We start from the raw sequence: 69,239 nt of genomic DNA, 5'->3' as shown, positions 1-69,239 counted from the left end.
TGTTTGAAATAGTTTTCGTTTTACTTTTGGTGGTTTTGCTAGGTACCAAGTTCTAGGTTGGCAACTGTTTCCTTCTCCTCTTCTGAAGATGTCATTCTGTTGTGTTCTAGCACCACCCCGATACATAGACAAGTAAATAAATAAAAGTGGTGGTTTGGGGTGTTTTGAGACAGGGTCTCTCTACACAGCCATGGCTGTCCTGGAACTCTCTATGTATGCCAGGCTGGCCTTGACTTCACAAAGATTCACCTATCTGGCACCCAACGTGGTAGCAAGAATTTTCACCCAAAAACCTGAGAAAGCTTTTAAAAACGGTTATAAAATGAATCCAAGAGCAGCTTCCTAATTCCTGTGGCTCATGGCAGGCTTCGATACAAGAGGCTTCTCCCAGCCGCTGCCTGCTGACTTGGGAGCACAGCCAAGGGCTTGAAACACAGGCGTACTACTTAATGCTGCTTCCCAGAATTGGGGAGATAAGCTTGACTCATCAGTACCTGCGCCATGTTAAAAAACCTAACAGGACAGGGGCCAGCAGCCAACGCTGCTACTGCTTCGGTCCTAGACACACTGCAGTTTAAATCAATGGTGAAAAAATGATTACAGATTCACAATAGGACAGATTCAGATGGAATAAAACTCTAAAGGTACATAGGCTTGAGAGAGAGAAGAGAAAGGATATAGGTAGTCATGAAAATAAAGTCTTTTTTTAAAGTCTTAAAAAATAAAATAATATATAAAAATATAATGAGCCATGTAAAGAAGGAAATTACACAGAGAGTCTGGATTATGTTGTCTTTGGGATTTTTAACTGAAGAGAGACATTTGATTGTAAAGATTGCTGAGTTAAACATATATATATATATATTTTAAAGGTATCTTGACTTCAAAATTTATGTCTAAGGATATGTTGCTTTGGAAAAGAGATTCTGCTTTTCTTTCCAGAAGAGGAAAAGCTTTGGATTTCTTACAGGTTCATATGGGTCCACCAAGGACAACCCCCTGAGAGGTCTCCAGATGACCCAACATCCAGAATAACTTCAAGGCAACTGGCTCAGAGAATACAGCTTCACAGACTATTCCAGTCAGGACTTGACCATAATCCTAAAATTTTCTTTATGTTCCCAGAAGACTAACAGTGGCCCCAAACAGCAGGAAATAGCCTAAAAAACTATGCCCACATTCCCAAAAAATGTATTATGAATGTTTGTCTTTGTTTAGGGGTTGGTTACAATTGTTATTGGTCATAGTCAATCTCTTTCTAAAAGAAAAAAGGGGATATGATATAGATATAATAGGATAAAAGGGTAGATTATTGATTTTACTTTTGAAGAGCAACAACTTGTTTGACATGTTTTACATTGCTATGGATTTTGGTTTGTTGATAGAAATTTAAAGTTAATTTTGTTATATATATTTCTGTTCTTGTTTAAGATGTTATGTTTATAAAACTCATTTAAAATTGTAATATATAATTTAAAATACAGAATAATTAGTCATTTATGATAATCAAACTTATAATCATGTTAGTTAAGTTTTTTAGATATATAAAGATGTATTTCAATTGGATAGGTAATATTCAAACACTTCAAAGACTTACAAAATATGGCATTTAAAATGTTTTAAAAACTTAGACTTTTCTGGACAATGAGACATGTCTGCTCCTGGCAGCACTGATTTACTTCAAAGAGGAAGATGGGCATTGAAGACACTTCATACAGAGTTTATCTTTTTCTTGGCAAAACTGGCTATTTGGACAAAAAACTGCTCATGCCATAATAATATGTTATATAAACTGGACATGCAGGACCCATAAGAAAATGACCACTGATTTTTGCCAAAACAAGGTGAGATGGTCCTTCAGGTTCCTGCTACACAGAGAAGACTGCCCAACATTCTACAAGACACAGGGAAAAGTGGCTGAGAGTCCCTGGACCTATAGGCTGAAGATGGATGCCCCAACACTGCAGAGGAAATTTGGATGACTGTCCAGGCAGCCAGCTGTCTCTGTCATTTGTGGAATTATGGAAGTTGTTTGCAATGCACTTCCTGTTTAACTCAGATAATATTATATCCTTCTGGGGGTTTTGATAGAGTTGAAGACTAGATGGTTGTAATTATAGTTTTCCTTAGTCATGATAAAAGATAAATTAGATATAAAACTTCAGGCTCACAAAAATGGGATAGCTGATAAAATATTTCCTAATTTTGCCAAATATAAATAGACTGGATATTGTAACTATAATTTTTGCTTGATAACTGTTTTGTTATATATAATTTTACTATGTTAAAATTAAAACATTCCTTTTTGATTAGACAGAAAAGGGGAAATGCTATGGGATATCTTTCTATATGCTTTGAATATGTGTTGCTCTGATTGGGAGATAAATAAAGCCGCATTGGCCTATGGCAAGACAGGATGGACCCAGGCAAGAAAATCCAAGAGAGATAATAAAAGGAAAATAAGGGGAGATGACAAACCGCTGTCCAAGGAGCAACATGTAATGGGACACAGGTAAAGCCATGGAACATGTGGCAATTCATAGATTAATAGAAATGGGTTCATTTAAAGCTAGTTAACAAGAATCCTGTCATAGACCATACAGTTGGTAATTAATATAAGCCTCAGAATGATTATTTTATAAATGAGTATGGGACCTCAGGGCCGGGCAGAAGACAAGAAAACTTCCAGCTACAACCTATCTGTGCTTGCCCAGAGCCAGGTGTGGTGGCTCATGCCTTTAATATCTCTGTTTTTAAGTTCTTTAACACCCAGCCTTAGGGATTCTCTTGAAAACTCAGAAACAGTGGCAACATTAACAGGAGTAATAACTGGTGGATGCTAGGAAGGCACTGTGCCTTCTCTTCACCACTGGCTTCTACTCATATAGTGAACACTTACTGCAGGCTGCCACACTAACCGCCCCTTCCCTGAGCTGTGACAGATCTGGAAATAGGTTCTTAAGGATCTGCAGGGCTGGACAGGACTTTGTTGATAATGCCAAGCTGCTCTTCCAAGGGTCTAAGAAACATACTTTTCTCAGTATAGGTCACTCTCATTAGCTCCAGGGAACACCTTGGTGCACAGCTCAGCATGGTTTGCTGCTGTACTTTATAGCAGCAGGGGACAGAGAGGCTGAAGAGCTCAGGAGGTTAGGGGGCCCAGGAGATGCCTTTGGAACCTAGTTCGTTTGTGATAGTTGGAGGGGCTATGTCCTGACGGAGGGGCTCCTGTCAGCCGTGCCTAGAGCTCACAGGTCAGGCATTGTCTATGTATACGAGGTACAGCTGTGGCAATGAGCAGAGAGCCCTATAAGGATATGGTAAGTGACAAGGAGCCTGGGTGCCATTTCAGGATGGACAGAGTGGAGGAAAAGGAAAAAAGAGGAAGAAAGAAAAGGTTGATGAAGAAGCCGCAAAGAAAGGATTTACCTGTGAGGGTAATGACAGACTGGGTTCCAGGGAAACCCAATTAGTGGTCAGCACTGAGCAGGTTGGAAGTGTCAGCATCTGTGCTGAGGAAGGGAGGAACAGAAATTAGATTACAGTGGGCTAAAGATCCCCACCCTTACCTCCACAGAAGGTCACCCTTAGAGCACCCAGCAAGCAGGCTCCAACCCAGCCTAGGCTGAGATCAGCACCTCTGCCAGGGGCAGGACTGAGTTGGTATGGAGGGACAGGCAGGCCTAACTTGCCTATGACACCTCAGGATGCATATCTGAGGCTGAGACCCAGCCAGAGATAGCAAGAAGGCAAAGGACATAAACCCACAAGCCCAGCTGGTGACTGGACAGCTGTAAGTGTGTTGTCTCTACACCAGCCTATCTAGGCCTTGATTCCCTCCCCAGTGCCAGAACTGACCCCTTTGTCATCGTACAGCTGTCAGGGACACCACAGCCCGGACCAGCACCCAGGCAGTATCTGGCGTCTTCTCTTTTAGCTATTCTTTTTGTTTTCGTTTTTTAGATACTTTTTTAATTATATGTGTTTGTCTGCATGTTGGTGTGTGCTAATGACGAGGCTAGAAGTGTAGCATGCTCTTGGAGCTGGAGTTCCTGAAGGTTGTGACCTATCAGATATAGGTGCTGGGAACTGAACTCAAGTCTTCTGCAAGAGCAGGAAGCACTTTTTGTTTGTTTATTTGTTTTGTTTTGTTTGGGGAAGTTGGTTTTTGAAACAGGGTTTCTCTGTGTAATAGCCCTACCTGTCCTGGAACTCACTCCGTAGACCAGGCTGGCCTCGAACTCACAGAGATCTGCTTATCTTTGCCTCCCAAGTGCTAGGAATAAAGGCATGTGCCAGGAAGCACTCTTAACTGCTAAGCACTCTCCATCCATTTTTTTTTTTAAAGATTTATTTATCTTGTTATGAGTTCTCAATCTGCATGTACACCTTTATGTCAGAAGAGGGCACCAGATCTCATTACGGATGGTTGTGAGCCACCATGTGGTTGCTGGGAATTGAACTCAGGACCTCTGGGAGAGCAGTCGGTGCTCTTAACCTCTGAGCCATCTCTCCAGCCCTCCATCCATCTTTTAGCTTTTCTATGTATTTAGCTTTTTTGACATTTGGCTGATCAATGTTGTCCTTAAGCACACTTGAGTGGGAAGGGAGGACACTGGAGTTGACCCTGGTGTTGATACACTTCCAATAAAGGTGGAAGATCCCACTTGTATGAAACTGTCCTCTTGAGGGGCTGTGAGATTCTGGTCCTCAGGGAACGGAAAGGCTGGCCTCACTAGGTCCCGGGCCACACCCTGGCAAGCGTCTTGTCAGACAGTCTCCTCACAGTTTCCCCAGAGTGGTGGGCGCAGCAAGGCGGTCTTCGGAAAGTGAGAAGAGCATTCGCTGAAGAAACCACTGATGTTCATTTTACTCTTAGTTATTGTTCAAGCAAATTCTGGACATGAAGGGAGCCACAGTTTGGAAGATTTGGGGCACTTTGGGTCAGTCTCCCACACCCTGCATCCCTGGCTCTGTGGCAGGTGGTCTGTGGAGGGCAGACCCCACCCTGGCACTGGGGGAGACTTGTGGCCTCCCACTGCCCCCCCTCCCTGGCCCCCTCCTTTCTTTTTTCCTGCTCAGTGCTCTCCCAAGCTCCAGACCTGCCCAAGCTGCTCTTGCTTGCTCCCTAGTGGCCATGTTTGCAATATTCATCTGAGAAAAAGTCCCTAACCTTAACCTTGAACTGAGCCAATGGGGTCAGCCAGGATATCTTCCAAAGTGATGTCAAGAAAGAGACAGTGAAAGCCAGGTGTTGGTGGCGCACGCCTTTAATCCCAGTACTCAGGAGGCAGAGGCAGGTGGATGTCTGTGAGTTCGAGGCCAGCCTGGGCTACAGAATGAGTTCCAGGAAAAGGCACCAAAGCTACACAAACCCTGTCTCGAAAAAAAAACAAAAAAAAACAAAAAGAGAGAGAGAGAAAGAGAGAGAGAGAGAGAGAGAGAGAGAGAGAGAGAGAGAGAGAGAGAAAGAAAAAGAAAAAGAAAAAGAAAAAGAAAGAGAGACAGTGGGTTAATGAGATGACTCAAGGGTAAAGGCACTTGCCACCAAGCCTGATGACCTGAGTTGGATCCCTGGGAGCCACATGGTGGAAGCTGAGAACTGACTCCTGCAAATTGTCCTCTGTCCTACACACAAACACACACACACACACACACACACACACACACACACACACCCCTCCACATGAACAACTATAATAAAACATTTTTTAAAAGAAAGATTGATGTATATAATGAGTATTTCATGAGTATGAATGAGATGTGACAAGTGGCTAGGGTCAGGCTCCACGGTGTCAAGGTTTGATTATTTAAGTTTGGAAATTTCCGCCCCTTGTTTTCAGCTGTTATTATTTATTTATTTATTTATTTATTTATTTATTTATTTATTTATAGATCCCACCTCCTACCTCGACAGAGCAGCAATGGAAGTGTTTTTCTTCTGCGGCTGCTTCAGAGCATAGAAGGACCCTGGTTCGCATTGCTGACCTGCCTTACAGTTGTCAGTCATAAAAAGCTTGCATGGTATTTTGGGGAGGGGAGGGAGGGCATATCTTAAGAGGTTGAAGAGAAGACCGACATCAATCTAAGGTCAAGAGCTCCTAGATGGCAGGAAACCGGTGTTGATAGTAACAGCTGATATCCCTGAGGCAATACCAATCAGAGAGCTGGAGCTTAATGACCTGTAACCTGAAGACGCCAATCATGCAGGAAGGGCTGAAGGAAAAAATTAGACTAGTGAGCTGACCCAAGAGAGGCAGTAACCAGGAAAACCTGTCCCATGTGTCCCTTTTCAGGAATGCTCCCTCACAGGCTTTCTCTTATCTTTAGTCTTTTAACTGCAGTTTGTACTGTCTTAGTTACCTTTTTACTGGTGGGCTAAGACACCATGACCAAGGCACCTTAACAAGAAAGAATTTGTTGGGTCTTATCGTTTCAGAGGGTAAGTCTCTGACCATCACAGCGGAGAGCATGGCAGCAGGCAGGCAAGCATGGTGCTGGAGCAGTAGCTGAGAGCTTACATCTAGGGATACAATCATGAGGCAGAGAGAGCTAACTGGGCATGGTATGGGCTTTTAGAAAGCCCATCCCCAGTGACACACCTCCTTCAACAAGGACACGCCTCCAAATCCTTCCCAAACAGTTCCACCAACTGGGAACCAAGCATTACAACATATGAGCTTGTGGGGGCCATTCTCATTCAAACTACCACACATACTATGTTTTCAGTTGATTAGCATAGACCCAGCATTCTTCTCCTAGGGTCAGGAAGGTAGCATGTTGTCTCACTGTATGCATGTCAAAAGCACACACATGTTGTCCCATCATAAGTATGTCAAAAACACAGTTTTGGAGTGCTTCTGAGATAAGAAGCACAGCCTGGTCTTGAAGGGTCTTGAAGGCTATTGAGATGCGGTCTAGTCAGAGCTAGTTGAGCCAATAATTTTTGAGAAGTATAAGAAGACACTCTGAAGCCAGACATATCTATAATCCCAGAATTTAGGAGGTGGAGGCAGGTGGATCAGAAGTTCAAGGTCAACCTTAGCTCTCTAGTGAGCTTGAGAACAGCCTGAGCTACATGAAAACCTTTCTAAAACAATCAAATACCCCCAAAACAACAACCACCACCACCAAATAAAAAAGAAAAAACAAAGGGTTGGGGATTTAGCTCAGTGGTAGAGTGCTTGCCTAGCAAGCGCAAGGCCCTGGGTTTGATCCTCAGCTCAAAACAAAAACCAAAAACATAGAAATCTGAGTCCACTTACTCTGTTATCCATGCCTGCCATGATGCCTACTCCCACTAGCAGGATGCAGTGGCTAATCCTGGTTGTCAACTTGATACATCTGAGAAGAGGGAACCTCAACTGAAGAGTTACCTCCTTAGAATTTGGCCTGTAGGGCATGACTATGGGGGCATTACTTGATTGCTAATTGGTGTAAGAGTGCCAGCCCTCTGTGGGTGGTACATCCTAGACAGGTGGGCCCAGGCTGTACAAAGTGCTGGCTAGCTCCCAAGAGGGAGCACACTAGAAAAGCATCCCTCCTTGGTCTCCACCTCAAGCTTCTGCCTTGAGTTCCTGCCTTGGCTTCCCTGCCTGAGAGACTCTGACCTGTGAGCTGAAATAAACTCTTTTCAAGTTGCTGTTGGTTATGTGTTTATCATAGCACTGGAAATCAAGCTGAAATAGAACATCAACTGTCAGCTCTCCCGGGCAGAAAGATCCCTAAAAGGTACAGGGAGGGCTTGACTGCTACTTACAACTTGTATGTAGGCAGGGTGGGAAGTGATGATGTGGTGTCCGTCCAATTAGCTGGAGGACCATGATAGGCTTTAACTTCACACTAGATGGAAATTCAAGACCTAGGAGGCATCTTTGAAAATAACTAAGTCCATCTGTATGAATCCCAAAAGGGATAATGCCCATCACTGAATTGATACACATAAATTCAAGATGATATTGAAGCAAAACATGTGACAAAGGAAAACATTGAATCAAAGGGTAAAAGTATTACCAAAGTCCTGAAATAAAAATAATAAAATGATAGTTGCATTTAAAACAAAACAAAACAAAACAAAACCTCGCCAGACAGTGGTAGTGCACGCCTGTAATCCCAGCACTCGGGAGGCAGAGGCAGGTGGATCTCTGAGAGTTCGAGGCCAGCCTGGTCTACAGAGCTAGTCCAGGACAGGCTCCAACGCTACAGAGAAAACATGTCTTGAAAAACCAAAAGAAAAGGGAAAAAAAACTCATGCAAGTACTTATACATGCACATAAAAATAGATTTTTTTTTTTAAAGAGAAGATCAGTTAGAATCTGATGAAAAAAGACTCTTCCATTGGGAGGATCCAAGGAGTTTGTTCTCTGGGCTTCATAATCATCCTTCTGGGTGGTTAAGTCATAGTCATCCCTGACCTAAAAGGACTTTTGTGTTTACTGGGGGGAATATTGTGGACATGGGAGAATAGAATTGGGAACTGAAGCAGCCACAAATAAAAGCTATGCTGCTCTTCATCCTCTCAAATCTCTAGGGGTCCCCGGAGAGACATCAGAGTGGTCTTTCTGGTGAACCTTGCAGTGTACAGTGGCCACCTGAGTTGGAGAAATATATATATATATATACATATATATATTTATATTTATATTTATGTTTAGACTTTCCGGTAAGGTCCGAACTGCAGAGACCTGTTTGATTAGTGTATTGCAGACAGAAGGGACCCTTCTCTTTTCTCAGGTCCCATGGAGAGCATAAACTGAATCTGTCTTGAGTCTCATTCATGTCTCTATCTGGAGAGCCACAGTAAGGGCAATTAATTCTACTTTTCAGGATGACATGAAAACATCAGAAAAGTGACCCACAGTCTATGACCTCAGAAACTAACTATCGCATACCCCCAAAATTTATTACCTGCGCCCATAAAACTACTGCTATTGGTGACCCAGGAAGCCTCAGCATGGGAAGGCATCTAATCTAGCACCTTTGGGATTGTGAACTGGCTCCACATAGTAATGCTATGGGGGTAAGGGGGCTGAGGGATGGTGAAAGTGAAGTATCGGATATGAAGACTGGTCAAGGTTTCTAATAAGTGCTACAGCAGTGGTTCTCAATCTGTGGGTCATGACCCCTGATGATTAACCCACCCTTTCATATGGGGTTGCCTAAGTCCATCAGAAAACACAGATATTTATATTAAGATTTATAACAGCAACAAAATTACAGTCATAAAGTAGCAACAAAAATAATTTTATGGTTGGGGGGAGTCACCACAACATAAAGAACTGTATTAAAAGGTCGCAGCTTTAGGAAGGCTGAGAACAACTGGTTTAGGGTCTGTAAGAGAACCGTCTGGTACTCCTTCTGCTATCTGAGACCTAGCGAAAGGCTTCAAGTTGAGCTCTTCAAAGACCTAATGGGATGGGTATGCTGTCATACTATATCGTAGGGTTAATTTAGAGATCTCTGTGATTAAGAAAGCAGCCATGGCCTTTCCACATTTCAGGCTTTGATATCAGGGTCTTCAAGGAAAGCTGGAAGGGTCCATAAGAGCAGTTGTGGCAGGAGGTTGTAAATGAACATCCAGGATTGGAGATGCCCCAGACCTAGGAGTAACGGTGGATGATGTAGACACTATGGGGAGGGACCAAGAGGCCCCAGGCAGCTCCAGGCCATTACAGGACAGGGTGCTTGGTGTTGGGAGTGACAGAAGCACCTTCGGAATCGCAGAAAGTTTTAAATGAGCCTGAAGTTTATACATGATGTTCCTATTCAGGAGGGGAATGGGGCATCTAAGTGGGACCAGAAAGGAATGAGTATAAAGATGTTTTTGTCAACCATACAGGTTAAAAGGAGTGTAAGGCAGGCTGGTTGGGGTTTGCCACCAATTCCCGTGAGCAGGCATCAGGAAGAGACATCAATAAGGAATGTAACTTTGGTCCTTACCACGTCTAGGTTACTCCAGGATCATCCATAGAGATGGAGAATATGGGACCCTCTATAGCCTCAGGGCTCTGCCAGACTTTGGAGAAGAATCTCCTTCCTCATTGACCTCCTAATGGTCTAGCAACAAAGTCCAGGGCAATTGTCCTTTTTCAGGATTGACTGACGTGCAAGGACCCTGGATGGAGGTTGACTTTCCCTCCTGGGAAAGAGGGGGGTATTCCTGCTTCCAGTGGACTCCGCTCTGCATACTGGATGTGACTCCCAGGGAGGCTTACAGCCTGGTGGTTTGAGACCTTCTCAGCTGAGAAAGTACAGGAGATCACAACACTAAAAGGAAATAGGCCTTCAGCCAAAGGTGGTTTGCTTTCCCTCAGACTGAACTGGGAGACTGCTAGACCGAACTCTAGGATGGCCCGAGAGGGTCAAGCAACATGCGGTTACTGTAGCCATACACTGGACCTGACATTTGTCTCTGGTTTAACCTTTCTAGCTTTCAAGGTTCTTCTCAGTTATTAAAGACTTTGAAGGCCATGTCTGACAAACTAGGAAAAGGAACCCGGGGTCCATAGTCTAGTGCTGGGGGATGTCTTTATGTATGCTGTGAATATGTGTTGTTCCCATTGGTTAATAAATGGACTGCTTTGGCCTATGGCAAGGCAGCTTAGAGGCAGGTGGGAAATCCAGGACAGAGACAGGAGAAGGAGAGAGAAGAGATGCCCAGTCACCGCCAGGAGAAGCAAGATGTAAAAGTACCGGTAAGCTACAAGCCACATGGCAAAGTATAGATTTCTAGAAATGGGTTAATTTAAGATGTAAGAGCTAGCTAGTGAGAAGCCTGAGCCATTAGGCCATATAGTTTGAAAATAATATAAGCCTCTGTTGTGTTTATTTGAGACCATGGCTGCGGGACACAGGTGGAAGAGATTCATCCTTCCTCAGGGCCGGGCAGGACCAGAGAAAACTTCCGACTACAATCTAGTTCCAGAAGCCACTGTCCAATATCCAGAGAGGCTTGGCATACACAATGTGAAGCCAGGATGGCTAACTATTCCTGGTTCTTGGGGTGCAGACTAGCACACTTAGCCACAATTTCAGCTAGCCTAGGATGGCAGAGAGCAGGGTTCTTAGAAGCTCCCTTTGATGACTCCCGTGATTCATTACTGTCAAATGGGTTTGATGTAAACTTTTCCACTTCGTCTGATAGTTAACCACAGAGTCTCAAAGGGCCCATCTCCAATATTCTTCTGTTAGTGGCTTTCTATGACCAGATGGACTCCCTATCAGATACAGCAATGAATCTAGACTGGGCTACAAGAGGGACTCCCTATCACATACAACAATGACTCTAGCCTGGGCTGCAAGTGTGAACCACATCAGCTCAGGCATGCACTAAAGGCCAGATTGTGGGCTTCCCCTCCCATGTGACAAATGATTAGGAGGATATAGATTTCTCCCCAAGTTTAATCAAAGTCACAGTGAACCCCTTGGATCCCTTAATGAAGGTGAAGGGATCCACCCTAGTTTAGATTATATTGGGGACAGGTCAGACTTAGGGAGGAGACAAGTACCTAGATGGTGCCCAGGTCTCCTTTAGACACATCGCAACAGCTCCACTTGTTCTCTATGTTCCCTTTAAGAAGCACCTGAGCACGGAGGCTGAAGAGATGGCTCAGTGGTTAAGAGCACTGGTTGTTCTTCCAGAGGACCCGAGTTCGATTCCAGCACCGACATGTTGGCTCACAGCCTCCTGTAATTCCAGTTCCAGAGGACCTCATGCCCTCTTCTGGGCTCCAAGGACACTGCATACATATGGTGTGCAGACATCCACATAGGCAGACACTGATACACACACACACACAAATGTTTTTAAAAATTACCTGAGTGTATCTGGGTAAGGAGGGGAGGGTTAGAGAGAGCTCCCTGGAGAGAGAGGAGTGAGACGCTGAAGATGGGGAGATGGTGTGGTAGTTTGAATGAGAAGGGCCCCAGAGGCTCATATATTTGAATGCTTGGTCCCCAATTGGTGGAACTGTTTGGGAAGGATTGGGGGGTGTGGTTTTGTTGGAGGAGGTGTGTCATGGGGGGGTGAGCTTTGGGGCTTCAAAACACTGGTGCCACTCCCAGTCTTCTGTCCCTGCCTCCTGCTTGTAAGAGCAGTGCCTTTCCAGCACTGTGTTGCCTGCCTGCCGCCATGCTCCCTGTGGTGGTAGTCATGGACTCTAGTCTCTGAGTCATAAGTCCCAAATGAACTCTTTCTTTTATAAATCTTACCCCAGCAATAGAAAAGTAACTAAACCAGATGGGATCAGAGTTCTAGCTGAAGGGGTGGCTGCAGAGAAGCCAGTGGTTGAGCAAGGCCTTCTACAAAGAAAGTCATGGAGCTGCACAGTGGCGGCCCACACCTTTAATCCCAGCACTCAGGAGGCAGAGCCAGGCAGATATCTGTGAGTTCAAGGTCAGCCTGGTCTATAGAGTGAGATCCAGGATAGGCGCCAAAACTACACAGAGAAACCCTGCCTCAAAAAAGAATAACAACAACAAAAACCCACAAAGGAAGACATGGAGACAACCATCACCTGGGACTGAGTTTGGGAGTGGGCTAGTGTAAGAGGATCTAGCAAGCTATTGTGATGATTGGTATTGCCAATGTAACAGGTTCTAGCATCTCCTGGGAAACAAACCTCTGAGCATGTCTGTGGGAAGACCTACTCTAAATGCAGGAGGCAGCTTGGTACGAGCTGAATACAAAGGAGAAAGTGTCCCAGACGCAGCAGCCATCTCTCTCTGCTTCCTGATGGCAGACGCAGCTGCTCACATTCCTGCCACCAGGACCCCCGTGCGAGTCTATACCTTCAAACTACAAACCGAAGCAAACCCCCTCTCCCTAAGGATGGTATTTGGTCACAGCAGTGAGAGTCACTTACACAGGCACATGTGACACCTTCTCACAGTCGAGGGTCCCACTACAGGCTGTGGAGGTTTGCAGGCTTTTTTCCCTAAGTTACAGCAATGATAGCGATCTGCTTGTAGGTTGTAGTTAAAGCTTAATATGCCGCAAGGTGACCTACTCTAGAAGTGCGTACTAACCACATTTTGTTACAAAGGAACATTCAGTTTTCTTCTTTCTTTTTAAGGGTGTGAGGACCCGATTTAGAGACTACAACCAAGGATGTGTCAGAGGGAATAGAGGGCACAAGACCCATTGAATGGGTCCAACCAGAGGTGCAACATCTACCCAGAGGGCATCTCTTGAGGGCAGTGGGTCTTCTCTGTTGTCAGGGACAAGGCCTAGTATCATCACTTTGACTTGGGAAAGGGGGTGAGGGGGATGATGGGAAAGGGGAGCCCTTACAACATGCTGCTTCACCCCGGACCTGCTGCCTCATGCTGAGCGGGGTTCCCAGTAGGAAGAACATCCTCTAATGGTTGGCCATTCTCTACTCCCCAGTTGCTTTCAGGTCTCGATACACTGTAGCCAAGGCCAGAGTCCTTCAGTTATACACACCGGAAGGAAGGTACTTTGCAAGGGGCGGGAGGAACTTTTCAGCTTGTAACTTGATGTGCGATGGCAGTCTTCAGTTCTGGATTTCGGGTCCACTGGAGAGCCACTCCAACCGGGGACCTCCAGTTGCCCATAGGTCTCTCCGATAGCCACAACGAGCTCCAAAGTGAAGAAGGACCCAGAGAGACAAGGATAGTTCCCTAGAGGGCCGCCAGGGCTGTGTGGTGCCTTTGATCCCAGCATTCAGGAGGCAGAGGCAGGTGGATCTCAGTGAGTTCAAGGCCAGCCTGGGGTACAGAGTGAGTTCCAGGACAGCCAAGGCTACACAGAGAAACCCTGCCTTGGGGAAAAACAAAACAAAACAAACAAAGACAGGGGTGACAAAGGGCACCAAGTAAATGTATTTAGCAGACCAGAAGAGACACCAAATGGTTAATAAAGAAAAAGCACCTCACGGGTTCGAAAGTGGCACCGTGGCTAAGAGCACTGGCTGTTCTTTCAGAAGACCCGGGGTTCAAGTCTCAGCATCCACATGGCAGCTCACAACCATCTGTAACTCTAGTCTAAAGGGATCCAACGCCTTCTTCTGGCTTCTGTGGCCACAGCAGGCATGTGATGCACCGACATAAATGCAGACAAAACACCCATCCGCACACAAGAAATAAAAATACAATATTCTACAAGAGCCGGGCGGTAGTGGCGCACGCCTTTGATCCCAGTACCTGGGAGGCAGAGCCAGGTGGATCTCTGTGAGTTTGAGGCCAGCCTGGTCTACAGAGCAAGATCCAGGACAGGCACCAAAACTACACAGAGAAACCCTGTCTCAACAAAACCAAAAAAAATATATATATATATATATATATATATATATATATATATATATATATATATATATCTGCAAGACAGACACAGAAGGCAGGCTAATGGGAGTTATTTTTTATCACAGTCAATGCAAGTTCTTTGGTCTTATCTGTGGAATCATATTTGGGTGGATAAGGGAGCATCTCACTACCTTATTAAGTAGTAAAATTTACACCAGTTGTCTTTCTTGGGTGGTTCTTCTGGGTAAGTGGGGCAATGGGTCCTCAGGATTTAGGCTCTGAAGGTGTTATATAAGGTATCACAAGTTGATAGGGTCATGTAAGTTAGGGTCTGATTGTCAAAATAAAATTTGTTTCATTTTTACCCTTTTCATCTTTTGGGACATGATAAATTGTGGAGCACCTTGGCAAAATCCAGTTAGAATGGAGTCATTCCAGTGCATGGGTGACTTCGTTAAATATTCCTAGAATCAAGTTCCTTCTGGGTTGAGCATCATGAAGAAGCAAGGACAGTCTGATGATTGATGATTTTAATTATTCTTATCTAGGGAGCAGGAGGATCAAAGCTGGGTTGGAGCTGCCATGGTCATAGCACATTAGTCATTTGTGCTGGCCGAGAGGGAGGATACTTGGGGAGTTCTAGTTACATGGTGTCCTTGACATGTTGTGGACACAGAGTTACCCCGTCTAAGGCTGATACTCTGTCATAGTCAATAAGAGAACATAGCAGTGTAGATACTGGTAGCCAGGCCAGTACAATGACCACCCACCTAGGTTTGCCTGGGACTGAGGACTGACCCAGCATGTAGGACTTTCGATACTAAAACTAGGGTACCTGGGGCAGCTGGCAACCTATCAGCCACTGGAAGCTGTCAGAATCTCTCTCTTTCTCCCTTGGTACAATGAGTCTCCACAGAGTACTTGTCAAGCCCTTCTTAGCCACTAGAATATCAATGCAAGTATTACCTAACATACACATGTATCTACACAGTATAAACACCAGTGTTCATAAATGAATTCATTACACAGTGAGTTCAAGGCCATCCTGGGCTACATGAGATCCTATCTTTAAAAAGAAAAAGATCCTCCTATGCATACATATTAAAAAAATCCTTCCTATTCACATTACACACACACACACGGGGGGGGGGGCACCATGAGCCATGCACCCATTCCCTGTATGTGCGTAATGATGTTCTGGTCAATGCTGGACCTTGTATACCATGGTAGTCCTATAAGGTTTTCTTTTTGTTTGAGAATTCTCACTCTGTAGCTCAGACTGGGCTTAAACTCCTAATCTGCCTGCCTTAACCTCCTGAGCACTGGGATTACAAACAGGCACTACTATCTATAGCTGGTAGCCCTATAAAATTATATCACCCGGTGACATCATAGCCGTCACAGTCTGTGCAAGCACACTCTGTTTGCACAGTGGTGGAATTGCGTAACAAGGCATTTCTCAGAACATATCTCCATTATGAAATGGCACATGACCCTATACCATAAATCCCACATACACGTGAATGCGTCTAAACATACATACAGACACACCAAATGTAAGCATATAACTAAGGCCATCAAAGAGATGGCAATGTGTTCCAGCTGGTCAACACTGAGAGGACCAGAGAATGGGCCTATGTGAGTGACGCTGGAACCAAGTGCGAGGGTTTGAATATCTCCTTTAAAACACATGCTGAGGGTTGGGGATTTAGCTCAGTGGTAGAGTGCTTGCCAGCAAGCGCAAAGCCCTGGGTTCGATCCTCAGTTCAAAAGAAAAAAAAAAACAAAACACATGCTGAGATTCACTTCCAGGATGATGGGATAGCTCAATAACAGAGTACATGCCTAACACAGATGAGGCCCCAGGGTCAATTCCTAGCACTTCACAAAAAAGAAAGGAAAGGAAATAAGAAAGAGGGGGAATAGGAAAGACAGGGGGAAGAAAAGGAAGAAAGGAAAGGGATAAATAAAAAGAAATCTTAGCAAGGCATAGTGGTGTAGTCTTTAATCCCAGCACTATGGAGGCAGTGACAGGCAGATCTCCTGAGTCTGATGCCAGTCTGGTCTACAGAGTGAGTTTCCAGCCAGCCAGGATGAGCTAGCCATAGTGAGAGCCTGTCTTTAAAAAATTGCGGGGTTGGGGATTTAGCTCAGTGGTAGAGCGCTTGCCTAGCAAGCACAAGGTCCTGGGTTTGGTCCTCAGCTCTGGAAAATAATTTTTTTTTTTTAAAAATTGCAATAATTGTTCTTATGAAGGATTATGAGGTTTATTTTTGTTATTTTAAATTATATGCATGCGTGTGTGTCTATTCGTGAGGGTTGGGGTGGATGTGTATGCACGTGCAAGTACCGTGGAGGTCAGAGGCAATTGATCCCCCTAGTGCTGGAGTTACGGGCAGTTGGGAGTCAGCAGATGTGGGTGCTGGGAACCAAACTTAGGTCCTCTGGCAGAGCAAAGAGTGCTGTTAATCACTGAGCCATCTCTCCATCCCCTTTAAAGGCATTTCAGTAGCGCCTTGGTATTCATAAAATGGTGTTTCAGGTGGGGAAAATATTTATAAGCGTCAATATCGTTATCCCATATGAAGCCGGAAGCCAAGGTGCTGAGAAGGTAAACAAGCTCTTAAAGCAGGTAGATGGCTTGCATTGCCTGAGAAGTCCAGCAGGGGGCGTGATTCGGTGCCAGGCTGGGGTGTGGAACTCGCTGGGCGCAGAAGCCTCCCTGGTGTGTCCCGGCTGGGTCCCAGTTGCGCTGGGCAGGGAGCTGTCCTACTGCATTCCTAGGAGAATGAAGTCTTATTTATATGCTGTGTAAAGCAAGGCCATATTCTGCCAGAAGGCCACTGTTCTGGCCTTTTGCCTGCATTGGTGCCTCCTACCATCTCCAATGGGCCTCCCAGCCAGGAGTGGGAACTGACTCTCCCAGCTACTTCTGGCTTCGGCATCACCCAGGACAGGCTGTAGGCATGGCGGAGAATGATGACCAGCAGTTGAAGGATCAAGTCTCCATTAGGCCACTGGCTAAGCATGCTTGCCTTTCTGTTCTGTGATGACAATGAAATTGTCGTGGTGTGGAGAGAGGTCAATATAACACGGGGTGGTGGGGAAGCCAGGAGGAGGAAGCTCGACCAGAGGCACGATCTACAGGAGTCGTAAAACAGAGACGAGAGAGAGCTGCAAGTCCAGAATGCACAGCCTTGAGAATGCATTGTCGGAGCCCGGGCAGGAAACGCTCTCTGGCGTCGTCCCGCAGCAGGATTCTAGAATTCTCAGAGTATATCTTCCTTAAGGGCACAGTGTAGTGTGTTAAGGGTGTCAAGGCTAGAGACAGACCCACAGATGAAAGAAGGTGCTCTACCCCCGGCACCTATATGCTTTGCAAAATAAATAAGACGCTACACTTGGACCTTTATTCATTCTTTTTTTTTTTTTTTGGTATGTCTGTGTAGACTAGGCTATCCTTGAACTCACAACAATCTCCTCGCCTCGGTCTCTCAAGCGCTGGAATTACCAATGTTAGCCACCATACCCAGTTTGGGCATCCTTTTTCTTTAACCATACTTTTTAAATTTCTTATGATGCCAGGGACTGAACCCAATGCTCCATGCCTCATAGGTAGGCATTCTAGCACTGACTTGTGTCTCTTGCCCTATTTTGACAATTGTTGAAGAAAGTGGTCACTATATATGTGTGGGGGTGGGGTGGGTGTTGCGTATAGGATAGTGGATGAGGAGGTCCAGTGTGTTTATCTGCATGCACAGTGTGTCTGTCAGTTGACACCCACATTCTCCAGACTCTGCTTCCAAGGCCACTGAGCTATAGTACACTGAACCTCTACCAGAGAGGTGAATCAGAGCCCTGCTCTCTTCCCCAGGCTCTCACAGGCCCATTGGGGACATGCCAGGGACAGATGTAACCACCCAGAGGACAGTTTGTGCCAGAGATCAGAGCAGCCTGTATGTCCTAAACACTTCAGTCAAGAAGATCCAGAACGTCAGACAAGGCTGGCAGCCAAGGGTGTGCTCTTGGGGGAGGGGAGGTTTTCAGGGTGGAAAGCAAGTGAGTGGTATATTCTAGAAGCCCAGGCCCTGTTCAACCCAGTGGTAATGAGCATGGGAGCCTGAGGGAGGCTGGGCCTGGAGGGGCCACACCTATGTAAATGGAAGCTGGAGAATAAAGGAGACTGAGGGAGGAAGAAGGGGCTTCCATTGCCTGGGAACCTCACGTGCTGGATGCTCTTCCTACGTCTTCTCACACAGGCAGCACACCTGCCCTAGTGTTTTTCTCTTGTTCATATTGCCAGTGAGGCTTCTGAGACTCCAGAGCCAAGGTCAGAAGTGAGGACTTTAGCCCCGGACTCCCCATCCCAGCTTAAGTACTTGGAATCTGCTCCTGGGCTACAAAGACTGAAGACCAGAAGCTCCTCACAGGACATGGCAGTCCGGAGTGGCCACTCCTCTCGGGAGATTTCCAGGACCTGTCCTCACAGAGTGCAGTACTTGTCTTATCTCTGCCTCCACCCAGGGCAATCTGATCAAGGCCTGCTGTCATTAGGGGAAAGTCCCTCTACTCTTCATAAAACGTCAAGGTCAGACCTTTTTTTTTTTTTTTTTCCGAGACAGAGTTTCTCTGTGTAGCTTTGGAGGCTGTCTTGGATCTCACTCTGTAGACCAGGCTGGACTTGAACTCCCAGAGATCCACCTGTCTCTGCCTTCCGAGTGCTGGGATTAAAGGGATGTGCCACCACCATCCAGCCAAGGTCAGAACTTCTAACAGGAGGTATGCTTCTTCACCATCGCCACCAAGGGCAAAAGCAGACAGGATTCTGCTTACCTTGCCAACAGCTGATGATCTCATAGAGAAATAATTGACTTTCCAGGAAACATCAAGGCTTTTTTGTTTTGTATTTCCCTTCGAGGTAGGTCTCAGTGTTTAGCTCAAGCTAGCCTCAAATTCACAATTCTTCTGCCTCAGCTTTCTGAGCCCTGGGATCACAGACGGGCACCAACGTGCCAGCCTAGCATGTTTCTTGAGACAATCAAAAGGCCCAGGAGAAGCTTGCATCCACCCAGTTCTGGCCTGAGAAGCAAACAGGCTGGCAGACCCTTTCCAAAGCATGGCTGGTTCTTCTAGTACCCCAGCAGGCCTATCTCAAGCTTTTCTTTCTTTTTTCCTTTTCTTCTTTCTTGCAGTGCTGAAGATACCTTGGGTGTGGTAGACGAGCACTCTCTTTTGAGCTGCACCCCCAGGCCTCTGCCCTTGCCTTCTGACAAGGTGCTTCCTCACGCTTTACAGAGACAGAATTGAAACCCAGGAAGGCTGACGAGACCAGAGTCACACGAGCTTACATGGACGAGCCTGCTTGATCCTGAAGCTCTGTTATCCCCTGGGTGGATGAGTGCTGGATGAGAGAACACGTGAGTGAGTAACTGTGCGGATGCCTAGTGAGCGGACCCAGCGGGGTTCACAGACCCAAAGACTGAAAGGCAACATTAATTTTGTAAGTCCTTCCGGCTCCCTGGCCTTTTCACTATGGTAAGCCAGGTGCAATTAGGTTAAAATAAGTATCAAAGGCAAGTTTAAATGGGAAAACGGGTCTCAAAAGAGCCGGGCAGGTGTATCTAAGGAAACAGTAAACAGAGTGAGACGTCCCTGCAGAAGGGGAGGGAATGCTGGGTGTGTTGATGCACTCAGAGGCTGAGGCAGGAGGACAGAGAGTAGAAGCTAGCCTGGCCTCAACAGTAAGAGCCTGTCAAAGAAAGGAAGAGAGCTACACAAAGAAACCCTGAAAAAAAAAAAAAAAAAAAGGAAGAAAGAGCTGTTCAAGTGGGAGCTGGGCCCAGCCCCTGGCACCCACACACCCCAAGAGTCTGGAATGTTCTGGTGGAAACTCCACCTCAACTCCAGTCCCTATCTCTCTCTCTCTCCCCAAACCTGCCCCCTCAAAGCCTACAAACTGCAGCTGCTCCCCTAGAGCTGCCCTCCTGTTCCACACTCCACCCCTCCCCCTAAAGTCTACCAAAAGCCAGCCCCAGCCAGATCCCTGCGGCTGCCCAAGACCATACCTACAGGCTACTTAAGGCCTGATAGCCATATTTGCCATGTGACTCTTCCTCTGCCTTTCCAAGGGTCACCCTGTATTACATTGCTCTGTTCCTTAAACCTGGATTTATTAATTTGGTTTGATTTGACTTATTATATCGGCGGCGGTGGCGGCAGTGGATACCCAGCAATCCGGGATTCAAAATTTACCAAGGGAAAATCTTTGTTTGTATATCTGAGAAGAGGTTAATAACCAAAATATATGAAGAACCCCTACAGTTTAATATTAACAACAGAAATTTCTATGTACTTTAGTAACATTTCTCCAAGGAAGATACGCAAATGTCTCCAGTGGATATATGGAAGATTGTTCAACATCACTACTCAACAGAGAAATTGAAAAAAAAAAAAAAAACCCACAATGGAATATTTCCCCATACACATTAGGATGGCTCCTTAAAAAAAAAAAGTCACTGGGCTGTGGTGGCACACGCCTTTAATCCCAGCACTCGGGAGGCAGAGGCAGATGGATCTCTGTGAGTTCGAGGCCAGCCTGGGCTACAGAGTGAGTTCCAGGAAAGGCACAAAGCTATACAGAGAAACCCTGTCTCAAGAAACAAAACAAAACAACAACAAAAAGTCAAATGGGGTGCTGGACAGGGTAAGAGAGCTTGCTGCTCTTCCGGAGGACCCAAGTCAGGAGCGGCCTGTAAGCTCCAGGGGATCTGAAACGCTCTTCTGACCTCCATGGGCACCTCACACACTCACACACAGAGAAATAAAAATGTGTTAAAATCAAATAACAAGGATGCTGCGTTTGTGAGAATGGGGGCATTTGGAACCCCGTATGCTGCCAAAGAGGTGTAAAGTGTCACAGCCACCGTGAAAAAACGGCACTATACACCCCCCCAAGTAAACAAATAGCACACGCCTTTAATCTCAGCCAGGTCTGAACCTCGGGAAGCAGAGGCAGGAGGATCTCTGTGAGTTTGAGGCCAGCCTGGTCTACAGAATGGACTCTAGGCCAGCCATGGATACACAATGAGATCCTGTGTCAGATAAATAAATGTCTGGGAGTACTGACACAGGCCTTTGTTCACAGCACAGAGTGGGCAGAGGCAAGCAGATCTGAGTTCAAGCCCAGCCTGATTTACATAAATGGGTTCAAGGCCAACCAAGGCTACATAAGGAGACCTTCTCTCAAAACAAAAATAAATAAATGAAAAAATGGGAGCTGGGTGGGGTGATACACACTTGTAATTTCAGCCTTTGGGAGACTGAGGCAGGAGGACTTCTGTGAGTTTGAGGCCAGCCTGAACTACATCATGAGTTCTAGGACAGCCAGGGCTACATCGGCAGACTCTCAAAACAAAACAACAAAACATAAAATACAAGTCCTGTAACATCCAGCGGTACCACTGTGTGTGTGCATTATTTTCTCACTGCTGTGACCAAAATGTCTGACAAGTGACTTAGAGAAAGAAGGTTCAGTCCATTAGGAGAGAGAGGCATGGAGCTGGGGGTGGCTGGCAGCAGTGTGAGGCTGCCACATCTCAGGGGAACAGACAGCCCCGCGCTGTCAGACAGTTCTAACCCTCTAGTCATAACCACACTGCTACACAATCTTCCCAAACAGTCCTCTCGGCTGGAGGCAAAATATTCAAGTGCAGGGGGCATCTCACATTCCAACTATAACATTCTGCTCCGGGCCCCAAGAGGCTTGTGGCCATCCCATTATGCAAAATGCATCCAGCCCAATTTCAAAAGTCCCCACAGTCTCATAGTTCTAACACCGCTCCAAAGTCTAAAGTTGAAAGTCTCCTCGAAGACTCAAGACAATCTCTTAACTGCGGGCACCTGCAAGATCAAAAAACAAATGGTATACCTCCACATGAAAGATTTTCAGAGGAGTTAAACCCAGGAGCTTGCAATTGGAGTCTTGCCCTTAAGACACATTCCTGTTATCCCAGGACTGACTGGAAGGTTTCTCTTTAAGAGCACTAATCTCTTTAACATTTCAGCCCCTGCACACATTCTCTGTCTGTAGAAGGCACAGCTTAAAGAAAGCTTGGGAGGAACCAGGCTTGTTAAACTCTTGGGCCTATTTTCTTCAATGGAAGGTCATGGCTGATGCCTGGTCATCCTGAAGGCTGGAGTGGATATTATCTGGAAACCTGGTGATCTTTTTTCTATTCTATGGAGCCAGCCTTCCTGAATCCGCCATGAAAGTGGTCTCATGTGCTTTGTATCCTCCTCCATCAATAGACTCTTATTACAAACCTTCCTCCCTAGGCCCTCAGCCTGAGCACTGTTTATTAACCAACAGAACATTTTTTGTTTGTTTGTTTGTTTTTGTTTTTTCGAGACAGGGTTTCTCTGTGTAGCTTTGTGCCTTTCCTGGATCTCACTCTGTAGACCAGGCTGGCTTCGAACTCACAAAGATCCGCCTGCCTCTGCCTCCCGAGTGCTGGGATTACATGCATGCGCCACCACCGCCTGGCCAGAACTCTTTCTTATTGTAAAGGTGCTTTGATATTTTGCTAGGGAGTTTCTATGTAGCAATGTCTAAAGCTTTATTGTGATAACTGTCACATGGAACCTTTCCCAAAGTTTTATGGTGTTGAAGTGTGTAAGAGAAATAAACACTGAAGTCCAACCCTGGAAGTTTTTTTGTGCAGATTCAAGTTTCATTCTTTTTCACTTTGTGCATTCCAATTTTCCTGTAAGGCTTGCTGGGTCCCAACACCTACCTGTCTACAACATTAATCGAGTTCATCAGGTTCCTGCTCCTTTCCTTACCAAGTCCCACCCTTTTCACACCTTCTGTTTCTTTTTGGAGACAGGGTCTTACTATGTGGCTCTTTACTGGCCTGGAGCTCACTCTGGAGACCAGGCTGGCCTCAAACTTACAGAATTCCACCTGCCTCTGCCTCCTGAGTGCTGGGATTAAAGGCATGTGCCACCACTGCCCGGCTGTTTCATTTTTTTTTTAAATCTATCTATCTATCTATCTATCTATCTATCTATCTATCTATCTATCTAAATCAAGCTAAATCCAATGAGTGATAACCATCCCACAGCCTGAATGTTATACTGTTATGAAATTTATTCTGCTAAGGAAAAGAGTCCATTACTTTTGGATTTAGCCACACTCTTTCCCAGAATTTAACACAAGTGGACGCTAGTCTGGGTCCTTGTCAGAATCTAGAGTTCTTGTGAGCTGATTCTTTGCTGTCTGTATACTATCAGTATTCTGGTCCTCTAAATTCCTACCAGAACTGCCCATTTAAGTTCTCCTTACAGAATCCCAGGCATCTCCAGGTTCTCCCACATTCCTCTCAAGGTTGAGAAGTCACAGAGTCTGATTTCTCACAGCAATAACCTCACTTCTTGGTACCAATTTTCTGTATCAGTCATTTTTCTCAGTATTGTTACCAATCACCTGGCAAGAGACAGATAAAGAGATGAAGGATTTATCTGGCTCACAGTTTGAGGGCACATAGTCCACTGTGATGGTGAAGGTGTGGACGAAGGTGACTCCATGGCGATAGGAACACAAGACACCTTAGTCTTATCTTGGTGACCAATCAGGAACAGACAGTACAAACAGAAAGGGGACCTACCTGAGGTACAGAGTGAATTCAAATCCAGTCTGGGCAACTTAGTGAGACTCTGTCTCAAAAAAATAAAAATAAAAGGCGGGGGTGTAGCTGTTTTGCAATGCTTGTATAGCATGTACAAGGCCTTGGGATCAATCTCTAGCATGCTAAACCCTTTGGCCTCACCCCTACACTCTTACATCTGTCTGCCAGCTGAACCCCATGTCTAAAAGGTCCTACAACCTCTCAAAACAGTGTCACCAGCAGGAGAACAACTGTTCAAACACATGATGTCTGTAGAGGACATTTTGCATTTAAATCCTATCAACACAACCTGAAATATTGAAAGCAGACTGTTACTCTGAGTATTCATAATGAATACTCATTATGATAGCTACATTGTTTACAATAGCCCAGAGATGAAAAGAAGCACTCATTGGCAGATAGATGGAGGAGTAGCTATTGTGCAGATCTACAATGGGGCATATTTGACCTTCAGAGGGAAAGATGTTCTGAGACCTGGTGCATCACGGATGAACCTGGAGACATCATGCTGAGGGCAATAAACTGGTCAGCTAAAGATAACCACTGTATGATTGCATTCCTAGGGAGTGTCAAGAACTGTCAGACTCACAGAAACCAAAAGTAGAATGGCAGTTGCCAGGAAGTGGGGGAGGAAAAAATGGGGGCTGGTTAATAAGTGTAGAGTATCATGTTTGCAAAACGGAAAGGTTCTGAAGTCGGTTATGCAACAATGTGAGTGTACCTAACACCTCTGCCCTGTACACAGAAAAGTGCTTAAGATAATATTTTTTTTGAGAGAAGCGGACTAGATGGGAAGAACTAGATTGAAGGGCTAAAAGAGAATACTAGAGGAAGGGTTGATCATCAGCTCGATGAAATCCAGCAAGGCCTGAGAGATGGGCCTCTGGGCATGCCTGTGGGGGTTATTTTGGTTATGTTGAGTTGGGAAGACCAACTGTGGGTGGCGACCCTCCCAGTCTTCAATGCTGGAGTGTATAAAATGGAGAGTGAGCTGCACAGCATCGTGGACTCGTTACTGTCTACGCTCATTCGTTACTCACTGAGTGTGGAGCTGATGTGCCCAGCTGCCCCAAGCTCCTTCCAGTTCTCCACCATAACAAGCTGTGTTCTTGAACTGTGAACCAGAATAAACCCTTCCTCCCACACGCTGCTTTCCTCAAGGTACTTTATCACAGCAATGGGAAAGAAATGAGACCGATCAACATTTAAAGAGCCTAACTTCCAAGGATTCCGTGACCTAAGTGATCAAGCCCAAAAGTCTGTGGGAAAGAAAGTGAGTGAAAATTAAAGGCACAAAGCTGGGCAGGTGGCTCCGCAGTTAAGGTGTGTGCCATGCAGATGAGGGGACCAAAATGCAGATCCCCAGAACTCATGGAAATGCCAGGTGGGTGTCAGAAGACAGAAACAAGTAATCCTTGCTGCAAGCTGACTGGGAAGACAGTGCTGGCTAGTTTTATGCCCCTTGACACAAGCTAGAGTCATCTTAGAGAAGGTAGCCTCAATTGAGAAAATATCTTCTTAAGATCAGGCTCTAGGGGGCTGGAGAGTTGGTTTAGTGGTTAAGAGCACTGGCTGTTCTTCCAGAGGACCTGAGTTCAGTTCTCACATGGCAACTCACAGCTATCTGTAACTCCAGTTCCAGAGGATCCAACATCCTCACACAGACATACATGCAGCCAAAACACCAGTATGCATGAAAGAAAAATTTTAAAAATAATAATAAAAGAAAGATTGGGCTTTAGGCAAGCCTGAAGTGCATTTTCTTAATTTATGATTCATGGGGAAAGGCCCAACCCACTGTGGGTGAGGCCACCCCTGGGCTGGCCCACCAAACAACAGTAAAGAACATGGCCCAAATACTTTGACCAAATTAAGTAAGCCTTATTTTCTGACAGAGCTATCTCCCTAAAGTGGAGTTTGAGAAAATAGCTTCAAACACAGGAGGTGGGGTTTATATTAGCCCCCAAACTTCAGGCTGGTGTTCTTCAAGGGGTTTGGTTACATGGGAACTTAGCAGAACATTTCAAAATTATTTGGCAGAACATCTTACTAGGTTAGGGTACAGGGTGTGGAAAATGTCAAATTCCAGAAAATGGGTCAAGACATGGTCAAACCCAAGGTTAACAGAAAACAGGAAGATGAGGAAGAGCCAGATGGGGGAGAACAACATGAGAAAGAAGGAGATGGGAGAGCAGCTGAGATGGGGAGGAACTAGATGGATGGGAACCTAGATGGGGCGGAGCTAAGACGAGAGAATTAAGATAGAACTTAGAGGGGACAGCAGATAATGTAGAGAGAAATCAGGCAAGAAAGGACTAGGCAAGAGAGCAGAATAGAAGCTGTGTAGAGAGAGAACCGACACAGAATAATAAAGTGTGTGGACTAACGGAAAAAAGATAATTTGATTGTTTGTTTTTGTTTTTTGGGTTTGTTTTGTTTTTCGTGATAGGGTTTCTCTGTGTAGTTTTGTGCCTTTCCTGGAACTCGCTCTGTAGACCAGGCTGGTCTCGAACTCACAGAGATCCACCTGCCTCTGCCTCTCGAGTGCTGGGATTACAGGCGTGCGCCACCACCACCCGGCTTTGTTTTTGTTTTTTTGTTTTTTAGAGACAGAGTTTCTCAGAGTAACAGCCCTGGCTGTTCTGGACTAGGCTAGGCTCAAACTAATAGAGATCCACTTGCCTCTGCCTCCGGAGTGCTGGGATTAAAGGCGTGTGCCACCACCACCCGGCCAAGATAATAGTTTATATTATGCTTATCTTATCACAGTTTCAAAAACAGCCTGGCATAGCAGACCTTGTAGTACAGAACTCCCAGATCTTCAGGAGGATCAGAAGTTCAGACCTACCTAGGCTATGGAGTGAGCACAAGACAAGCCTGAATGACTTACTGAGAACCCGACTCTTTTTTTCCCCCCCCCCCGAGACAGGGTTGCTTTGGAGCTTTGGAGCTTGTCCTGGACTAGCTCTGTAGACCAGGCTGGCCTCGAACTCACAGAGATACACCTGCTTCTGCCTCCCGAGTCCTGAGATTACAGGCGTGCGCCACCACCGCCTGGCGAGAACCTGACTCTTAAAATTAAAATGAAAACAGAAGAGGATGTCGCTCAAAGGTAGAGTGTTACCTAGCGTGTGAAGGCACTGGGTTGGATTCCCCAGAAACCAAAAGAAAGCCCCAAAAGAAAAAAGAGCTGAGCATCGAGGCTTTGATGAGGAGGAGCTGAAGATGGCTCAGTCAGTCAAATGCTTACTGTGTAAGCATGAGGACTGAGTTCAGAGTCCCAGCACCCACATGAAAAGCTAAACGTGATGACACACCATTTGTACTCCAAGTGCTGGGGATGCAGAGACAGGAGGATCCCTGGGGTTTGCTGACCACCTAGCTTACCCAAATCCACGAGGGACCCTGTCTTCAGGTTCAGTGAGGGACCCTGTCTTCAGGTTCAGTGAGGGACCCTGTCTCCAGGTTCAGTGAGGGACCCTGTCTCCAGGTTCAGTGAGGGACCCTGTCTCCAGGTTCAGTGAGGGACCCTGTCTCCAGGTTCAGTGAGGGACCCTGTCTCCAGGTTCAGTGAGGGACCCTGTCTCCCGGTTCAGTGAGGGACCCTGTCTCCAGGTTCAGTGATAGACCCTGTCTCAAAAACTGCTGAGGAGAGTAATTGAGGAAGACACCTGGCATCTACCTCTGGCCTCTACACAAACACATGGAGCTTGCTTCCCAGCAATTCAGGGAGGTGGTCCTTGGGCTGATTGTATGTAGGTGAGCCTTGGGTCCCTTTGAGAAATGAAGCCAAGTTCACTGTGGTCTTGTGTCCAGAAATTACTTCCTCACTCCCCATGGGGATTTTGACAGAGGTAAAAAGATATTCACTTCTTTTCTCTGTTGTGTGACCAATGACCCCAACATACCCTACCCAAGCTCTAGTATGTGCTAGAAAGGGAGCTTCGTTCTCCAGCTTGAACCTTAGGGATTATCTCATGGGAATACTATCTTATCCAGCTATCATCTACCCCTACCCATGCATTCAGTCAACATCCATTTGTTGGGTACCAGTTTTTGATGAAGTATGGTCTGGTAGAGGTTCCTCACAGCAATAAGAGGAGATGCAGTGTGGTGTGATTGACACATACCTTGATGGAGTTGATCCAGGGCACTGAGCAGAGGGCCTGCCTCACCCTGGCTATGCTGAGAGTTCACAAAGTAAGTTCAGTCTTCATCTGAGACTTGAAAGATCAACAAGACTGAACCAGTAAAATAGGGAGGAGGAGACACAAACAATGTGCCTAAGCGACACAGAGCATGGGAACTTCCTGGAGACTAGGGAATACAGAGTCCAGCTAGGGATCTAAAAACAGAATCTGGTTTATTGAGTGAGAGGCAGGTATGATGAGGACCAAGCCTAGGAGCAAAGCCAGCAATGAGTCCCACAGGACCATTTAATCACCTTCAGAGCACTCTGTCAGGTGTAGGGTTGGGGTAGATATGAATATTTTTGAACTAAGTTGTGTGGACCCAGTGGGAGAGGCAATAGAAGATGAGAGGTTAAGGATCCTCAGAGCTGTAGCTGGACACCCTCTCAGAGCAAGCTGGTCTATGGGAAGATGCTTCTCTCAGTGAGGAAGTGGTTTTCTTGACAACAGCCCCAAGCACCCTCCCAGCTTCCCTGATCTGTGGTCCAGTCTTGGCCCTTGAGAACATACTTGCCCTCTTCTCTCAAGATGTGGTGGCTTCATCTGGCCTTCTTTGCTCTGGACTGCACAGTTCCATGTCCTCAAATCATTTCAAGTGTTGGTGTATCTGGCCTTCCTACCATTTTTGGGGCTGCATTGGGACCTTTGAATGCCCTCCCCATACCTGTCCAGGTATGAATTTGCCAAGAACCACCTTTGCCCCTCTCCAGCCCTCCAGTCCAGATCTGCCTCCAGTTTATCATCCATTTACTTTTGGGGATATGCCAGCTCTTACAATCTGTGCACATCTCCTATCCCCCTAGACTTTCAGCTGTCTCTTATGGCCTTCTCTAGGAAGTCCACTGGGTAAAGCACGAGACAGGTGTTTCCTGATTCTGACTTTCCCCTAAGATAGGACACAAGGCTGGCCCAGGCAAGGCCCCCAGCAAAGACTGAGGAAGGCTGGTCTCCTACTTATATTGCCCACGATCCATCAGAAGTCATACAGAACATTTACTGAAGGAGGGCATGGTGGTGGGGCTTTGAAAATGAAAAGGCCTTGCAGGTGGGGCCTGGCTTGGTTGGTAAGCAAGGAGTGAGTTCTTGTGATATGTGTGACAGCTGGAGGCTTCCCACTACCCTTGGGATGCTGACTTTGAGATAAATTAATCATGGGGTTGAGGTGCCTGGATGCTTCTGATTCAATCATTTTCCAGGACTGGACCTCAAAAAGAGCATCAGAGGAGGGGGCTGGAGAGATGTCTCAGTAGTTAAGAGCACTGACTGCTCTTGCAGAGTTCTAGGGTTCAGTTTATAACCATCCAGAACTCCAGTTCCAGGGAACCTGATGCTCTCTTCTGAAGACCAGGCATGAATGTGAACAGACATACATGCAGCAAAATGCCCATATGCCTGAAATAAATAAATAAATCTAAAATAAATTTGTTTTGCTTGTTTGTTTTTTCTTTTTTTAAAAAAAGATTTATTTATTTATTATATATACAGCCTGTATGACTGCAGGTCAGAAGAGGGCACCAGATCTCACTACAGCTGGTTGTGAGCCACCATGTGGTTGCTGGGAATTGAACTCAGGACCTCTGGAAGAGCAGTCAGTGCTCTTAACCTTAAGCCATCTCTCCAGCCCCAAATTTATTTTTAAAAGAATGGCCACGGCAGAGCTGGGGAGATGGCTCAGTCGGTGAGGTGTTTGTCACACGGCCACGAGCACTTGAGTTCAACCCCGCATCCCTCTAAATAATACTAATAGTAATCTGGGTTAGAGTACACACACACCTGTAACCTCAGTGTTGGAGTACAGAGGAGGATCTCGGGGACTCTCTGGCCAGTCAGACTAGCCTCATCATCAGCTCCAGACCAGAGAGAGACCCTGTCTTTAGAAACAAGATCAGACAGCTGCAAAAGAAAGACATCTTAGGTTGATCTCTGGTCACATATATGTGAGCACTCACACACATCCACATGTCTATACATACATGCATGCATAACCACACACACACCAAAAGAAGAGGAGGAGGGATAGGAGAAGAAAAAGGAAGAGGAACAACCAAGGCCCCCAAAGTCCATGGCATGGAAGACGATTATTGGGAAAAACAGTTTAAACAGTAGCCAACTATGGGAAATGCTGAGTTCTGTCCCAGCTCCATCAAAGTAGTCCAGAACAATGGAGACGACTGAACCAAGGGCATAGGCAATACCGGAAAATGAACCTGACTTCCCTTATTCCCATGCTGGGTGACACCAGACAGGTGACCTCACTGCTCTGAGCCTTCGCTCCAGGCTGGTATGGAGGAGAATTAGGTTACAGATTTTACAAGTAGTAAATGTTGTTCTTGGGGGAAGAGAGCCCAGCCTGGTGGCTGTGGTGGCTCCTCCGGAGCCCTGGGCCATGGGAGTTCTCCTAGGAGAACTAGAATCAGGGTATTGTCCTGCCCATCTGAAACTCTTTGTCTGCGGTCTTCCTGCTCTTGCTCACTTTGGTAGCTCTGCCGGAGCAGCCAGGGCTGGGAGCTGGCTGTTGTTTGTGTTATTGTAACTCCCCATCCATCCTGGTTCTGCAACCTGGACCCATTCACACCTCTGCAATCATCTTGCAAGGCATTGGGGGTGTCTCTTACACAGACCTCCCCCGACTGGGTCCAGCAGGAGTGCAGTTGGTGGCCTAACAGCCTGACAACATGGCTGACAGCTGTCAATCCCATCCTCTGAGGTGCCCTTCCCTGCTGTGTCCTATGCCCCACCTCCTCCTGCCCGTGACTTCACCCACACAGGCTCTCCCCCAGGCATCCTTATTGGGATGTCTCCAGTGCTCACTCTTCTCGAAAGCTTCCATACTGGGTTGGCACCCCCACCTTGGGGCACTTACAGAACATTATTTGAAGTCTGCCTGGCTCTATGTCTTCAGGCCTCAGTATTCCCACTCATAAAATGGAACAGTAACCACCTAGTGGTGGGAACTAAATGTTGGGAACATCATGCCCTCATGTGCAGCATGTTAATCTCTGTATCCTTAACACCAGACAGTGCCCATGACTGGTGCCAAAGGCTTTGAGGAATGGATATCTGGCTGATGTGTGAAATGGCTGAATATGTAAATAGAATATGAAGCAATATTCTATGTTTTCCCATGGCAGTTAGGGGGTGGGGACCAGGAAGATTCTGGAAGAAACTAATCTTTATTGTCTACCTATCACACATCAGTGCTCAGCATACACAAGAAAAGATTACTGCAGAATGAGGAAGCAGCTGGTGTCTAGAGTAAGTCAGTGGGCCAGTCTTGTGCAAAGGGTACGAAGAACTTGTCACTTTGACAGACTCCTTGATAACTACAAGGAGGGGGCACGCTTGCTTGCTAGCTAGTCAGATGCCCCTGGCCTCCCAGGACTGATCTTAGGCTTTGGAACTCCTGAGGACGGGATGCCTGGGTAGGCAGGGTAGGGCCAACACCCAGCTCCAAGGGTCATGTGTCAACTGCTCAGCTGGAGAACTTGGCTTTGGGTATCCAAAGGCTAGAGGTGGGCTGGGCTGGAGGGAGCGCTTGGCTCCTGTCCTGTACAGCCCTGGCTGGGGGCTCTTCAAGCCCAGTCCCCCCCAGCAGCCTTGGTGCCCAGCAGGAGTCTGGGCAGCTTTCCTTGGGTAACCTGAAGCTTTTCATTTTTGTCTTTCCCTCCCTGGCCCGCTAAGTCTTCCTGGTTGTTACGCCTCTTGCCGTCCCTCCTCCTTTCTTCCACCTCCTGATTCCAAAAACACTCTGATTGCCAGGGAGGGTCAATGGTTAACACTCAGCTGGCTTTATATAAGCTGCCCCGGGCCACCTACTGTTCACAGCCTCTTCAGTCTTTCAGTTTTGTGACTCCTGGAGGCAGCTGCTGTGGCAGCCTCAGCCCGGACTGGCTGATCAGCACTATGGCCACCTGCTGGCAGGGCCTATGGGCCTATCGCTTCTACTTGATTGTGCTATGTCTACCCATTTTCCTGTTGCCTCTGCCAATCATTGTCCAAACTAAGGTAAGGACTGCTGGGTTTCCCTTGGCATAGGTAACTCTAGGGGTGGCAAGGGAGAGATCATTGGGGCCAAAGTGGGGGCATCCTTAGGATTCCCTTCTCTTCCTCTCCCCCAAAAAGTGAGGCCACCACCTCCTGGTCTTCCTGGGAGCCAAGGGTGGTTTCTGCAGGGCATTCAGCACCCAAAGTCCCTGTGCAAACTGCTCGGGAACATTAGAGCCTGCCTGCTTGAGGAGCGAAAGTCAGTTGCCTGAAGGAAATGCAGGGTCGGACAGATGAGTTTCTCTAACTACTGTGTGTTTACTCAGCCTGAGCTCAGTGCCAGCCAGGGACAGGAAGAGGCAAGAGCTTTTGAGAAGGAGACTAGGAGAGAGCTGGCCTCAGGCAGTTATGCCTTCCCAGGTAGAAATAGAATAAGTAACTGACCCGTAAACAAGAAATCCATAATTTTTAATGAAATGATCCTGGAGCTTTGGGAAGGAAGCCCCCAAGAGGGTCTCATACCTTAACTTTGCAGTCTAGCTGCCTTTGCAAATGGCATGGATTGGAAAAGGCAGAGCTGGAGGTGTGGCCCTGTCTCGAAGGCTGATATTGAATCTTGGCCCAGGACCACCCCACGCCCTCAGGACTGCCCAATGAACCACGACTTCTGCTACAGATAGGGAAATCAAGGAAGGCCTTTAGGTTATGTTATCTCTGAGGAAGGAGGCCCAGGATATGGCCCCTAACACCTGCCTAGTAATAAAGCCTGACTGATTTTTGAGATGACCTTCTCAGACCAAAACCAGTGGCGTCTCTATGCCGGGAATCTATCAGCTAGATTCCAGACAGGCTGGAACATGTGCAACACCACCACCATTCTGGGAGAAGCACACACAGCTCAGAAAGAGGGTCACATGGTGGAGAAAGCCCGAGTGGATATGGGAAGCTGTGTCTCTTGGTGGAAATGCAATGTGTTAGGAACTCCGGAGTTTGCCCCACTGTGCCTGGCCCTGCCACCTGCCTCTGGCACACAGGCCCTGCTTACCCTCTCCTGACTCAATCAACAATCCTGAGAGGCCAGACCCACCTCTGGGTCTTGTTTCCCCACCCCACTCAGGAATTCTATTTCTATATGATCAATTTTGCCTTCCTTGCCTGACTGAGCCCATCAGCATATAAGTAAGCTATTATGTGTCTCATGTAGAACAGACAAGGCCTTTTCCTTCAGCTTCCCATTTACTCCTCCTCTGGGCCCACCTTCTCCCTCTATGCCCATTCCTAACAGCAAGCCTCAGTGTGCCTGCATGCATACCCACACATGTGCTTTCCCCCATCTCCTCTGACTCGGTTATTCAAATTCCCATCAGCTTCCAGGGTTCCAACCCAAAGCCCATCCTCACCTTTCTCAACCCTGCAGCAGGATTTATCCCAGTTGGTCACATCCTCTTTACCAGGTTGTCTTCACTTGACTTCAATGACACCTCATTCTGCCTTCCCCACATGCCATTCCCGGGCTTCTTCTCCATCAGACTCTCTCTGTAGGTTTCCCAGCACCCCTCCTGTGCCCCCCCATGCCCCTCCTTACTCCTGGCCAGTTAATTGTATGCTATCTCATGATTTGAAAAGCATCTCCCTAGCCGGGTGTGGTAGCACTCACCTCTAATCTCAGCAAGGCTGAAACAGCAGGATCATGAACTCAAAACCAGCCTGAGTGGTGAGAACTTGCCTCAGAAACAAAACAAGAACCCCACCCACCACCTCTAAGTGTCTCTGTGCCCACAAGTCCTGGAGGATCCTACTCCAACCTCTACAACTGTATTAGCCAGTTAACTTGGGCACCTGGTCCACATGGATATGTCTCTGTATGAAGCCTATGCTTCTCCCCATCCAACTCCAAAGCTCAGACTGCCATCTCCAGAAGACTCTTCCCACAGGCTTGCTGAGAAATGTGTCAACTTACTTCCTTTCAATGCCAGCCGTGACTCAGGTCCTTCTGGAGGTCACTTTCCTCCATCTTCTTACACACCAGCAGGGCCTGTGCACTCACATGACAAATGTTTCCGATTTATGATCAGACCAAATGCCAGTAAACTCACTCAAAGTTGAGACTTTTGTAAGTGGAAAACACACTGAGTGTGCCTACTAACCACAGCCTTGCAATGCAGCTCGGGGCTAGGCATGGTTTGTAGCTCTTCCTTACTCTGCCCAGGAGCTGTGGTTTGCTACCACCACCCCATATCACCTCAGATGATCTTCCTTACCACAAGTCACCAGTATGGGGAAAGATCAGTACGTCACCTTTGCACCTCCCTAAAAATCAGAAAATCATAGGTGGAACTGTCAGAACCTGTGTTCTGAATGGCAACTATCCCCACCGGGGCAGTCTCTCGACCCTGTCTTTTCTCATCTGTCCCTGGCTACCTGACCTCACTTACCACCCTACCGTCAGGGGGATCCCCAAGACCTCCTGCCAACTCCATACTGACTTGCCATTAAACTTAGAAATCAAGTTGAACTTAAGATGCCCAGTCCCCAAAGCTCTGCACCGGCAGACCAATCACCCAGACTCCTTTCCCTGCATCCCACCTCTACTGCCTGTGGCTTCTCTCTGTTTGGGCTCTTCTCCCAGATGCAATCTTCTCCTTTACAGTTCCACTTAAATCTGTCTCATTTCAGAAGCCCTCCGGCCCACACTAGTCATTCTGGCATTTTATTTACAGAGCAGTCCCTGTTTAAAAGACTGTGTCTGGGGCTGGGGTTGTGGCTCCGGGGGTAGAGAGTGCTTGCCTAACACGTATGAAGCCCTGGTTTAGTCCCCAGCACTGCAGAAACAGTGTGGTGGCACACTCCTACAATCACAGCGGTTGGGACATGGACGATCAGAAGCTCAGGGTCATCCTTAGCTACACAATGAGTTTGAAGCTAGCCTGGGATTTATGAGGTCATGTCTCAAAAAAAAAAAAAAAAAAAAAAAAAAAAGACTTGTATATTGATTTACTTTCTTCTTATTTTCTGAGGCAGGAACTTTGGCTTACTCTCTGCAAACTCCCAGTGAATAAATGAAGGATGTGGGCAAAGGGGGAACATTTCCTGATTTCCTATTGAGTCTTACTCTCTGTAATTAGCCCACAAACTTAACCGAGGCAGGTCCAAGCCCCTCCCCGCCGCACCATGGCTGCGCAAGGTGCCATACCGCAGGCACTGGGCTCCCAAAAGCCTGTCCATGCACCAGGGATGGATCCTGATCCCCCGCCTGGGTGTCCCCCAAACAGTTCAGACTAAACAAGCTCTGCTGACTCCCCACGGGAGACCTTGATTTGAAGGATGTGGGGATGGGGTGTGGCTTGGGAGGGAGGGCTGGGGATGGGAGGAGGGAGGAGTTGGGATCTGTGGGTGGTACGAAGGGTGAACAGAAAATTTTTTAATAAAAATTAATAAATAAAAGAAAACATAAATACTAAATATAGTACTTGACATATTCCAAGTACTTTCCAGAAAGAAAAAAAAAATTAGCCTCCTAGCTCTGGCTCCTTGCATGGGAAGGAGAGCCCCCACCAAAGCTCAGTCCTCTGTAATAAAATAGCTAATATTTATTGGATGTGTTTTATGCACTTGGCCTCAGGCCAGTCACCTCGAAGCCTTAGCTCCCTTGTTTCCCACAGAGGCCTCTGCTCAATTGTGACGTTGCTGCTACTGTCTCCATTCCACAGACATGTAAACTGAGGCCCAGAGGGATGATGTAACTTGCTTTCAATGCCATCTGAGGGGAAAAATGTGGAGGCAGTAACCTTGGGGTCTCCGCCTGAAGCTGTCTGGGGAGGCGAGGAGGCCCCCATTATGTCCCCTCTCAAGCCTTTCTCATTCATGACCACCCAGCCAAGTGTTCCACGTTCCTTCTGTCACCAACATTTGGGGCACCCTTGCTTTTTCCCAGGGGCAACTGGACAAAAACACAGATGTTCTGCCCCCGACCTAGCTAGGGTCCCGAGGAGAAGACAGGTGTTTGTGCCACACAGATGTAGCGAGAGGGCTGAAGCATTCAGAGCAGGCAGTGGCTTCTCCTAAGGAGTTGAGGTGGAATGAGTAACCCTGAAGGTCGAGGGGGAGGGGAACCACAGCTGCCAGAGGCCCACAGAGGGCAGGCAGCGGGGAAGCATAAGACCAGCCACAGCCATTATGGGAAAAGAGTGACCGTCAACCTCTGGAACTGCTGTCCTCTTCGACAGTGCCAGCTGACGGCATACAGCGTGGCATTTGCCTAGCCCTGCAGGCACTAGCACCGTTTCTGTAGGGCAGAAATCTCATGCCCACTCATCTCTTCCCTTGTGGGTGAACCTCGTGCTTAGTGCTGTGTGGCAGGTACCGTTCGTGTGTTCTGGCGAGAGGATGTCGGGGAGTTGCCATTCCTATAGGGGTGAGGTGAGGACACACACAAGAATGTGTACTGCCCAAGCTGTGGACGCAGTACGGCAGGTGTCTCCATATACGACCTGGGGAGGAGCTGCCCTCAGTGCAGGGCTCAAGTAGGGCCTCCCAGGGAGTGGACAGTTACCCTAGGACCAGAGTGGCTGTAAGAGCCAGCTCAACCCAGCTCTGGGTGAAGAACTGTCCAGGCAGAGCCTGCAGCAGGTGCAAAGGGCCAACACAGGGGTGAGCTTGGCAAGCTGGCAGGGCAAACAACAGTGTTGAGCTAGGGGCCATGCCATGACAACTTCATGACAGTCAAGTTCGGAAAGGAGGTGGGGACGGCAGCCTACGGCAGCCCTGTGAGCGGGGGAAGAGATGGGCACTTTATGTTTCTGGCAATAAGGGGTAAATAGCATGCTCATGTCTCTATAAATGTCAGTCAGAAATGCAAAAGTCTCTTGGAACCCCAAAAGATCATCTGTAAAAAACAGTAACGATGCCATGTTGGCCAGAGATCAGCTGAGATGAATATGTTTGTGTTAATGGAAGATAGCAGCGTTTCTTTTTTTTTTTTCATTCAAAAATGATATTTATTATATTCATTAATTACACTAATTGTATTGATTTATTTTTTAAGATATATTTATTTATTATGTATATAGTGTTCTGTCTGCATATATCCCTGCTGGCCAGAAGAGGGCGCCAGATCTCATTACAGATGGTTGTAAACCACCATGTGGTTGCTGGGAATGGAACTCAGGACCTTTGGAAGAGCAAGCAGTGCTCTTAACCCCTGAGCCATCTCCCCAGCCCCTGTATTGATTTATTACATTCATGATATTATGTCCTGATACTACTGTCCATTTGTGGGGGTTTTCCATCACACAAACTAGAGATTCTGTACTTAGTAAATCATTGGAGAGCATCGTTTCTTAATTGTGGGCACAGGACGTACAGTTCTGTGCACTTTAGAACTGGTGATAAGCATCCTCAGGACAAGCGGAAGCCCAAAGGTAGAGGGCATCTGTTCAAGGAATTTAGACCCTCTGTCTTCTGAGAAGGCAGGATGCAGAGAACAAAGCATGACTTTTGGAGCCAGGTAGATAACAGAGGGCACTTCAGAGCATGTGTGGAGTATATGCTATCACATTATCTACAGACCTTCTGATCACCCACGCTAGGAGGAGACAGACAGGCAGCATCATGTTGTCCCATCTCTAGGGCTCCATAAACTCCACATGGCTTCCTGTCTGCCACTGGCTCCCGGAGAACATAGAAGGCCTCGGACCCCGTGTGGACTCTCACTTCCCCACAGCTGCTCAGATGAGCTGTTGGCCCCACCAGGGCCTCAGATGCTCCTGTCTATGAAACAGGGAAGTGTGTCTTGTCACATAGCCCCAAGTGGTGAGCTGTGGTCCCCAGGTGCAGCAGAGAGTGGCACCTGGGATTTTTGGAGATAGGTTTCACCTGGAAGGATGATTGAAAGGGGACACCCCACCCCACCCCCACCTCCCCGCAAAAGCCAGGAGGTCCCTGAAATAGAGACAGGAAGTTCTCTGACATAAGACTTTACACACTGATTACTAAAACATGACCTGGCTCACCAGCACCCCTAGGAGCATTGTGGGAAGGAAGGTAGAATCTTGAATGGTAAAAACAGTGCAGATGGAGCCTCTAGGCTTCTGTGAGGACCAAATTGCTGAGGGCTGTGGGAATGCCGGTTCACGTCACTCAGCTTGACTGAGTCCACTCTTCAGCAGACACAGCAGGCCTAGCTCCAGGTGCAAACTGTGATGTCAGGATTTGTCCCCAAAGCTTTGTTAAAAATCCTGTGGCACTGTGAATCCACTGTTTCAGGCTGATGTGCCAGGAGTCCCGGCCACTTGGCAGACGGAGGCAGGAGGATTATTGGAGTCTAGGAGTTCAAGGCCATCTTGGGTAATGTAGTGAGGCCTGGACAAGGAGAAGGGGAAAGAGGGAGAGAAGGAGAGAGGGGGAAGAGAGAAGGAGAGATCTCTGACAAAGGCACAGCTGTGTTTAAGATTTTGCTGAGTGATTGACTGAGACTTTGTGATTGTGGAGAGTTGGAATGTGGCCGATCAAGAATAACAGAATTATCTCTAGTTAGTTCCCTTAGTGGCCATTTCCTACCCGAATCAGCATCTGACTTTAACATCTTCTCAATGGCTAGGTCAAGCTGATGGAGTTCCAGGTCAGCCTGGTCTACAGAGGGAGTTCCAGGAACAGCCAGGGTTACATAGTGAGACCCTGTCTCAAAAACACCGAGAAAAATAAAAGTGCATGTGACCTCTCCCAGACCTTCCCCTGGCCAAGGATGCTCACACCTGGAACAACAGAATGCTTTTTTTTTTTTTTTTTTTTTTTTTTTTTTTTTTTTGTGTGTGTGTGTGTGTGTGTGTGTGTGTGTGTGTGTGTGTGTGTGTGTGAAAGAGCTTTGTTTTGGAAACTTGGGGGTGGGAGGAAATGGGGATGGGGTTGTAGAGAGAGAAGAAGGTCCTCAGGAAGTAGTGTGAAGAAGCCATTCCAAGAGGAACTGAGTGAATGGTACTCACCCAAATGTGAACAGAGGCTGGAGCTGGCATTGGCAGAGCCTCAAAGGCAGGCTGGGGCACAGGAGGCTTTTGAGTGGATGGTGGCTTCAGGTGTCCCTAACAGAGGCTGCTGGCATGGGGAGGGTCTCGAAGAGGGGCACCCAGTGCCATTGGTCGGTGGGGTGATACGTGGCTGTCTCCGGCTGGTCGAGAATTGGAAGCAGGAGACAGGGAAAGGACACACTCACTCCTGCTGCAAGTTAAAGGACTTGGGGGTAGGGTGGGGCTCGGAGCCAGGTGGATCAGAGACTTGGGGACAAATTTTCAGAGCTGAACTGGCCATTGTCCCGTCTGAGATTTTCATGCATTCAGTCATCAAAGGTCTTGGGCAATTAACATCTGCCTGTTATGCCTGGGGAAGATCTCTCTCTCTCTCTCTCTGTCACACACACACACACACACACACACACACACACACACACACACACACGAGGTTCTTTCCTCATTTCAGTATAGTTGACTTTCCTCACAGTCCTGGGTTGTTTTACTTAGTACATTTTAAAAGCTTAGTCTGAGGAAATGCAAGGCTTCTTCAGGCTGTGACAGGGTCCTGGTTCCCATATGTGTGAACAAATGCTCTTACACACCCCACTTTCGCCCCCACGTGGCCTTCCTTCGTTCCCTCCTCCTCTCCTTCATCGTCTTCTTCTTCTTCTGGGGCTGGGACAGAGCCCAGAACCTCTTGTGTGCTAAGCATAGACTCCACTGTCTGACTTCACCCAACCTGTGTACAATCATCTAATTAAAACACCGGGTTGGCTGGCTCTCCACTCTCCCTTCTCAGTCCTTCAAAGGCCTCCCATTCTCATGGGCTGACTTCTAGATAAAGTTCTAGATCTCTCTTACGGCAGACAGGATTCTTTCCAAGTGTACACACCTTCAGGAACCTGACCTTTCTGCCTCATCTCAACCCCTCTGTACTTAACTCTCCCCCACACCACTATCGCCCACCAACTGAACTCCTACACATTCCTCAGCACCCGCTCAGCATCTCCCCCCTGGAAGTCTTCTCCAGTCTAGCAGTATGGGATTCAGGAAAGGTCATTTCCCCTTGGGACCCTCACTCTTCTGGTCTCTCCTTTGTAGCACCGCTTGTCAGGTTGCTCTTGACACCTAAATGTCCCAACTTGCTCCAAGTCCTGAGAATGTCCCCGCACCCTGCCAGCAGCACCCTCATTTTCTGGAGTTCAGGGACAGTGGAAATGGCCCACTGTAAGCCTACCATCTCCAAGTTAACCTTCAATCACCGGGAGGAACAAGCTGAGGCACCTTTGAGACTGTGGGCACTTGCTCCTGCCTCAGAGCCATGCGCTGTGCTGGGTCTGCAATGGGTAAAGGTCATGATGTCCACAGCCCTTGCCCTTCCCTGCCTTCGCTATTCCCCAGGGTCCAGAGTCTGCCCTGGCTTCTCTGGCACCCTCATTTCCACGTGTGCCTCAGATAGCCACCTGTTTCTCTACAAGTCCAACGCTACTCTCTGCCCACTCACTGTTCACTAGGTACATCCCATTTCCACACTTCCATATCTGATATCCACTCCCTCCCTATCCTATCCCCACCAGGAAAAATGTTTCTTTTCTTCCTACAAAGGAGACACATGTACATATAGCTGGAGATGCTTCATAGTGTTTTTTAGGGTAAAAAAAAAAAATCCCAGAGAGGTTAAGTGACTGGTTCAAAGACACACAGTGTTAAAACCAGGTCTGGAGACTTGGGTTCACTGCATAGATATGCTCTTTGCACTGTGAAAGCAGTAAGCCTCCAACCTTGGCTCCTCTAAGGAGTTGGTCTTTCTGCCCACTGCTGACTTGGCAGGCCAGCCCACCTAGCCAGCCCACACAGACTCCCTGGAGGCCAAGCTGGGCACGAATCATGTCTTTTGAGGTGGTGCATTTGTTCATTCTTTTGGCAGAAACAGATGTGGACAGTTTACGGTCTAATGACAAAGATTCATACTCATCTATTTCCTAAAACTAAATGTTGCCAAGCAAGGTGGCACAGACATGTGATCCCAGCACCTGGGAGGCAGAGAACAAGAGATCCCATCAGGACCCATAGAGTAAGCTTCAGTCTCAAAAAGATGGGGGAAGGGCTCCCCTGAAAAAGGAATACCCAATTAAGGTCTAGAAATGGACTGTCAACGAGGCAAAACGGGGTGGCAAAGGAATTCCAAAGAGAGGGACTTGTGTGCAAAGGTCTCTGTGGCCAGACGGGGTCCTTGAGGAAATCGAGGGAGGCCAATGTCTGGCCAAACTGGAGCAGAGTGGGCAAGATGGACCCAGGTGTGGGACTCAGTGGTAGAGAACTTGGGCAGGCACAGCATGCTCCCCAGCACTGAACCCCTCCCCAATCAACAAAAAATAGTTACTAAAACAAGAATAAATTGCTTTAGTGGCAGTGAGGAGCCAGAACTGGGAACAGCTTCCCTCCTGGCCTGAGGAAGAGGGTAGAAAGGCTCAGTAAACTCTCTGCTGTTTACTGAGCCCTGGGCCCACCGACCACCCTGGCGCAGGCTCTGCCTTCACCGAAATGGGAACTGTGCCCCTGGGATCTGTGCCATGTAGCAGCCCTAGGGGGCTGCCAGAGACCAGCATGTAAGCCACTGTGACGTCATGTCAGGGCTGCCCATCCACATTCACAGTTCTCATCTGTGAGACAGCGAGCCCTGGTGTGGCTTGGAATCCCTGGAGTCCCCATTCCTTGAGCTGGGGATGCTGACCTGAAACCAAACATACTGTGGGGCAGAGGAAAAGTCCCAGCAGTGTCTCTAGCATTGCCCAAAGGGTGGCACCTGACCACAGAACCTCACAGAACTCCGGCAGCGCACCAGCTCCAAGCTGGACCCTCCCACCTTCAACAGTGCATCAAGATACCATCAGGCCTCCCTCACTTCTATGTTTCCCAGGCTATTACTTGCAAAGGAAAGCAATTAGGAATCCAGGTTTCCAGGAAAAACCCATTGCAGTTTAAAAATAAGTGTTTCCTTGTTGGTGCCTTAGAGAAATAGGTGGCACAGAGATCACTGTCATTCCTAAACAGTGCCGGTGTAAACAGTATGCTGAGATGGATTGGCAGGTAGCTACCAGAACCGATGTGGGCAGGCGGCCAGTGTCTGATCGCTACAATCCAGTATTTATAACAGAGCCAGGCCTGGCGGCACATGCCTATAGTCCCAGATACTCGGGAAGCTGAAGTGAAAGGGTCATTTGAGTCCCAGAGTTTGAGGCCACCATGGACAATTTGGTGAGACTCTGTCCCAAAAGCAAAATATCTGTAACAACGTGACCCAAAAGTGGAGAGACAGCTCAGTATGTAAAGGGATTGCTGTGTAAACATGGGTCAGATCCCCAGTGCCTGAGTTTAAAAACACGTGCAGTGGCACACATCTGTAATCCTGAGTTTAAAAACAAGTGCAGCCGGGCGGTGGTGGCGCACGCCTTTAATCCCAGCACTCTGGAGGCAGAGGCAGGCGGATCTTTGTGAGTTCGAGGCCAGCCTGGTTTACAGAGCGAGTTCCAGGAAAGGCGCAAAGCTACACAGAGAAACCCTGTCTCGAAAAACCAAAACAACAACAACAACAACAACGCAGTGGTACACATTTGTAATCCTAACACCTGTGATCCCAACAATACCTGTGATCTCAACACCTGTGACCCCAACAACACCTGTGACCCCAACAACACCTGTGATCTCAGCAATACCTGTAATCCCAATACCTGTCTGTGATCTCAGTACCTGTCTGTGATCTCAGTACCTGTGATCCCAATACCTGTGATCTCAATACCTATGATCACAACAACACCTGTGATCCCAACAGTGTGGAGCTGGAGACAGGATCCCTGAGATTAGGTGGCTGGCCCAGCCTAGCTGAGTTAGCAAGAACCAGGTTCAGTGAGAGACCCTGTCTCAGAAACATAAGGCACAGAGCAACTGAGGAAGACATTCACTCTCTCTCTCTCTCTCTCTCTCTCTCTCTCTCTCTCTCTCTCTCACTCTCTCACACACACACACACACACACACACACACACACACACAAGAACTTATGCACACAAAAAGTAAAAATAGTGCAGACGAGCCTCAGCTTCATAAACCTGTTGTCCTTTTGTTGTTGTTGTTGTTTTGTTTTGAAACAAGATTTCTCTGTGTATTCCTGGCTGTCCTGGAACTTGCTCTGTAGACCAGGCTGCTCTCAAATTCAGAGATCCACCTATCTTTACCTCCCAAGTGCTGGGATTAAAGGCTTGTGCCGCCACTGCCCGACCATAAACTTGTTTTTAGTTGAAATACTTACAAGCTAACACAGACAACTGTCTCACCTACCTCAGACATGCGCAGAACACGTCATTTGTCTACATGGGTAAATTCATCCAACACAAAGCCTACATTTTTGCTGTTGGATTTTGAGTTATTTTATATTTATGTGTCTGTTTATATATTGTGTGCATGCACACATGTATGTCATGGTACATGTGGAGGTCAGGGAACAATTTGTGGGAACTGGCTCTCTCTTTCCACCATGTGGATTCCGGGTTTTGAACTCAGATCATCAGGCTTGACATCAAGTGCTTTTACCCACTCAGCCATCTTTCTGGCCCTGTTTGATTGATTGTTTGTTTTTGTTTTTGTTTTGCTTTAAGTAAAGGTCTCATGTAGCCTAGGCTTGCCTGGAACTCCCTATGTAAGCTGAGAATATGGTCTTAAATTCCTAACCCTTCTGCCTACCATGCAAATATACTAGGCTTATACACACGTACCGCCACACTGGTACAAAACCTACTTTATAATAAAGTGTTGACTATCTCTATTTTTTGAACACTGAATCCAAAGTGAAAGACAGAGTGGTCATACATTGAGAACAAAATATGTCAAGATATGGAAAGCTGTGGTAAAATGTGTTGGTATGGGAGGGTATGGCAAAGTATGGTAAGGTAAGGTGTGGTAAAGTATAGCAAGTAAGGTAGGGTAAGGTATGGTAAGAAGATAAGGTGTGGTAAAGAATGATAAGATGTGGCAAAGTATGGTAAGGTGTGGTAAGGTATGGTAAAGTGTGGCAAAGTATGGTAACATGTGGTAAGGTATGATAATATATGGTAAGGGATGGTAAAATATGGTAAAACATGGTAAGATGTGGTAAGGTACAGTGAGGTGTGGCAAAATATGGTAAGATGTGGTAAGGGATGGTAAGGTAGGGCAAAGTATGGTAAGGTGGGGCAAAGTATTGTAAGGTATGGTAAGATGTGGCAAAGTATGAGGATGTCTGGAAATGTATGGTAAGGTGTTATAAGGTTTCGTAAGGCATGTCAATTCATGGTTAGGTATAGTAAGGTATAATAATGTGTAGTAAGGTATGGTTTCTAGTGAATGCTTATCAATTTGAACATTATGATATAAAGGGCCCATAATGGAGCCATCTGTGAGCCAAGACAATCTATGCTGACTTTGCTGGCTGTGCTCATAATCTTCACAAGATGCTCCCACAGAGACAGCATAGTTCTTCCCTCTAAGTTCGTGGATGCCCAGGATTCCACATCCCAGCTGAGAACCCATAATCCAGGAGGAACAAATGAGCAAGGTTCATTATGCTTTGGCAGACTGCTAGGGAGGTGGATCAGGGCCACAGGTCTAAAGGCGCCAGGGTCCAGGTGGGACTTTGAGAGTAGATACACTGGTACTACCATCAAGGGTGAGGGCCGGAGCCACACGCTAAACATACAGGTGCCCTGAGCTCTCCAGGCTACACCTTGACAGTGTGATCATGAGGTCTCACAAATGAAGCACCTTACCTGGGTGTGGTGACATACACCAGAAGGCGTAGCTGGTGGGTGGCGTGAGCCCCGGAGTTTGCCTCAGCCTCCCAAATGCTGAGATTATAGGCATGAGGCACCACCATACTGGGTGAGGGCTTGGGAGTAGTTCAATTGGTAAAGGTCTTACCACACAAGCATGAAGACACAAATTTGATCCCTAGCACCCACATAAAAATCCAGGCATTGGGCTAGAGAGATGGCTCAGTGGTTAAGGGCACTGGCTGCTCTTCCAGAGGTCCTAGGTTCAATTCCCAGCAACCATATGGTGGCTCACCACCATCCATAATGATATCCGGTTTCCCCTTCTGACTGAAGGCATACATGCAGGCAGAACACTGTGTTATACGTGATAAATAAATAAACCATAAAAAAAAAAATTCAGGCGTTGTGGCACATGCTAGTAACACAAGTGCTGGGAAGTAGAGATGGGATCCCAGAGGCTCACTGGACAGACAGCCAAGCCTACTGGTGAGCTGCAGGCCAGTGAGAAAACCAGGCTCAAAAAATAAGGTAGATGGCTCCTGAGGAACAACACTGGATGTTGACCTCTAGCCTTCATACACACACACACACACACACACACACACACACACACACACACACACACCAAAGAGAAGCCCCTTGTTAAATCCAGGCAATAGGAGGTGGCAGACCCTGAGAAGGTGGTTGTTTGGTTTCAGAACTCCAGTTCATTCCTCTGTCCCTCCCGTCACTGGGTGTCTGAGCTTCCTGCAAAGGGGAAGAACTGAGCATAGGTGGAAGATAAAATTGAGGGCTCAAAAGCCAGATGGCCTGCTTTGCCTACTACTGTTTGCGTGACTTTAACATGTTGACCTAATTAATCTGCATCTTTTCTTTTCTTTCTTTCTTTTTTTTTTTTTTTTGCAATTGGTTGTTTTGGTTTGGTTTGGTTTTTGGTTTTTTGAGACAGGGTTTTTCTGTGGAGCCTTGACTGTCCTGGGAATCACTCTGTAGCCCAGCTGGCCTTGAACTCAGAGATCTGCCTGCCTCTGCCTCCCAAGTGCTAGGATTAAGGGTGCCCACCACCAATGACTGGCTGTATCTTTATCTTTTCATCTGTGAACTGGGGAGAGCATTTGGGACTTCAAGGAACAACTGAATGTTACTGAAAAGCATTCAAACCCCACAGGTCATGGGGCTTGGCAGGGAGATGGCTTGGGATGCTTGCAGGGCAGTCTGCTGGAATCAGCAATGGTGACCCCTAACCTCTTTCTGTCTCTGGCCAGACAGTTCTAGGGTTGGAGCCACAAGGGTCCAGAGGGGATGGCCTGCCCTTAGTCCAAAGGGTGGGTAGGCAGTTGTGGATGTCTGTCCAGGGCAAGTACAGAGGAGCAAGAAAAAAAACTGGCATCAGCAGAAACCAGCTGGTCGGGAAAGGAGGTGGATCTCTGGTCAAGGGTCACGGGACCTACTCCTGAGCTAACGAGTTCAGGTTCAGTGCTAGAAGGGGTAGGGGATTGAGTGTTCAATCAATACCTGGCATCACTAAATAAGTGAGAGCTTGCCCAGAGACAGTGAAGAGAAGGACACACAGTGCAGCTCCAAGAGCGAGCACCTTCCTATCTGTTTCCAAGGGCGTGTTCTCTGGAGCCCTTGGCCTTATGCAATCCTGCCACTCAACCCCCCGTGCCTGTCCTAACTCGGCCACTCCTTAGCTCTCCTGAGACCTTGAGCAAGCCACTTGCTCTCAGGCATGTCCATAAAGTGAGACCACCACACCCACCTTAATGGTGCTTATGTTTGCAACCCAGAAGTCCTAAAAGTTTTTCAATAACAACTTCCTCTTCCCTCACTCCTCACCTCCTCACTCTCCAAGAAACTCTCTCCCAGCATCAGAGTACCAAGGCTGTGGGCGAGCTTAGTAAAAAGAGAAGGCAAACAGTTGGATGGATAACAGAGGAGGGTCCCAACCCACAGCCTATAAACCCCCTCTGCTGTTCCTTCCTCAGCAAACAGTCTGGGCTGTACGTGCCCAGACGCCTCCCTCTGGGTAATCATTCTCTGGCCCTGGGAGACACTCTGCCAAGGAGGCTGGACCCCTGATGTCTTGTACCCATGTCTGGCCTCCTTCTAATCTGGGCTTGAGGTTAGGATCTGTGGGGCTAAAGAAGGAAAGGGGGAATTTCTGGTACCCCAAATCTGTGCCTCAGAGTCACCCCAAATTCTTTGCACAATGCAAGGACAGGAGAAGCTCTCAAATAAACTGTAAACTTGAACTATGCCTTGGTTTGTGTGCTGAGCAGCCCAAGCAAGAGGCAGATCTTCCTCCCAAAACTCCAGTGGATTCCTTCCCTTGGACAAGATTAGCTTCAAAACTGAGGCTCCAAGGATCCAGATGCCAAGCTGTCCCTGTCATGGGGTAGAGCTCAGAGGCAGAAGGCTTGTCTAGCACGCACAAGGCCCCAAGTTCAACTCCGACCCAAGAACCACTAAGGAAAGAGATAAACCTGAGATGAAGAGGATCAAGGTCCTGGGTGGGATGCTTTCCCCACAACCCTCTTCTCAGCGGCCTCCCCAGGAACCCTGGAGTCTTCTTGAGCTTCGTGAGGCCTGTTAAAATGCCCAGGCCCCAAGGTCAAAGACAAGAGGACACTTTGTCTTGTTTTGTTTGGCACCGGGTCTCATTGGTGGCACACACCTTTAATCCCAGTTCTTAGGCGGCAGAAGCAAGCAGACCTCTGTGAGTTTAAGACCAGCCTGGTCTACATAGTGAACTCCAGGCTAGCCAGTGCTACACAGTAAGACTCTATTTCAAAACAAACAAACAACAACAAAGAAGAATGAACCCAAACTCAAGATACTATCTCATGTCTAGTCCAGGCTGTCCTCATACTTGCTATGTAGCCAAGGATGAGTTTGAACTCCTGAACAGCTTGCCTCTACCTCCTGAATGCTGGGTCTTACAGGCTATGTGGTGTTTGGGGAATATATCATGCACTATGCATGCTAGAACACCCTACCAACTGAGCCACAGCCCTAGCTTTTCTTTGTTTATTTCCGTTTTGAGATGGGGACCTTGGACTTGGGAATCAAGCATTCCCAAGCTCTCCTCATGCTGGTACAGATGGGCTGCTCCCTCTCGAGGGCAGAAGGGAATGCGGCTGTACTTTCTAACCCCTCTCTCTGCCTCTCTCGCCCCCACAGGAAGCCTACTGCGCTTACTCCATCATCCTCATGGCACTGTTGTGGTGTACCGAGGCCCTACCCCTGGCTGTCACCGCCCTATTCCCCATCATCCTCTTCCCCCTGATGGGTATCATGGATGCCTCTGAGGTGAGCACCCCCATCCACAGGAGGAAAGGCTACCGGGAAGGGAGGAATCTTCCCTAGAGCCTTGGAACCAAGGAAGCCACTTCACAAGGTCATGGGAGAAGGCACAGGGTGTAGGAGACAATCAGCTAGAAAGCAGAGAATATTCTAGAAACATGTGTGGCTGTTGTGAGAGTTCCTTCACAATAGGGATGAGCCTTGCCAGACAGGTGCACGGCCTGCAACAAATTGGCCATGAAAGCCAACTGAAGGAACTCCCCCAACAGCTATGCTGCAAACCTGAAACAGGAGGATCTTAAGTTCAAGACCAACCTGGGATACCTAGGTAGACTCTGTCAAAAGCAAACAAAAAGATAAACTGCCATCTGTCTCTGTATCCACAGAGACAAAGTGGGTTTTTTTTTCTAAGACACCCTTTGGATGTCAAGATCCCAGGATGCTCAGTTCTCTTACTTAAGATGTATAGTGTTTTCATAGAGCCTCAAACACCTTCCTTGTGATACCCAAATATGAGTAAATCGTTGCTATAATGTATTGTTTAGAAAACAGGGCTGAGGAGGTGGCTCAACAGATAAAGGCACTTGCTGCCTGGCCTCACAGTGTGAGTTCAATGCCTGGGATCCACTTAGTGGAGGAAGAGACCGACGCCTGCACGTTATCATCTGACCTCCACATCTGGCATGGTACATGTACACATACACATACACACAAGTAAATAAATGTAAAACAAATTTTAAAGAAAATAATGAAGAGAAAAGTCTATACACATTCAGAATAGACGTAGTATAGATACCCGAGTGTTTTCTGTACGAGGGTGACTCATCTGTCACCTATGAAGGCAAACCCCATATACAGAAAGTCTAACAGAGGGCCAGCTGTGCATATATATATATACATTTAAAGATTTATGGATTGGATGTGTGTATTTCATCTGTGTGTATGTATGCATGTGCATCGCATTTGTGCCTGGTACCCTCAGAGATCAGAAGAGGAGATTGGGTCCCCTGGAACTGGGGTTACAGATGGTTGTGAGCTGCAGTGTGGGCACTGAGAACCGAACCCAGGTCCTCTGGAAGAGCAGCGAGTGATCTTAACTGCTGAGCCATCCCTCCAGCCCCCGACTGTATACTTCTAATGTAATGGCTCTTAAGTTTGAATCGCACCAGAACCCCCTGGACTGAGGGAGCAAAACAGATAGACAAGCCTACCTCTGAGCTGACTCGGATCTAAAGGGGTTTTCATCTCCATCCTAACCCCCTCTTTCTTTTTCCTCCTCTTCCCCCTCCCCCATTCTTTCTCTTCTTTTTTGCTTCTTCTTCTCCATCTTCTTCCTTCTCTCGTTCCTCCTCCTTCATGTTAACACTGGGCGTTGCCGTGTAGCCCAGGCTGGCCCAGAATTCTTCCTGTTCCTGGGGTTTCAGCAGAGCTACCAGGCCCAGCTGAGCATTTTGTTTGTAACAAGTCTCAGGTGATGGGGTGATACCGGTAGAGACCGCACATTCTGTCCAGAAAGAGCAGGGAATTAGTTCTCTCCCGAGCACCTGGTTCCAGGCTACAGCCTCCCAGTCCTGGAGAGGACAAAAGCAGCGAGTTTGGCAGGAACCTGGCTCCAGTGGAATGACTGGTTGCCCAAACGCCATTTCCATTTGGTTCTGAGGTCCCAGGAGAACTCCAGTTTGTGAGGATGTCGTGACTCTTCCCCATAAGCTTGGTGGTATCAGGAGGAGACCCCAGAGTCTCAGATATATCCTCACTCCCCAGGTCTGCATAGAGTACTTCAAGGACACCAACATACTGTTCGTCGGGGGGCTGATGGTGGCCATTGCCGTGGAACATTGGAACCTGCACAAACGCATCGCCCTCCGAGTGCTCCTTATCATTGGGGTGCGGCCTGCCCTGTGAGTCCCTGTGATTCAGGGTGGGAGGAACATACAGGCATCCCATGTCCGGAAGGAAGCTGGAATGGCGGTGTGTCTGTCTATTTGCCTCTAGGCTGCTTCTGGGCTTCATGTTGGTCACAGCCTTCCTCTCCATGTGGATTAGCAACACTGCCACCACGGCCATGATGTTGCCCATCGGGCATGCAGTCCTGGAGCAGCTTCAGGGCTCACAGAAGGACGTGGAGGAAGGCACTGACAACCCTGCCTTTGAGCTCCAGGAAGCAAGTCCCCAGAAGGAGGTGACCAAACTTGGTAAGAGACCTGAAGCAGACCCCACCCCCAAGACCTGAAGTAGACCTTGCCCCCAGACATGACTGCTAGTCTCAAAGGCCCATGGGGAAAGAGACAGGCAAGGGACCAACCCATCCAGGTCTTCCTGAGGCTTTCCCATATTTAAAATGCCAGTGGAGTCTGCTGAGACATGTCAGGAGGTAATGGTGCCTGCCACCAAGCCTAAAGATCTGAGTTTGAGCCCCAGGACCTACATGATGGAGAGAACTGACTCCTGAAAGTTGTCCTCTGACTTCCATATGTGCACTATGGCGTGTGTGTGTGTGTGTGTGTGTGTGTGTGTATGTGTTGTAGTAGTAGTAGTAATAGTAGTAATGTTTCAAAAGTATTAAATGCCAAAATCCATGGGCTAGGGATGTAGCATGTGTGAGACCCTGGATTCTATCCTCAGCACCACAAAATAGTAATAATAACAGCAACAACAATAATGACTGACCACTGACCACTGACCACAAAGCTGAGTGTCCTGTGCTAGCACATCCTTCATTCCTAGCAATCTGACAGTTTGGTGAGAAGTGGGATGAAGTCTGGGGAACAGGAAGTGCTCTGGGCTTCATCCCTTCCTGCTTGGTCTGGGTAACCCTCTTCTCTTCTCTATGCCTCAGTTTCCCAAGAGAAGTTGAACCAGACTGTGTCTGAGAACACTCCCAACCCAAAGCTCCAGAGAATGCTGGAATCTGGGCACAGTCTCTGTCCCCCCGGCAACTCAAGTCAGCTGTTGACTGCCCGGGGGCCCTGGAGGCCACAGGACCCAGCCAGGGTTCCTGCAGTTAGCCTTGTACCTTCCCTTATGTGCTTTCCCTTATTCACAGATAATGGACAGGCTGTATCTGCCTCCTCGGAGCCAAGAGGGCAGAAGACCCAGGACCATCTCCGCTTCAGCCAGGGCCTGAGTCTGTGCATTTGTTACTCAGCCAGCATCGGGGGCATCGCTACCCTGACGGGCACCACCCCCAACCTGGTGCTCCAAGGCCAGGTCAACTCGTGAGTGCCTGAACTGGGGAAGGGCATGATGGTTGGGGACTTGCACTCTTGCTCAGGGGAAAATGGGATCAGAAAGTTTCAGGGACAATGTCACACAACAGCCGGTGTCCTCTTCATCAGGCTCTTCCCCCAAAATGGCAACGTGGTGAACTTCGCCTCCTGGTTTGGTTTCGCCTTCCCCACCATGATCATCTTGCTGATGTTGGCTTGGATATGGCTGCAGGTCCTCTTCCTGGGTTTCAAGTAAGTGGTGCCATAGGTAAGAGAAGCCCAGTTTCCTGCCTATACCCCTGGGAGCCTTTGGCTCATCCAAACAAGGTGGGGACCATGCCATGAGAAGCCCTCTCCCTCTCTAATGGCTTGGCTTACCATGCCAGGGAATGGGCAAGCTGAGTCTGGAGGAATGGTGAATTCTGGTATTGAAAACCATGTCCCGTGTGTGTGTGTGTGTGTGTGTGTGTGTGTGTGTGTGTGTGTGTGTTCTTATGTATGGACAGGTGCATGTGCACATGTTTATGTGAGTGTGTAGGATGACTAGAGGTTGACATAGCTGTCCTCATTTTCCCCCTTATTCTTTGAGACAGGGTCTCTCAATGAACCTTAGAACTCATCCAGGTTTCAATGACTAGCCAATGAGCCCCAGGGACTCTTTGGTCTCTGCATCCCTAGTGCCATATTTTATGTGCAAGGGCTGGAGCCTGAACTCAGATCTTGACACTTGCATGGCAAGTATCTTACTGACTAAACCATCTCTCCAGCCCTGAAAACCACATCTCCTGTTCCCCCACCACAATCCCTAGCAGTCAGGCACCTTCCCATAATGCTCCATAGTCCTAGAATGGGCACTTGGGGATTCAGCACAGTCAGTTAGAGAAGCATTTGAGGTGATCCTTCTGTTTGCCTGCTCATGGACTGGACTCTCGGACTCCTACATCTTCGGCAGTCCCTATCCTTGTCCTGATGAGTGGTGATGCCGTGGGGGCCATAAGGGAGGGGAGCACAGGGAGCAGGCATTCCAGCAAGTTCCTGGACATGGATCTGAGTTGATTCCTGCAGAACTGAGAGTCAGCCAGGTATAGAAGTGGGGGAAGGCATCCTGGCAGGAGAGGCATAAAGCACAGAGGCCAGAAAGACCTGGGTGTGTCTGCAAATGCTGCTTCCCAGGGGGCTGAAGTGCAAAAATGCAAGAGGCTGTCAGGGGACAATCAGAGAGGACTTTGTGTGTCACTTAGAGTTGGGACCTTGTCCTTGAGGCCAAGATAAGGAGGTAGATTTTATTCTACATGCAACCCTGAGTTACTCCTCCTTCCAGTTTGGAGACCTATGTTGAGAAGTATTAGGTAACTGATACACACCTGTCATCTCAATACCTGGAGAGGTGAGGCAGGAGGATTGTGAGTTCGAGGCCAGCCTGGGTTACATAAAGTCCTGTCTTAAAAACCTAAAATGAGCCTGGCAGCAGTGGTGCACGCCTTTAATGCCAGCACTCGGGAGGCAGAGCCAGACAGATCTCTGTGAGTTCGAGGCCAGCCTGGTCTACAGAGTGAGATCCAGGACAGGCACCAAAGCTACACAGAGAAACCTTGTCTCAAAAAACAAAACAAAACAAACAAACAAACAAAAACCCTAAAATGAAGTAAATAGTCAGAGCATCTTAAGGTTCAGCTGAACTCAAGTCTGTAATCAGTTAGTGATGTCAACTGGACACACAGCCCCGAGTGGTGATCTGAGTATTGCCAGGGTGTGAGCCATTATTCATCCATCCTTTCCAGGCAGAGGGAGCCACGGCAAGTAGTTAAGCTGTACTTTGAACAGATCACTTGGGCAGGTGCAGGGAGGCTGGATGAAGGTTGGGAGCTGGTGCGAGGCAAGGGAGTAGTTGATGAAGTCAGTACAGGGCTGGATACTGTGAGGTATGTGTGGAACATGGTCTTTGCCCGGAGACACTCACAGACCAGCGGGTGATAAGATTTATCCAAGTGGAAAGCTAAATGCCAGTATGAGTTAAAGTAACAGCACGAGGAGGCAGGCGAAGCCTTCTGAAAGGCTAAGGACTGTGAAGGTATTGCTGAGGCTGGCAGGGATACCCAGGGAGGGAAGGGAGCAGTTTCTGGAACATTAATGAGAAGGGAAGCTCAGAATCGGGACCTGAAGGACACTCGAGTCTGGGCCACACATCCTTCTCACTCTGGGCAGAAAGGGCTCAGCACAAGAGACCCTTCAGAGGAAGGATGGCCACGAGGGAGATGAAGAACATGTAGCTTTCTTGTTGAAGAAAGAAACCACAATCCCAAGCCGGGAATGGTGGCACACACCCATAACCCCAGCACTTAGGAGGCTGAGGCAGGAGGATCAGAAGATGGAGACCAGCTGGGGCTGAAAACAAAACAAAGGGTTAGAAATGTAAGACAGAAGAGAGTTTACCTAGCATGCATGAAACCTGGGTTTGGTTCCAGTCCCACACAATCTGGGCATGATAATGTAAGCCTGGAATTCAAGGTCAGCCTGGGCTACACGAGACCTTGTTGGGGGAGGGAGGGAGGGGGGATAGGTACCATGCCATGCTGCCCCTCTAGGTCTTGGACTCTTTTCTAGAGCTCTAAAGCCAGGACCTTAGGGCTTTGCCCCATGCCTGGTACAGACCCTTCACACACTGCCCCTGCTTCTGCCTGCAGCTTCCGAAAGAACTTCGGCTTTGGGGAAGGGGAGGAAGAGCGAAAGCGAGCAGCCTTCCAGGTCATCAAGACCCAACACAAGCTGCTGGGCCCCATGAGTTTTGCAGAAATCACCGTCACTGTCCTCTTTATTATTCTGGTGGTGCTCTGGTTCACCAGAGAGCCAGGCTTCTTCCCAGGCTGGGGTGACACACTTTTCGCCAACGAAAACGGGCAAAGGTGAGACCTGCCAGGGAGCAGGAGGGGAGACTCCTCGGGACTCCACATTAGAGAGCAAGGAAAGGAAGGCAGAAGGAGGGAAGAGAGCTGGCAGGGACAGGATGTCTCCCCTGGGGCCTCTCACCAGGCATGTCGATGGCAGGGACCCTCCTCTGCCCTCCACTCAGTCTTCCTTTCCCTCCCACAGCATGGCCTCAGATGGGACAGTGGCCATCTTCATTAGCCTGATTATGTTCATCATACCCTCCAAGATTCCAGGACTGACCCAGAACCCACGTAAGCACCTGACCCAGGGCTGGGAAGGGTCTCTGGCGGCCCCTGCCTGCAGGTAAATAGTCTACTGCTTTCGACCACATCGGCAGGAGCTAGCAAAGCCTAGAGGGTTGGTGCAACCTGCCAAGACACAGGGACTCGGGGACAGAGTTGGGACACTACAGGGATAGAGACTGGGGGACTCCCTTCTACCTGGCTTAAGAGGAACCCACTTGATAGGAACCCACTCAGGAAGGCCTCAAGTGGCGGGGAGGGAAAGCCTATTGACTTTTGGTGACCACCCTTGTCTTCTTGGGGAGCAGAAAAACCAGGAAAACTGAAGGCTCCTCCTGCCATCCTCACCTGGAAGACAGTGAACGATAAGATGCCCTGGAATATCGTGATCTTGCTGGGTGGGGGCTTTGCCCTGGCCAAAGGCAGTGAGGTGAGAGCCTGTCTGAGGGAAACCCTGGGATAGTACCACACCAGCTTAGGTACCTTTCCCCAGCTGGGTTCTCAAAGCCCAAAGAAGAGTAGGCCTTTCTCAGCGATGCACCCCACCCGCACACCAGCCACGTATTCCTGAAGCCAATGCGATAAGCCTGAGCATCCGCAACACGAGCATCGGCTTAATGCACCACCAGATGAAACCTCCAGGGGGCGCCAGATAACAGTCTTCCAGGAACCGGAGCGTCTTTCTCTTGACCCTCCATCCAAAACAGCTGAGCTAAGGGTTGATGCTGGAGACTCCTGGGTCTGTGGTTATTCTGTATCCACAGACTGTGCCAGACACTTTGCTTGGTGTGGAGGAGACAGGAGCTCAGCGCTGGGCATAGCATTAGTATCCGGTCCCACAGCCTGGCATGCCAGTGCTCAGGGACGGACCCGGAGCTCTTCCTGCCCTGGGACTTACCTATTTTCCCAAGAGCCTCTTCCCAGTCTCTTCAAGTCCCACCACCACCACCAAAAGCAAGGTCCCTTCAGCCCTAACGCTTCGCAGGGAGAGGGCTCAGGTGATCCAGGAGCTTCAAGAGAGTCAGCAAAGCAAGGTGGTCACACCACAAATCGGCAGGTTTCCCATTAGAACTTCCGCCCCCGGCCCCCACCCCATCCTACTGGTTCCAAGGAGCAACAGGGAGCCCCCTTGAACCTAGGTGGGTCCTGACTTCCTTCAGAATTGTTTGACATGAAGTGAGGGCAGGGCCAGGGCCTCCCAGAGTTCCAGCTGAGGACCTGGGGACCCCAGGCCGTTCTGCCTCAAATATGTCACCTCCTTCCACCATCAGAAATCAGGTCTGTCTGAGTGGCTGGGAGACAAACTGACCCCGCTGGAGCACATACCGCCACCAGCCACAGCGGTCATCCTCTGCCTGTTGATTGCCATCTTCACTGAGTGCACCAGTAATGTGGCCACCACCACCCTCTTCCTGCCCATCCTGGCCTCCATGGTGAGCTGACACTGCAGCTTCCTCCAGGAAGCCCTCCTGCCTGTTCTCTACCCCCCCCCCCCCCCCCCCAACTAGTCAGAGTGGCTGGTCTAAACCTCCTCTCCCGTGTGGAGAGACACCCGCCCCCTCCCAAGATTCTTCCTTCTCCAGATGTTGAGCTCTTAGGTCCCAAGGCCTTCTGGCCTCTGAGTCACCTGTCTCAAGTGACCTCACTCTTTGAGTATCGCAGTGGGGCTGGCTGGAGGCCTCACCCACCTCCCCACCCAATCCCTGTTCTGGTCATTCCAGATATGAGGGGGTAAAATTGCTCCCTGGAGCGTCCCAGCCCCTTCCTCCTCAGGCGTGTTCCCACAGCCTTTGATGACACCTCCTGAGCCCCTTTGAGATTGGTTTTATGGGCCCCTCCCCTCACTACACCCCACAGGGCAGGGCAGCACATTCATCTCCTCCAAGAGGTCAAGGGGCCCTCTCCGGGTCACCCAGAGCACTCTGCCCAGGAATTGGGTTCATGACCAGAAGGGGGAGGGGTGGGGCAGCCCCCCTCCAAAGTGAAGAAACAGAGTTACTGGGGCCTGGCCTCCTCCCTGAGCCGGGATCAATTGTACCCATTGTCACCCTCCAGGCACAGGCCATCTGCCTTCACCCCCTCTATGTCATGCTGCCCTGCACCCTGGCTGCCTCCTTGGCTTTCATGCTACCCGTGGCCACTCCGCCCAACGCCATTGTCTTCTCCTTTGGAGGCCTCAAAGTGTCCGATATGGTGAGTGGCAAGCAGGTCGGAGCGCCCCAGCCCTCCTCCACCTGTCCTGTCTCCAAGTACTATAAAGCAGCTGAGGGACACTGAAGTTCCCAGAGAAGAGCTGGCCCTGAGGGTGGGGGACACCAGGAACTGTGCTCTACAATCCCAGGAGGGGACATTTGGAAGTTCGGGGGTGGGGGAGGGGCAGCATCCCCACTTAATGAAATGGCCTAAGAAAAAACAAGGCTCAGAGCCCCAGAAGCTTATAAGGAACCCCCACTTTCCCTGTTAGGATGGGTAATCAGATAAGTGACAAAGTCATTGCCTAATACTGCAGTTGACACTGAAGGCCCGAGTCCCCAAGGAGGACTTTGCTGATGGGAGGGTCCTGAGCACCCCTGACAGCTGAGGAGTGGCCCCCCATTCACATTGGCTTGCCTCACCCTAGGCCCGTGCCGGATTCCTGCTCAATATCATAGGGGTGCTGGCTATCACACTGTCCATCAACAGCTGGAGTATCCCCATCTTCCACCTGGACACGTTCCCCTCCTGGGCCCACTCCAACACAAGCCAGTGCCTTGTCATCCCATCCAATTCTACCACCACCGTACCAGGCCTCTAGACTAGGCTACAACCTAGCTCTGCTGGGGAAAGCCCACCGGTGCCACTCCTCAGAGCCAGGAGAGGGCGCCCCAAACGCCAAGGCCCGTGCCAGTGTTGGAGAGTCGTGCCAGTGTTGGAGAGCCGGCCAGCGCATGTGCAATCCTGTATTCCTGTGTCTGCAAAGATCGCGTGTGTGCTAGCTCTCTCGGGTACAGAGGAAGATGCTCGTGTGCTGTACGGGGACACGCGTGTGTGGTATGGCCTAAGGGCGCCTCGGGGGTTTTATGCATGGTGACAGCGCCCACCCTCTGTCTCCCAACTAGGCCTCCAGACCTCTTTGCACTGTATTTATTGAAACTCTGGGCTGGAGGCGCCTGGGAGCGGGAACTCCAAGGTTCATTAAAGACTTTTTCAGTAGAGTCCAGGTGATTTTCCTGGCGCTCGGGGCCTGGAAGCAGAGGTCGCGCACCCCTGCCAGGCCGTTTGGAGTGGGCGCAGCCACCCAGCAAAGCTGCAGTGACTTCACCAGCTGCTAATTGGGAGCTGCCAGTCTCTGCGTGCCTTTGGGAAAACCGGCCTCCCCGTTCCCAGAGCACTCCCTGGACATTTACATAAAACCCTCTGCCCCTGCCAATTCCTCACCGACCCTTCCTCCGGCTGGAAAAACCGGTCCCACTAGACTGGAGGAGACAGGCTGACCCATACCCGGTGCTCAGAAAGATGGACCCTCATCCAAAATGGCAGCCCACAGGAAGCTAAATAAGACACATAGGGACTTAGGAACAGGTTCAAATCTGCTGTGGCCTTCAGAGTCCAGAGCCAGACAGTATACAGCGATCTGCCTCCTTACCCCATCCCACGCCACGTTCCCATAGACCCCAGATGCCAGTATCTGGCAAGGTGGGGATGGATGATACCACATCACCATCCATTCTAGCATCAACACCTCTCCTAGGCTGTAAGTCCATTTCTGTGTCTGTCCTAAGATTCTCGGTGTGGATGGTGGATGTAAGACTGGGATTCATTTGGGGAGTTTCCTAAGTCTTACCCAGTTCCCTTCTGCAGCAGAAGGAGAGAGAGAGAGAGGAAAAAAGATATTTGCCATCAGCCTCGTGTTCAAATGAAAAGGGGGTACCAGCTGTGAAAACAGAAAAGATTTCATTCTCTTCACCATCTTTACAGAGCTGGGGACCCGACCCGTAGGGAGAGCAGCCAGGCTGTCTCCTGGGGACATGGATCCTGATAGAACATGCCAGGGGGAGTGAGGTGTGTTAAGAGAGTGGCTCTGCCCCCACACTGCCCCTGCAAGCTGGCATTCCTCACACATGAAGTACAGCTGTAAACCACGTGAGCCCCCCCCCCCACCAAGGTCTCAGGAGACAGTCCCCAACAATGTAGTGGACTCCCAGGAGGGCAGTGAGAAGGATCTTCTCTGCTACTATGGGTACCTGAAGCCCAGCCCTGGCTGCAGAAGGCTTTACAGGACGCAAGCCACTACTGTTCATTGGCTTGTTTGTGTTTTGAGAGAGTTTCTGCATGCAGCCCTGGCTGGCCTGGAACTCACGATGTAGACTAAGCTGGCCTTGAGCTCACAGTAATCCTCCTTCTTCAACCTCTTGAGCGCCACCAAATCCAGCTGGTGCCCTCTCAACTCTATACCCTGTTAGCCCTGCTCAGAGGGGCAGGTGCAAACTGAGGTCACACTGCCTGCCTGGGGTCAGACAGGTAGGCTTATTGACCCTGTCTTTTTTAGGGCAGATGGACACCAGCCACCAGGCTAACACCAGTCAGAGTTGGTGGGCCATGCAGTTACTGTCTGAGGCCACACACACACACACACACACACACACACACACTGCTCAGACACTCCCTTCCTTAGCAAGCTGAGTAGAGGAGGGCTGGGTTGATGCAGCCCTCCACGGCCTAATCACCATCATTAGCTGGGTAATAAAGCACATGGGCTGGGCTGGCCTTTGCAGGAAGGGCCTATCAGCCTGGGTCAGGGCCATAACAGCAGCCTAGCCACTCCTGGCTGCAGCAAGTAGATCGAGCCTGCTAACCTAGGATCCCGGACCACCCTGCTAGGCATGCGTGCACCATCACTGCTGTCTTCAGGGACAGGGTAGCAAGAGGTTTGGGGTGTCTCCTGGCAGCTGGAACTCAAGAACTCAAGACATGAGTTCCCCGGTCCCGCGGAAAATCAAGAAACTGGAACACTTCACCGTGGCCTGCCAAACGGAGCCTTGTACCTAGTTTCTTCATGCGGCCTAGCACAGGGAATGCCACATAAAGCAATGAATGTACCAGGAGCACAGAAGTACTCCTTCCCTCGGAGGCCAGCAGGGACACACTATCCTCAAAGCCCTTTCTTTCCACGTTGCCTTATGGGCCACACTTTGAGACCAAGAGGCACCGTCTTGACCTCTTGGGCCTAACCTCACCTTAGTCTCAGCAAAGAGGCCCGGATTTCTGAGCCAACTTTAGATGTTTCCCCATTCCTGAGCCCTGAGACCCTGGGTGGGGGTGGTCCCTGTTTCCTACTCCTCCCCCTGCCAGCTAGCAAAAGTCTCTATGGGTAGCCATAGCAACCAGACCATGGAGGCTGCTGCTACTAAGCCTGTCAGATACCTTACAAGACAGAAAAGAGCTGGTTGGGTAGACAGGAACAAGCCAAGTCGCTCCCATTGTCGTGTTATGGTCACCTGAAACACTCTAGAGGTCAAGATCAGCCCCTCCAATTAGGCCCCCTGTGGGGGTCTCTGTCTCCCGGTCTCTGATGGAGGGAGAGGCTGGGAGAGGTAACAGGGCAGCAGCCTAAAGGGGTATAGCCTGTAGCCTCCACCTCGGCTGGCTGGAAACAGGAGGCCTAGGGAGGGCCAGCCTTAACCTGCAGCACAGGTGTGTTGAAAGGAACAAGGGGAGAGGGTGCAAGGCTGTGACAAGAGTGGGTGACCCTGGAAGGGTGGGTGACCCTAGCCCAGAGCCCTAGAAGATCTCAACACTGTACTCACACACATTCCTGTGTGCTCACAACCCCTCACACACACACACAGTCACAAGCATCTGCACATGGGTGCTGCTCAGACCCATTGAGTCCTTACAAGTGTGCTGAGGCTCACACAGGGCCAGACACACCCAGTAGCTCCGTATCCCACCATAGCCATGAGCAAGCCTGAGAGAGAGGGTACCTGTGCATTCTGCAGCAGAAAAACTCACTGTTCTTTGAGACACTTCTGACCTCTTCTGATCCCAGTGGGGGAGGAATTAGGACCTGAGTACAGCAGCCATCCTGCCTGGAGGACTCTGCCCCATCCTCCCCCAACTCCCAGACCCTCCCCACCAAGCTTGGAAACTCCCTGCACTTCCCAAGGGTCAGCCAACCAGAACAGGGCGGACCTCCCTGGCCAGCTCCCCTGAGGCTCCGATCCAGTTGTTCCACCACCCAACCAAGGAGCCACCGCCCCCAGCATGCCCACCCTGTGGCGAGATCCCTCGGATCCCTTCAGCCAGCCTCTGCTATAAGCCTGGCCTTCAGCATTTCATGCTGTGACTGAGCTGGGGTCGGCAGGGGGCAGTGTGCTGGGGCCTGAACCTCAAGTATGCTAAGTGCGTGCTTGACCTGAAAGCCCGCCCCAGGACCCTTCTGCAGACCTTCCTCTGAGTCTTCCATCAATCAGTGAGATGGAGAGTCTGGAAGGGCAAGCTCAACTCACTTTGAAAAGCAAAACTCACCGGGTGGTGTCATCCACCTTTAATTACAGAGCCAGGCTGATCTCTGTGAGTTCGAGGCCAACCTGGGCTACAGAGTGAGTTTCAGGAAGGGCTCCAAAGCTACACAGAGAAACCCTGTCTCAAAAGAGAAAAGAAAAGAAAGGAAAGGAAAGGAAGAGAAGAGAAGAGAAGAGAAGAGAAGAGAAGAGAAGAGAAGAGAAGAGAAGAGAAGAGAAGAGAAGAGAAGAAAAGCAGAACTCAGCCTACAAAAGTAGAGATGGACAGACTGGTGGCCTTATACCTATAATCCTGGTCAAGGGACTTGCCGCAAACTCACGGCTGGCCTGGTCTACATAGAGAGTTAGAGGCCAGCCAGGTCCACAGAGTAACAATGTGGCTAAAATGAAAGAGAGAGAGAGTAGGGGGCCAAGAGTGGGAAGGCGGTAAAATGCTAGTCACAGGAGCATGAAGACCTGAGGTCAAGCCTCAGAATTCACATAAAAGCCCACTGCAGCAGCTGGCCACCCGAATCCCAGCACAAGGGGGTCTCTGGAGCTTCCCAGCCAGTCGGTGCAGCCAAATAAGCTCCAGATTCTGTAAGAAACTGTCTTAGAAAATAAGGCGAGGAGACCGTGAGGAAGACATCATACATTGACTTCTGGCCTCCGTTCATGCATCCCAACACACCTAACACAAACACAAGCATACACCCTACCCCGGCCCAATCCCTCACACACATGCATAACTTGACACACGATGGCCCATTCTGATGTAAGGTGAGGAGGACCCTAGCCTGCTCCATGTCATGTGTGCTCCAAGCATGGAGATTGTTCCTCCTACTTGGGTCTCCATAGTCTTTTTCCGACTGGAATCTGGAAGATTTCCATCCTTGCCCAGCTACCAGGCAGAGCTTGGCAGGCAGGTCACAGTTCTAACCTCTTGGCTTCCCAGGCCTGTTCAAACACTGCCTGTGGCCACTGGGACCAACATCAGCTAAGCTCTATCTGCTAGAGGTTAGGAGTGCTTTCTGAGTCCACACTGTAAATGCTAGACTTGATGTGAGTGCTGGGAGTGGGCTTCTGGGCCTGGGGGAGAAGCACAGGTCCGGCTTGACGAGAGAAGCCAACAGTCCTATCTGTCATCAGGAGAAAGAGCCTCACTCTGCTTTTGTGTTTGTTGTTTGTTTTTCCAGACAGGGTTTCTCTGTGTAACAGCCTTGGCTGTCCTGGAACTCTCTCTGTAGACCAGGCTGGCCTTGAACTCAGAGATCTTCCTGCCTCTGCCTCCAGAGTGCTGGGATTAAAGGTGTGTATCACCACCACCTGGCTTTATTGTCCATTTTTCTGAGAGATGGCATTTATTTCTTTGGAGAAGCTCTTTATATATAATGAGTACTGATCCTTTGTCATTAATGTTAATGTTGTTCCAGTTTCTTCTAGATGTTACTTTTGTCTTTTAACTGTTTATATATATATATATTCCCCTCCCTCAGCTGAAGACTGAACCCAGGGCCTTGTGCTTGCTAGGCAAGCGCTCTACCACTGAGTTAAATTCCCAACCCCATGTTTATATTTTAATATCAATAAATTTTGAATTTTTACTTAGTAAAATCTGTCAATATATTCCTGTACGGCTTCCTGATTTGATATCATGCTTTAAGATGTCTTCTCTATTTCATAATCTAATAAAATATTTTCTATATTTTTATACTGATTTGTATGGATCTCCACTTTGTAATCTATTATGGGCTTGGGTGATATGCATTTGGTCTGTTTGTTTTCGAGTTTCACTCTAGCTCAGGCTGACCTAGAACTCACTACGTAATTCAATCTGGCCTTGAACTCATGGCAATCCTGCTGCCTCAGCCTCCAAGTGCTAGGATTCCAGGTATGAGCCACTACACCTGACTTCAATCACTGTGTTGGTTTGCTCTGTTTTCTTGAGAAAGGAGTTCATGTAACCACAAGCTCTTGACCTTCCTGCCTCCACATACCTTCATAACATGCGACATGACGTAGGACAACTTTCTTAGTTGTCTCAGGTCTATTACCTCAACCGCATTTATCATACTGCTTGTGAATTAGCTTTTTATCACATGCTCAATTCTCAGAAATATTCTACTTTATCCTGGACTCTTTTCCATTAATTAATTCATTTATTTACTTTGATACCAAAATCACATTTAGTTTTTGTTTTGTTTTGTTTTTTTTTAATTTGGGGATAGGTTTTTTTTTTTTGCATGATTTTTATTCATGTATTTATTACTGTTGTGGGGGTGCATGTGTGTCATGGCACGTGTGTGAGACCCAGAAGAAATCTATATGGGATTGGTTTTATCTATCTACCTTTATGAGGGTTCTGGGGCTCACACATGGATAGCAAAGTACCTCTATCCCATGAGCCATCTCACCAGGCTAGTATTGTTTTTATTTAATTTTGAGTCAAAGTCTGGCTGTATAGCCCAGGGCAGCCTCAAACTGAAGCTCCCCCTGAGTGCTTGGATTCTCTACCTGCACCTCCATGCCTGGCTCCAAAATTCACATGAGGCCTCACTGGGAGTCTGAAGATTGTCCAGGCAAATTTCAAAAGCTCTAAGGTATTTGCATGTATTTATTCTTCCTTAGACTTTAGACTCTACTTGTCAAGTTCTAGGGGCCAAGGAAGTTAGGTTTTGAATTTAACAGACATTCTATTTAGAGGTTATTCAGACAAGAACCCACTTCTGTACAATGCCATGTTCAGCTTTCTCGTTCTGTAACAGGACACATATTTCTGTAGACTTTATTTTTGTGTCAGCTGGTAAAAGCCTAAGAGAATGAGGAAGACCTGTAACATTGATCTCTAGCTCCCAAATACAAATCCATGTGTACATGCGTGCACATACACACAATAGATGAAGCATTTGGAGATGTCTTGGTCTCAGCTGTTTAGAGCTCAGTAGAAAGCTCTGTGGATTCCTCATGTGAATTCCTGATTTTTTGTTTGTTTGTTTGTTTTAATTTTATTTATTTATTATGTATACAGAAGAGGGTGCCAGATCTCATTACAGATGGTTGTGAGCCACCATGTGATTGCTGGGAATTGAACTCAAGACCTCTGGAAGAGCAGTCAGTGCTCTTAACCTCTGAGCCATCTCTCCAGCCCTGTTTTTTTGTTTTTTAAGACAGGGTTTCTCTGTAGCTTTGGAGCCTCTCCTGGACTAGCTCTGTAGACCAGGCTGGTCTCGAACTCACAGAGATCCACCAGCCTCTGCCTCCCGAGTGCTGGGATTACAGGCGTGCGCCACCACTGCCCAGCTTGATTCCTGATTCCTATTAAACTTATTCATGGGCATTCGACAATGTCATTACTGTGGAGACATGGGTCTTCTGTGTTTCTTTCCAATTCTAATAGGAGGTATGGCTCTGTAGCCCAGGCTGGTCTTGAATTCAATCCTCCGGTTTCCAGACCGAATTTACAAGTGTGCAGCTACATGCTGTTTTCTAACTTGCTTTCAGTTGCATAGCAATGATTTTGACTTCTGCCGGGCGGTGGTGGCACACATCTTGGATCCCAGCACTCGGGAGGCAGAGCCAGGCGGATCTCTGTGAGTTCACGGCCAGCCTGGTCTACAGAATGAGATCCTGGACAGGCACCTAAACTATACAGAGAAACCCTGTCTGCGCGCGCGCGTGCGCGCAGGGGGTGGGGGGGGGGGGGGGTGGGGGAATGATTTTGACTTTTACCAAAAAAATTTTATAATTGCTATCTGGCTACCCAATGAAATTCACTCAACTCCTCTGATTCTCTTCAATTCTTAAATAAATAAACCCCAGCACTGCAGGGCTTAGTATAGGGAAGGGAGATGCACATGTATCTATTGGTGTGTGTGTGTGTGTGTGTGTGTGTGTGTGTGTGTGTGTGTGTGTGTTTTATATTCGGGGGCTAAAGATCAGTGAGTGTTACAGGTCTCTCTCATTCACTCTCCACCTTAGTTTTTGAGACAGGGTCTCTCACTGAACCTGGAACTTGCTGTTTTGACAAAACTGACTGGCCAGGGATCCTCTGTCTTCCCCTGGTTATGTGTGTGTGTCCTGCCAGGCCTGGCTTTTACCTGGATGCTGGGGATCCAAACTCGGGTCCTCTTGCCTCACTCTCTGGCCCAAGATGTCTTCACATGTTTTCAGTCCATTCATGCTTGTGCGGCAAGACCTGAACCACCCTCCAGTGTGTCTTTAGAGGGAGATACTGTAAATGGGAAGAATAGGCCTGCTGCACTCTCGGGCCAGAAACCATGTTCCAGACCCCACAGGTGTATCATACCGGCCCTTAAGCTTCAGGAAGAGGTACACTTAGGCAGAGAGGCTGGACAAGAGGAGGGAAAGGAAGAGAGAAAGGCTGGGGACACAAAACAGAAATGGAGCCCAAAGGCTGTGGAGGAATAAGGACAGGCCCCAGGCCTAATCCGGGTGGGACCCATGGTGGCCAATTCCTAGACCCGCCAGGCACTGCACCCCCACTGTGGACCCTGAGGGGCTGGGGACCAGCAGCCAGTCAGATACTTCCATCCCATCCTGTAGATCATGAAGAGGAACCATGGGGATGATGATCCAGAACTAGGCAGCCTCCATTTCCACCCACACCCATACATGGGGCAGGGTGACCCAGAGCAGAGAAACATGGCTGTAAACTCAAAGCCGACACATAGCAGAGAGATACAGGCCTGGGTACAGGGGAAAGAGTTACAGATGCACAGACATCTGGGAAGGCATAGGCACAGACAGACAACCCCCGGGAGGACCCAGGTAGAGGGAGTCTACAGACGTGTAGAGGAAGTCACACGTGGACTTGCGGGTGCACGCCTCCACCCATAAGGAGTCAGAGGTAACATGACAGGCAGATGGGACAACCCTGTACAGGTCTCTCAGAAAGCACTGGGTCCTCGAGGGGTCCCAGTCACTGCTGGTCCCCCGCTAACGCCTCAGAAGACTCATTGCTGCAACCGTGTGCTGCTTCCCAGAACCTCATCAGCAGCTCCATGAACACACATGTGGCAGCTGGGCTCTCCTGACACACAGGTGCATGTCCCAACAGGCCTGGGCCCCACCCGTGGGGGCTGACATCTCTGTTCTGGGGTGCAGGTGGGGGCCACAGAGCCACCCCCTCCCCCGCAAGCCACAGGCTGTGCCCGCTGGCGGGGACTGGGGGCCCTGGCTGGTGCAGGAGGGGAGGGCTGGGGGGCCGGGCGCGGCCAGGGCGGGCACGGGAGCCGGTACCTGTCAAACAAGAGCTAAGGAGCAAACGAGCTTCTTAGTCACCTTTCTCTTCTCCCCGATTTTGGCAGCAACCCCTCGGGGCAAGGGGAAGCTGATATCATAATTATTGGCTCACCCAGCAGCTGCCTCCCCTCACCTGATGTCAGCGCAGACCCAGGACAACCGGGCTGACGGACTGACAGACAGTCGGAGCTCCTGGCCCCCTAGACCCAGGCCCCCACGCCGACCTGCTTCACTGAGCAGGTAAGAGGAGAGCTGGCCCAAGTCAGCCGTGGAGGCCAGCAGGGGAGGGGGCTTGGCTTTTTAAATGGGCCCCAGAAGGCATTGGGTGCTCCTCAGCGCATCTCACTGTCTTTCAAGGGAGGCTCAGGATCAGGGTGAGTGCCTGGAGGCTGAGGGAACCTCTCCTAGCCACTCTTCTCTCTCTTTTTCCTGGCCCAGGTCTTCCAAGTCTGATCCTTCTCTTTGTAATGTAGGACTCCCTTCCTGCTGTGCATGGTGGCTCTATGTGGTGGCACCCACCCTGGGCTGGGAAGCGATAATGACCCTAGCTGGAAAGCCAGAGCTCAAAGACAAGCAGGCAGATCCCCAGCCAAGGACTGAGTGGCTGTTTGGGTAGGACATGGGGCACCCAGCTCTGGCGACTCTCCGGGATGCCTGGGCTGGGATCTGCACATTCTGTATTCAGTGTGGAGAATTGACTTGTAGAAAGGAGAGTGTTTCAGCTGGTGCAGGAACAGGCAGGTGACAGACAAGAGGTGCCGCGCAGACCCGACAGGCAGAGAGTTCACAGATGCCCTCCGACCTAGAACTGGGGTATCTAGGAAGTGAAGGCCTTCAGGGAGCAGCCAAAAGCCCCTCCAGCTGCTGAGACTTCCCTCTGCCCGCTCCCTGACCAGGCAAAGTCCTGGTATTTGCTGTGGAGCCCCCCAGCTCTCTTTCAGAGTCCAAAGAAGCTGGTTGAGTTAAGGCCAGAGTAAGAAGTGGGTGTGCTTGGCCTCTTCACTCTGCACCTACAGGCTCAGGGGACATGTCTGGGTATGTGCAGTGGTAGGGCATAGCTGCTGAGCAAGAAAGGACCAGATGGAGAAGATGCCTCCCTTTGGAATACCATCTCATCTCTGGTGTCCTCTGTCTCTGTGCTGGGCAGGTCCCACACCCGATAGAGCTTGGCCCTTCCTGTTTTCTAATCCCCTCAGGAAGGCACTTGATGAGGTCCCTCACAGCCTCTCTGAAGTCTTTGTGGCTGCAGGGTCCATCCCCACCTTCCCCATGTCCTTCTCTTTCTGCCACACACGAGACCCTATTCCCCTGAATTGATTGATGAGTGTTGGGGGTAGAGAGGGTGGCAGTGAACTCTAGTCCTATCCCACAGGACTGGGAGAGAGCCCTTTTCCATCCTGACCCACAGAACAGGATGGGATACCGGTAGTATAAAGGGCATACCAGTGAGGAGGCATGGCCGGACATCTTGCCCCGCTCTTCTCTCTTGTGGCTCTGTGAAGGGCCTGTGGTGAGCCAAGCTAGGACAGAGCTGAGCTGGGTCCTGGGGAAGAGCAGAGGGGTCAAGGGCTGCCCTCGGATGAGGAGGCTCCTTGGGGGTGAAGATGCCAGGGGAAGAACACTTACCCTCTCAGCTCTCCACCCGGCCCCGCCCGGGCAGCCTATGCCGAGCTCAGCTCCCGGCTGGGAGGCCTGCCGAGGCACGCTGCACCCCCCAGGCCTCCTGCCTCACTCCGGGCAAGGAACCTGTTCTCCCGGGAATGCCAGGAGTTCTCTCTCAGATGACTTTAGTTCCCAGGGGTTTAGGGAGCCCAGAAATCCTCTGGACCAGTGAGTGAACCCTGGGAAAGTAAGAGGATGGAAAGGTTAGGGGGTGTGAGTGTCCATTGCTGTCTTCATTGTGTCTATTCACACAGAGATCCCCCACATCCTCCAACTGACAGCTTTATTGGTCTTTATGAGAAAGAAGCTTTGGGACAGTGAAAGACAAAAAAAAAAAAGCCCCTCGTGACACATGCTTTCAGTCACATGCTGTCCTTTGCTCCAGGGAAAGCCTTCCTTTGGCCCCCATGGAAAGTCCCTCCAACTCTCTAAGAAAGTCACAGGGCATCATCACACTTGGACCCTCCAGCTCTCTAAGAAAGTCTCAGGGCATCATCACACTTGGACCCTCCAACTCTCTAAGAAAGTCTCAGGGCATCATCACACTTGGACCCTCCAACTCCCGGCCAGGGAGTCTTTTCTGCTGTCGAACCCCCCCTGCTCCCCCCCTTCCCTGAGTCTGGAGCCCACTCCTCAGTCACAGATAAAAGCCTGGGGAATTCAATGCCTGCTACCCTCTGTCATTTCCCCCCCAAAACCATATTCTGATGGCACTGGGGCCACTTTTGTTTGCTTTTTTTTTTTTTTTTTGAGACAGGATTTCCCTATCTAGCTCAGGCTGCTAGGCTTGCACTCACAGTGATCCTGCTGCCTCAGCCTTATGAGTACTGGAATTAAAGGTGTGCACCACCCTACCTAGCTTATTGGCCACTTTTTGTTGTATATCGGGTGTGGGTTCACACAGGTCCATGGAAAGAAGAACAGAGGCACCTTAAGGGTGAAACCTTGTGCCTTTCCAGCTGCAAGGGGATCAGTCTCTCGGACTGACTCACTTGTAGCTTAGCAAAGGGCTTTTTTATTGTTCTCTAATTTACACCTTTAAGCAAGTTTATTTCCAGATCCCAAAACTTCTTATCTAAGCTCCCCAAAGAGTCAGTGCCAAATGAAAAGTTAAGGAATATCACGGTTTTCCAGATTGTCCCCCGAGAGAGAGAGAGAGAGAGAGAGACAGAGACAGAGACAGAGAGACAGAGAGAGAGACAGAGAGAGAAATGCAG

At 48.8% G+C, this 69,239-nt stretch overlaps 1 protein-coding gene across 2 annotated transcripts; it reads left to right on the top strand.

Moving 5' to 3' along the window:
* Positions 1-31,972: 31,972 nt before the first annotated feature.
* Positions 31,973-57,834, top strand: Slc13a2 (solute carrier family 13 member 2). Of its 2 annotated transcripts, none has more exons than XM_036197818.1 (12): positions 31,973-32,143; positions 48,115-48,243; positions 50,002-50,138; positions 50,233-50,432; positions 51,284-51,455; positions 51,576-51,698; positions 54,131-54,349; positions 54,537-54,625; positions 54,925-55,046; positions 55,888-56,049; positions 56,672-56,809; positions 57,237-57,834. In XM_036197818.1, the coding sequence occupies exons 1-12, from the start codon at positions 32,042-32,044 to the stop codon at positions 57,408-57,410; spliced, it is 1,767 nt and encodes a 588-aa protein (XP_036053711.1). In that variant the 5' UTR covers positions 31,973-32,041; the 3' UTR covers positions 57,411-57,834. The 2 variants fall into 2 exon arrangements, with proteins under 2 accessions (XP_036053711.1, XP_036053712.1); XM_036197819.1 differs by having other exon boundaries at positions 32,042-32,143; positions 48,115-48,244; positions 50,006-50,138; positions 57,237-57,410.
* The last annotated feature ends 11,405 nt before the right edge of the window (positions 57,835-69,239 follow it).

Source organism: Onychomys torridus, chromosome 8 (assembly GCF_903995425.1).
Source record: "Onychomys torridus chromosome 8, mOncTor1.1, whole genome shotgun sequence".
Classification (NCBI taxonomy): Eukaryota; Metazoa; Chordata; class Mammalia; order Rodentia; family Cricetidae; genus Onychomys; species Onychomys torridus.
The sequence above is the reverse complement of the archived record's forward strand: the minus strand, read 5'-3'. Positions and strand labels throughout refer to the sequence as shown.

What these genes read in the sequence shown, in the direction of transcription:
- Slc13a2 (XM_036197818.1), top strand. Translation starts at nt 32,042, where the DNA reads ATGGCCACCTGCTGGCAGGGCCTATGGGCCTATCGCTTCTACTTGATT. An exon ending in ATTGGGGTGCGGCCTGCCCT is followed by an intron (nt 50,139 to 50,232) that starts GTGAGTCCCTGT and finishes ATTTGCCTCTAG; the next exon opens with GCTGCTTCTGGGCTTCATGT. An exon ending in AGGACTGACCCAGAACCCAC is followed by an intron (nt 54,626 to 54,924) that starts GTAAGCACCTGA and finishes CTTGGGGAGCAG; the next exon opens with AAAAACCAGGAAAACTGAAG.